The sequence below is a fragment of the Silurus aristotelis genome (genome assembly GCF_946808225.1).
Source record: "Silurus aristotelis genome assembly, chromosome: 5".
In the NCBI taxonomy this organism is placed as follows: domain Eukaryota; kingdom Metazoa; phylum Chordata; class Actinopteri; order Siluriformes; family Siluridae; genus Silurus; species Silurus aristotelis.
The window spans coordinates 15,791,967-15,861,996 of NC_139578.1; the positions used below are offsets into that span (position 1 = coordinate 15,791,967).

Genomic DNA, 70,030 nt, shown 5'->3' on the forward strand with positions numbered 1-70,030 from the left:
AAATCTTGGCTGTTTAAAAATAGACGAGAATTATATATATTTCTTTTTAAGGCAAAAAAGGGGAGTGCATACAAATAAAATCTTTATTATCTAGTATGAGAAATGGTGGTGGATCACTGATGCTTTGGGGCTGCTTTTTGGTGCTACTTGTCAAAAGTTGGCATCAAGATTCTGCAAATAACCAGGATATTTTGGGTCAAAAACCTGGTTGTTTCTGCCAGGAGATTTAGGCTAAACTGTATCATCAACATAGAGTCATTATTCCAATTCTATATCCTAACTGGCACAGAAATGGCTGCAGAAACACAAATTAGTGTATTAACTTATCTCAATCTCTGAATAGAAAAATAACATACAGGAAGAACATGGCTATAAATATGAATTTTTAAGGTGCAGATTAATTGACAGTAAATAATGTAATATTATTTAAACTAAAACTACGTGATGTCTCCATATGTCTAATCTAAAACATAACTTTTGCTTAATTTTTGAATTATTCATATTTAATTCTAGAGTTGACTATAGCTGCCTGTCAATGTTTATATAACGTGATTTTCAGGATCTTGGCACTGTGCCCCAATTTAAATTGTTCTGAAACAAAATTGCTGTCCTCAAGGTCGTTGTTTACTAGCACATTCTCATTTGGGTTCATTCTGCTTGAACTGATGGGCGGGTGTGTGAATTCACCTCACACATACACATACACACACACACACACACGCCCTGACCATAATCATCCAGGCATCCTCTGCACATATAAACCCACCCCATCTTCATGTCTACAAATACCTCAATGCTCACTGCAACCGTACAGAGAAACAGCATCACTGAGACCAGAAGCAACTTTCCTGCTGAGTACCAGTTCCTGAACATCTACCGTAAAGGTAAAGCGGGAAATAATTTCATTTCACTTTCTGAACAATTTAGCACTTTAAAATGCTCTTTATGAGCATAAAAATGCAATATATTTCTATATTCGTACTTTTCATGCAATTCGATTATGGTCAGTCTGAACATTTTTGCACTTTGTAACTGAAGAATAGATTATAAAATGTCAATATTGTTTCGCACAACATAGATTAAATGTTTGATATTTTGTGGGGTTCGTTTTAGATGTTGCACAAAAGTTTTCTGCCCATCTTGGCTCTGTGCTTTTTAATGGACGAGGTTTATTCCTTCCTGCTACCAGACAGGCTACAGCTGAGAAGAGTAAGTTCAACAGAACATTAGCTTTCATGTAGATTTATATTTTAAATATAATTTTCTCATTATTAATCAAATCATAAAGTTTTCAACACTAATGAACAGTTGCAAGCAATTAATCAAACACTGTACCCCTTACTATCACCATTTCTCCTCTATAGAGCAGCCACAGGTTGGCTCGGGATCTCTCTTCTCACCTGTCGGAGCTCTCTGATCTGGTAGAGATCTTTCCCGATAACGGCGGGGAAATGACCCGTGACTGGGAGCCTAACCCAGTTCGATCCTCAGTTGCTTTCCCTCTCCCTGCAGAACGCATTTCAACACCTCACACCAGCACACAACATCGCAGGAACAAAGACAAGAGGTGAGGAAAGCAGTGAAAATAACAAAGGCTTCACACTGTTACTCTGGAGTTTCTAAAAACAATGTCGGCTCATAATGGATTGTTAGTTGTACAAATCAACAGTTGAATGAACCCAAAGTCCACACTCAATTTCATTCACATTGCTTTCCTTCCTGTAGGGTGAGAGTGACTGTTCCCTTGGACCGCATTGGCAGCTTACACTTACCAGGCAGAAAGAGCAGAAAGGTGAGCTTTCGGATGTAAACCCCACATGCTTTTACATTTTATTAAATTCTTTACTTTGTATCTACATTTGTGAGAAGAGACTTTTAGAACTATATTGTTTTTTCCCTTCAGGATGAACCAGAGGAGCAACGTGACTAATCCCACAGCACTACCACAGGATTTATCTAACATGCAGGTGTAAAGGGACAGATTAAGCCTAGTCTTGTAAATAACAGCTACATGAGATTACTAATAAAAACACTTCAATCTTGGATTAGGCTTAATGTGTGTTTAAAAATGTATATTTAACAAGTGCATTTCTTTTGTAATCTATTTATTGCTATTTAATGTCACCCTGTAATGGTATGCAAACTGACAGACACTGTACTTGTGTGCCTCAATAAAATAAACTAACAAAAAACATGCATTTTTATCATTATTCACTAACAGAAAATGTTTGCTCGTGTTATCTTTTTTAAATAATAATAAACTTTGGATAGGATACCCAATAAAGAAAAGGCTTTATTTCTTAAGGTACAGTTAAAGAAAACATCAGATGCCAAAAATATAACATTTGTTTGGCTTTTTCTCTTTGTTTTCATATGTACAGTTCTGGAAGGATATGGTATTTACAGAGTAAAATAGAAGAGGGGTCTATGTTCTGAAATGTCATTAAACCCCTCACAGGAGAAAGAAGAAAAAAAAAAAAAAAAAAAAAAAAAAAGAGAGAGACATTAGAAACAAAATATGCCAACATAAACTCTTTTCTGTACACAAGAAGATCTGCTCTCTGAACTGAAGCAGCTCCACAACCACTAACTCTCAGGGTGTATCTGACCTTAATCAGATCTTATACAAGAGATTAAAACCCAAATTAAGCTCTAAAAAAAAAAAAATTATAATAATTACAACTAAACTGTAAATTGGGAGTGTAAAGTGATCCTCAACACTCAGGTGGCAGTTGCAAAGCTCTTAAACATTATTCATTCGTCTCAGAAATCTTCCTTCAAATTAAACGAAATTAGTTGATGCACGATTTCGGACCTTACGCTTGGTAAGACTCCAGCAGTGCAACCAATGGAAATGTTCCAATATGAAAGTTCCAATTTCAAGTCCAACATAGGATGTTCCCCGCAACAGAACGATCTGGAGTTGATAGTTAAGTGCTAGTTAGTGACAGGACTGCAAAGGAGCCGACATGCACCGAGATTAAAAAATTAGTAGAAGAGCTAATCATTTAATAAAGCATATCTGTTAATATCAAGTATCATGTATTTGAGAGCAAAACTGAAATGTGTGAGAAAACAAGCAACAGAAATTACAACCTATACACTGACCGCTTCTTCAGGCAAACAGACAAACTTTAGATTCTAAGGATCTGTTTCCTGAAAGGCTTTTACACCACAATACATCAAAATCATCACCATCTTTTAGCTCTTCTATAAAGCCAGCACTAAACACTCCCTGATGATCAGACTGAACTGGCACACAGATCACACTCAGTAAGAGTCACGTTTGTTTGTCTACAAACATGAAGAAATTTCCCTTGTGTTATTAGCCGTGTATATGATTGTCAAAATTCTGTAAAGAACTGATGCGCGAGGAGGGGGAAAAGGGGGGAGGGACTCAAAAAGACCATCCCAGGTCAAAAACAGTGTTTTTGTCTCATACTTTAAGTGGAGGACGGAAACAATGAGCTCCTGCTGAATCCGGCATCTTCTCTAACTCTCTTTTTTATTGCCCGATCGCCTCGCGTCCCTGCATTTGTGACAGTAGAATATGTCTGGGACGTTGGATTTCTTGATTTTGGCGCAGGACAGATGCACCCATATGCTGCACTGGTTGCACTCGATCATGGGCCGTCCGGCGAACGGCTTCCCACAGTAGCATGTGATCAGATCCCACGAGTCGTCGCCTGCAGGGGGGGAAATGGAAAGAAAGTGTTAAAACTATAACTAGAAGAAGCTGTATTGTCGGTACAGTACAGTAATTAACAGGCACACAAGATGACTGTGAAAAATGTTAGTCTTCGTTAGATGTGCGTCAGTAGTTCACATGTTAGAGTTGACTCTAGCTGTGACATTTGGACATGCTGTTGGTTTTCCAATATGAAGTGTCAGTAAAACAGATCTTTACTAGCAAGAAGGTCTGTTGAGCTTAACAATAGCAACTGGCAAACCACAGAGCACCAGAGTAGGTTTCAAGTGTAAAAAAATATACTATTGAATACATATGGGGCAATTTACAATATATTCTACCATCCAAACTTTAGGAAACTATCTTCTCGTTTTTTAGTCTTTCTTACTCTTATACCATATAACAATTTACACCAATTAATCTACATGAAATCAGACTTGTTTAATACCCTTCATCTTCCACCCATTCCTGTCTTGTAGGTTTTATCTATTCACGTTTGTATGAACTTTATCTTTGTGTATGGATGCACCACTGTCGCACCTGAAAGGTATTCTTTATCATTTACTCTGTATTCTGGAAACATTTGAGTTAATCTTGATGGAATGTTCATGTACTTTTTTTAAATGTATTATTATTTTTAAGTGACGATGAAAGCTACTTTGCTGCTATTGACACCACATCAACACTACTGATGTCACCAGTTCTTGGTTCCAGAGCAACAGGAATTTGATGCCAAACTTAATTTTGTCAACTGAGAACTGGTTCTTTATAGCTGCAAAGCACAGAATGGTTTGAGATTAGACACGTTGCAAGGAGAAACTGGAGATCAATAAAGAGCAAAGCATTAACAGGTCTACAGATTGCTAAAACCTGCAGAGCCTTACAAAAGCGTAGAAAAATTCCAATGCAAACAAAGAAAAGATGACCAAATTCCTCAAGAAAAAAAACCTTTTTCCTTTTATGAGCACAATGATATCTGTAAGGCTAGACTAAAGTCATTTTTCAAGACTCAAATATTTGTCTGGTGTTTCCACAGGAGGATTTGAATTCTCATAACTACCAACAATGCTAAGTATGTTCATTACTGCAATACAGAACAAATCCTCTAGGTGGCAATAACGCACTAATATTGTGAAGTAATAGTGGAAATAAAAATCTGTACATTTTTCACAGAAAGCCAATAAAAATGTGTTTGCTAATTTAAATTAAAGGAGTTGCTTTAGAAAATGTAACACATAGCCTTTAATTATATAATAATTATAGTAATTAACCAAAACGCATAAACAAGCGCTCTCAGGGTGATGTGCAATTATTTTACCTCATTCATTATGTTTCAGGTAACCTGCTTGTTAAGGGTTAGAACTGGGTTAGAAGGGTTAGAGCTGTAGCTTAAATTAATCAGACCTCTGTTGATTACAAAACCAAGCAAGCTTGTTCCAAAATATTGCAGATAATTACATGGTCACATGACAGTCTTCCCAGAGGTTATGTGTCTGGGTGGATCCCAAATAGCTCACAATTTGAAAATATAGAGCGCAATATTATTGCTTCGCTCATGTTGTGCACTTGCACTTAGCACAATAAATTATTTATATCCAGCTGTAAGAATTTCTAATGACTATCAAGTTTATAAGTAGCAAGAATTCTAAAGATGAATTTGATCTCCTGACTTTTTTCATTTTCAACATTCTAAAATAAAAGCACTCGCCTGATTCCACCATAATATCCTCATCTGCAATCCACGTTTCGCCTTCGCTGGAACTCATTTCAGCATCTCTGCTTGCTTCGTCGCGCTCCGACTTCACCAGGCTGGGTCTCTGGGACTGCAGTTCTCCCGGCTGATCTGTGTGCTCCTCTCCCTGGCCGAGTCCGGTCTCAGAGTCTGTCTCGCTGAGTGCAGAGTTCTTAAGCTTCTTAAGGCTTTTGGGTTGCTTGGAGTTTTTGCTGCGCTTGATTCGGGCACGTTTTTCTCCGCTGCTACTGCTGCTGTCTCCTGCCCCCGAGCCAAGAGAGAGGCGCTTCAGCTTTTTGTCTTTCTTGCGCTCCGCTTTGCTGCTTGCTTGGCCCTTGTATAGAGAGTCTTTTAACCTCATTTTGTCCAACAGGGTGCTGTCGGAAGGTAGGCGCTGCATGGTCTTGACACTTTTGTTGGCGCGGGCCTTTTGCACAAAAGTGTGAATGGTGTGTAGATCCGAGCTGCCATCGCCCCAGCTCGGAGACATGTTCGAACTGGCACCACCTCCCACTCCACCGTCACCTGAGGTGCCAGAGCTGTGTGGTGAACTGGAGGATGCTGGAGACCATGGTCTTTCCTATAGAGGCAACACAAGACAAGAAGTGCTATACAGATGCAAATGTAAACACCTAGTAAAAGTCACAAAAAGGTAAGAGGATGAGCTCATTCTAAGGGAAAAAATTGTGGCTTAAACAACTACCCATTATAAAACCTGAGCAAAGATGCCTACGAGAGTGCGTTAAAATCTAGCAGTACACAATGTTTAATGTCTGCAATTGATTGCAATCTCATGCAAGTTACAGGTGCCCAAGAATGATTCAATGTTTTCCAAACCCTCTCTCAATTTGAGAGTTTCTTTCTTTTTTTACTCATTTTTATTTTATTTATTTTTTATCCCTGCCAGTGTTCACAATTATTCTTGGGGTATTTATTATGCTTCAACATAGCAGGTTTATTGCAAGTCCTTCGAATCTGCATGGCAGTTGTTCAGCTGTACTTGGTGTTTCTGTTTTATACGTGTTTATGTTATACTGTTACAATCTGGTATTCTGACAACTGTGAAAGTCGAAATAGGAAGTTACATTACAAATTCATTGTTCGACACAGTGTGATCTCGCACACTGCGAAGAAACTCTATACCGGAGGTACTCAAACGTTTTCCTCACAAAGAGCCAGAAATTAATCTTGATTTATTTTCTCTCTTAAATGTTGCACACTTTACATAATGTTTAAAATTAAAGAAAACTTCACTGTATAATGAACTAATAGTAAAACTTACAGTACAATGAAAAACAATTCAAATGTATCATACAATATATGTTAACGCCTAATACAGCTATTCTAATGAGAAACATGAAACGGGATCTTATCCTTCTAAAGTTCTCTCATATGCCATTTCCCCCCTTTTTCCTCTTCTCATGTATGGCATGGTGAACCAAATCTAAGGTCACTACAGTCCATCTCTATCCCACAGGCCCTAGTTTGGGTATCTCAGGTGTGAAACTGAAGCCAGGGGCTTTTCCCCCTGACCAGGTCTCACCTGCACAAGTACACAAACACTCACCTCTTTAGGAGACGGGATATAACCAGCGTATGCCAAGACAAAGCTACAGAACTTGTTGAAGTCTTCCACAGTCCTCTTTCGTCTCTCTGGTGGCTGAAAATGACATTTGTTCGGGTTGAAATACACTGAAACTTACAGATAAACACAACAACACGAAGGGGTTCAAGGATGTCAGGGTTGTGCTGCTTACCAGAGGCTCCGCTTTGCGTTTCAGTAATGAATCTGTAACACAAAAAAGAAAAGACACAACATCAACTAGGAGCAAAAAAAACTAAAAAATGCGAGGGAAATAAAAACCCAGTCATAAATAAACATGCGAGTACGTCTGCGTCATTTCGTGTTGTTTTGATATTGTCATTATTATACACTTGTTTTTTTAATAAATCCGGGCAGGGCGCGTGCGCTGTGGCGTTAGCAGGGCAGCTAAAGCAGGACATGCTAACAAAACACAGACGCGGTCAGTCCGCCTCAAGTCCACATGACCCTCGGTTTCGTCTACATCTCAGAATCCGAGCGGGACATTTTCGCCTGAACGACATGTCCCTGTGCCCCTGTGTGTGGTGGACACGCAGTGTGGGACAAAAAGGACGGTATCGCTGTATAACACATGGCGAGAGTCTGATCTCCTGAACAGACTCGACATAACGACCACGTCTTTCCAAAACCGGTCCTGCAGCTCATTAAACCCACAGGGTTCAATCCCATCGGTTTTACTTCCAACCAGAAAACGAAATCCGCTCCAATTTCTCCAGCTAGAACCATAGAGCTTGACAATAAGCGCTAGCGGGCTAGCCGGCTAACTCCCTTTACTCCGGCGCGTTAGCCTGGGCTACACGGTCACTCTATACACAGGTGAGATCTCAGGGAATGTCCTCACTACTGATGTACGCGGTGAAACTAAAGTAAAATAAAACAAATACATTATAAAGAGGGTCTTTGATTATTCTGGAGACGTCGATGAAGAAGAGGAAGAGGAGGAGGGACCGTTGGGCTGCTAGCTCCGGCTAAGCTCCATGAACACCGCGTATACAAGCGAATCTGGGGTCAGTGAGAACATCGTTTTTTTTTTTGCTCTAAATAACTAAAAAAAAAAAAAAACGACAGAAAACCACGATTTGTTCATCTCGAATAACTTTCCTCGCTGCTCGGCTGGGTTGGGTCGAGATCTCGGTCTCTACAGACCAGGGCTAACACCGACCCAGCCTGCTACTCCAAATATATAGGAAGCTAACGAGGGATGGAACCAACTGTCGCGAATTCAGAGAATCAAATAGTCGCCGATTTTGACCAAAAAACCCCACATGAAACATAATTAAGAGCCGTATTTTTGTAGCGAGAGACACCCGACTCGGTGTCTAGCTCGAGGTTGCGGTAGCATGCTACCACGACGTGGCTAATAATAACCGGCTAACGCGAATGACGACAAATAGAGCAGCCGTGAGAGTGTATAGGAGTCGTGATTTCTATTAGAAACGAAGAACGTGAGAGATCTTTCCCCTACCTTGGTGCTCAGACATTATTTCGAGCATTGTCACCTCAGCGGTGATGTCCGCTCAACTTCGGTGGCTCTGAGCAGCGTTGATTCACCGGCTGTGTGCGAGCCCGAGAAAAGCAAACGCACTTTTTCCCCCCCAAACCACAAAATTTCTTTCTCCAAACGAAGTAAATATCAAACTTTTCTTTGTTTTCCTATTTCAGAAATGCCTCGATGGGCTTATTTGGTCTCAAATCGACTTCGATCTGCTCGATGGTGAGCTAGCCTGACCATTTCCCCGTCTCATGGCGTTGCATAAATACGCTGAAGCCCCGAGAGGGACAGAGGGCATCCTGCAGTCCGAGGCACGACTTCGTGTCGGTGTGTTTCCTCTCCCAATCCCCGATCTATCCCGATGATCCAGACACCGAATATTTGCTCCTTTTCTTTCTCATTAGAAGTGGAAAAACTTCTTCTAACTCCGTGTGCGTATATCCGCCGCTGCGCCTCCCAAAGCGCTCGATGTCAACTGAGTAAAGCCCCTTGCGGCTGATCCCGGCCGTCGCACAACTCCTCACTCACTGTGGCCTTATGGGAAATGTAGTTTCGTACTAAAATCGGTGAACGGAGAGATTAATATTTTGCAAATCATAGTGTTACAGAATAAATAGATCAGGACTGGAAAATCTAAAAAAACAACCCGCGCCTGATATCTATGAGAACTGATATGAAGGCAAACCTATAATAGGGTAAGCGCGATTGAATGCTCAAATCTGATTGGTCAGGAGGTGATGCGTTGCGTTTGTGTAACTGCGCGCCTCGGACAGTAGTTCCGGCTGAAACGTGAACGATGGGCTAAATATCAATGCGCGTTCTATAGTAAACGCTCATACACAGGGATTTGTATATTTAGTATAAATAATTAAACTAACAATAAACAAATAAAAACGTGTAAAAAATGGTCGATTTTTTACATTTATGGAAAAAGTATTTGTAACTTTGCAACAGATGCACAGAATCAGTACAGGATGTCATTATAACAATATCCGTATACAAGAATAAGAATCATACATAAATATAGAACATTATAAACAATTGTAATAATCTTTATGTACAATTTCTAATGAGTACTATTGCACAAGCGCTGCGATACTGTAAATCGATACGTCTGTGATTCGTCAGTGCAACAGTATGGGTGGTGATGTAATATTACTTTTATCCAACAGTACTGCATATTTAAGAAAAATAATATGCCATTTTAGATACAGTATGGACAACTATTTTGTTCATTATTTTTTTTATTCGCAGAGTGTTGTGTGTTGTAACACACAGACTGACTTAAGAGTCTACCGTAACAAATTTTAGTGTAATGGACTTTTGAAGAATAGAAATATTATTTAGCAAAAACAAAGAGAAGTGGACTTACTTATACTAAATATTAGCACCAGTTATCAGCAATCTTAGAACAAAACTTATCCAGTCAAATAAAAATAAAAAAAACTAGATATTACCATGATTTTTTTAGAATTTTGTTTTACCCCTTTAATTTGATTGTATTTAGTATTTCACTGGCCATGTCTTATTGAATCTTATCTGGCCTTTCCTTGTCCAGCAGACACAAAATATTGCTATAACGTTTGCATTTGTTGCAGCTTGGTAATTTTTGAGAAACCATTTTACATGTATATTTTCATCACAGAATTTCTCTTTGTCATACAAAAAGCATTAAGAAAAAACAATAAGCCCTCTTTTTAATTGGGGACTTAAACCCTACCGTGACACTGTTACTACCCCCAGCAACTGTAAAGCCCTTAAGACTATCCAACTTTGTCACTGTTTTATTTATTGTTTGTTGCAAATTGTAATATGTAACTCTAGTTTCTTTCTCATATGTTTGGTATCGCTGTAAATGTTTTTGACATTGTTCTTTTTTTGGTAAAAATTCAGTGCTCTTCCAAAAATATTCTGAAAACATTAAAGCAAATTATTTTAATGTCATAGATGTACAACAACTGAGAGTAAACCTTGCTAGAGTTGTGTAACTAACCTTCTAGGAACATTCCTGAAATGTTTCATGGTCTCATAATATGACGTTTGTTTTTGTAAATACAAACAAATGTTCTAGGAATGTTCCCATAACGTGGAGTTTAAATTATGCAGTGAAAGCTTGTTTGTGTGTATTGATACTTTTTGTTGCTTAAGAAGAAAAAAAGAAAAAAAAAAAGAAAAAAAAATAGAAACGTGGAGCCATGTTGTCTCTCGTTTAGTCTCCCATTTAAGGGCCTAAACTACAACGTAAACTCCCGCACACTAGGGGCGCTATAAACACTACAGTGAAACTGTTATAAGTCCGGAGTGTAAACGAAGAAAACGAGCAACACTTTGCTGATTGTCTTTGAATCAAATACAACCAAAAGGTTCATTTATGTAGGTAGGAATTGTTTGTGCAAGTGTAGAAGCAGAGCAGTAGATTCAATTAAAGTGGACTGCATTCACATTACATTACTGGAGCATATTATTTTTCGCACTGTACCATTCATCATGCTGTCAGAGGTGTTCCAGGGACCGGAAATGGGAGAATTCATTATAATTCGAGGTAACAATATAAAGAACAGATTTAAAACAGTTAAATAGTTAAAATAGATCTGGATTCTGCTCTGAAGAGTAACCTAAAGCTTTTTTTTTTGCATGCAATTTCTCTCCCAGACACAGCTTGTTATTCTGGACGACGCCTGCTTAAGTATTACATAAACAGCGCATTAAAGAGGTAATGACTTTTATATAAGGTTTAATAAAGGTATGTTTAATATCCAGTAATTCACTTAAGTATGTGTATCACACATTACATATGCTACATACAATGCTTATAGCTCATTGACTCCATAAATTATACTTTCACCATGGGTCAAGTAGATTTTATTGTCAGTTACATACAGTGAAACGAAACAGCGTAAGACAACAGAAATTAACACAAAACTACACAAATCTTATCAGGCACATGTGCAACATTTAGTGCATATAAAACACCATAAGACAGTTAACACAAAAACACTGCAGCACTGACCAGTACAGTTGATTTGTTTGTGCATATTTCATATGCGGCTGATCACGCACACTTATCACACTCTTCACGTTTCTGCCCTCTGAGAAAAGGCAGTGCAGCGTTCAGACTTTCACGTCCTGGGGGCAAAACGATTTCTTTCTGCAAGCTATTTGACGAAAGAAATCGTTTTGCCCCCAGGACGTGAAAGTCTGAACGCTGCACTGCCTTTTCTCAGAGGGCAGAAACGTGAAAAGAGTGTGATAAGTGTGCGTGATCAGCCGCAAAGCCACCAGCGTGCTGTATAAATGTCCGTGATGGAGGGAAGAGAGACCCCGATGATCTTCTCTGCTGTCCTCATTATCCACTGTATGGTCCGGTGATCCTAAGGTGCAATTCCCTAACCAAGCAGAGATGCAGCTGCTCTAGATCCTCTTTATGGTCCCTTTTGTGGAACAGTAAAAGCTCGACCCCACTTGGGTGACCACAAAAAATTTAGTAGCGGGACTAATCCCACTTTGGCAAGTGGCTTTACTGAAGCAAAACAATGTTTTTCCAAGACTAAGATGCGAGACAAAACAGAACTAACTTAGACTAAGCAGACTTAATCATTGTTACATAAATTCCATGTATGTAAATCTGTGCAAACAATGTAACAGTACAATAAATGCTAAAGAAACGATTCATAGGCACAGTGAATAAGTGTTTTGCCATTCAGTACACAGTTAGTGTGGAATCCAAGTCATTATTTAAATAATAATAATAATAATAATGTTGTTTAGCAGCATTTTTTAAAAATGTCTTTAGCAGCTGTTTAAACAAAGAATGTGAGTCATTTTAATAAGGGTGGAATGGTATGAGAGGCGAGAAATGGTGTTAATTGAGTGTGAGAGTGCTTGGAGAAAGAAACTGTTGCACAGCCTGTGCGTTAGAGCCAAATTGCCTCTGCACCTTTACACAAAATAGTGTGAAATCAAGCTGGGCCTGATTTCTTTCTATCCAATACTCTAGATGCATGCATGCAGTGTTCTTTTTTTCTAGTGATGGTGCAGAATCCCCCCTTAAATGTTTTAGTTTCTTGATTAAACACACATCGTCCATGCAAAGTACAAATGACAAAAAAGACAAACATTAGAATTGTTAAGTGTATTTGTTTTTGCTGAATTATATCTATACAAAAATGTATGATCTATTATCAAATCTGTTGAAGTATTGCTTTACGTATAAACTGGGATTAATTCTGTTTTGTTTTCTTTTTTAAGGGAGGAATTGGTCCACGTTTTGGGGTTTGATGTACCCGAGCATGAATTGCGTGCAAAATTGGACAGCAATCACCTGCATTTGTAAGTCTATTGTCTATTTGAATTTGTTTTGTATACCATAAGCGATGAGCAGTGATCAGAGCCATTTTATCTGTTGCTAGGCTTCACTTTCACAATGCACACATCGACCCGCTTGGCTGGACCAAGCAGTCGTCGTTCACAGTGAAGCATTTCAGCGCAACAGAAATCACACGCCGACTTCAGGAGACACAAGACGCCAAAGCTTCTATACTCGTCATTGACTCATTATCTTGGGTTTTAAGACATCATGACACGGTTACTGTCTGTCAAGAACTTCAGAAGCTCAGGAAAGGTCTGTCTTTTTAGCAGCACACAAGTATTTTAATCTCCGTCCTACTTTTTTAACTGCTTCGCATCAGTTTATGAGCAATGCAACACGGTTGTGCAAAGAAAAAAAATAATTGCATAAATGATTAAGGTGTTCTGGACACATGGTGAATATAGTTAGTAAGGTGTGTGTGTGTGTGTGTGTGTGTGTGTGTGTGTGTGTGTGTGTGTGTGTGTGTGTGTGTGTGTGTGTGTGTGTGTGTGTGTGTATATATATATATAAAATAGATAAAGATTAGGGATATATTCAGAACACTGTAAAAATGTCATGTTCGATTTTATGAAGTATTTCATGGATTTGATCTCTTTCATTAACTAGACTGAATAGGCTGATGACTGATAATGGTAATATTTCCCTCCTTTATAAGCAGGTGGCTCTGTAAGGATGCTTTTTGCTCTCCTACACATGGATATTCACCAGCAAGGAATTGTGGAATGTTTAACCCACTTAGCAAGCACTGTCATTTCTGTTAGACCTGTTAACAATACACGGTATGCTGTGGCCACGTCATCACAACGTAAAAAATCTAGAAAAGTGATGCAAAAGGTAATGATATTGGGGTTTTTTTCTTCATAAATTGTAGATTTTTAATTATTTTCATTTTTTTCCATTAAATGTTGTGTATTAAAAAGCTGATGACATCATTCTTGTTTCATTAAGGAGGAGTTTTTCAGTTTAACAGAGGACTTGAAACTATCAACAGAGATTAAACCAAACCAAACTGGAAATGTTCAGGCAGACTTACACACCAAGTCTGAGGTGAAATCTTCTTGTTTGTTTCTAAATGATATTTTTTTTGTGTATGTACACTGTGGTCAAAGGTTTCTGGACACCTGACCATTACAGCCTGATTGCTAAACATTAAGGATTCAGTCACAAGGGTGTTAGGTAGAAAACCTGGTTCACAATAAACTTGAATTCTGCCACAACAACTCTAGCAAGCTGTGTCTCTGTGGACTTCATTTTGTGCACATAGATATTGTCCTGCTGAGATGGATGTTCCCAGCTGTGTGGCAGAAATTTGGGGAAAACAACAAACATAGGTATAATGGGCAGGTGTCAGTATACTTTTTGGCCATTTAGTGCAAGTCCAGCCAGTCCTGGATGTGAACATGTTTTGCAATGTGTCTTCTGTCTCTTTTCTCTTTCAGATGGATCCAACATCAAATTTGACCTTTAATCTTCATTTATCTGAGGTTGAAAGAGCAGAAAAGGAAAAGGTTGCTCTACCCTTTGTCTTCAGTGAAGAAAAGTAAGCTAATTAGTGATTAATCTTAAATGTAAAAACTAATACCACTATTTCTACGTAACTCATTATTTTACTGGTATATAAAACCAGTTTTTAAGTATTGTTAAAAAGAATTCAGGTAATAATGTGTATGGTATGTCATTATGTTAATATAATCAGTGCTTTTTCTGTTTTTTGCTCCTTTAAAACAGAAAGTCTTCTCTACTGAGGCCAGGCCGGGGTTCTGGGCGAATTATGTATGAACCCGATTCCAATGATGATATAGATGACGAAGACCCAGATGATGACCTTGATGTTTAAAAGGTCCCCCTTAAGCCCATTGATGGGGACTTTCTGGGTTCTGCACATCAATATTGAATAAAAAATAAAGTATGCCAATTTAAATGTGCGGTCTAAACATCGTGCTATGGTCAGAATGACAAAACCAGCAATACTGCACATTATAGTGTCTTCTATACTGCTTGTTAAAAGGGAACAGAAAACTGACAGCAATGTATATTTTTGACGTACTATTTTGTAGGCAGGGACTCTTATTTCGCCCACATCAAGAAAGTGTGTCTCTATTTGTCCATAAACACAGTTCAGAATAATTCTGATACAGGTAGTCTGTGATTACAATTCTCAGATGTCTGGAGCCCAAACATGTCCCACCAAAGTTTTTATATTTATTTATTTATTGTTTGCAATATCAAAATAATTTTGATATTGAACACATTTTTCGCATTTCTTCTTCATTTAGCTATATTTCAACTTTGCTTGCTGTTATGAGTAACACCTAAGGAAATTTCAAGTTAGCACATCTTTTTGAATTTGTTTGGTTAATTGAGTTAGACACTTTTTACCCATATATATAATTTGCATAAGCAGTTACCTGTTTAAACTTTTCGGTTTGCATATTATGGGATTAAAATACACTCCATACTGATCATGAACAATAAAGTCACTTTTTTTTTATTCCAAAAGGAAAAAAAAGAAAAAAGGCATACAATTTTATAAATGTTTATTTAGTCATTTAGACTAGACTTTTTTTCCCCCTATTGGACTATTTCTTATATTGGGTTATATTTGTATATGTTTATAATAAACAATAAATTGTAATAAAGTAATTAAAATATGTTTGCGTAAGCCATATCTTAACGGAACTCTTTCACCATTTTTCATCATGATCATTTACGTGAGAATATGACAATCACCTATAGTGTGCAAAATGTGTTCATGTGGTGATTCTGAAACAGTTAAAGTACTTAAAATAGGCTCAATAACAAATGTGAGGTTTATTTAAAAGTAGAAAAACATAACCGAATACCAGCATTTAACTTAAAGTACTTAATTTTTTTGTTATCATTCACCCCATACATATAGTGGAAAAAGTTTGCACACCCAAGGACAAAATGATTATTTAAAATCAAGACATTTACCAGATGTTCCTTCAATATCATAAGTAGCAAACAAAGTGTGTGCTTGTTTATACTCTGTTCCAGATGTACTGTAGTCTCCTTTTGCTCTAATAAACTCTATAGATTTTGGAGTGTGTCTGTGGGAATTTGTGCTCATTCAGCCAGAAAAGCTTTTTCATGCAATGAAGTAGTGTAGTAGAAGGACTGAGGAATGTTGTTGTTATAATTAAATATAAACATGTTTTAATAAAAGTTTGAAATCTGTACCAAGTTGTGATAAGAGATAATCTCTAAAAACATACTTTTTTTTTATAAAATGATACAATCCTCCTAACTCTTTTCTATCCTTTCTTTGGATCCCTGGCTGATTCGCCACTTATTCTTCCTGACATGTTAAATCTCAGTCAGATTGCTTGTCCAAAATCTTTTTCAAACCAAATGCTGACAAAGAGAATTTTAATTAAACATTTGACTTATTGCTTTTTGTTTCTTTCCCAGATTTTGCTCCTTGTTTTCCTGTTGTCTTCGTGCAAGAGGTCCCAGGCCACATCTAGGTATTTAGTTTGTAGGGAAAATGTTTTAATAGAGGCATTGCATTTTATCATTCCAAAAAACAAAAACAAAAAAAAAAACACTTGCATTGAACTGATAAACTGTAAAATCGAATGCCACGCGTCGTTTCGCAAAACGAAATAGCAGCTTGTTAGGAAATCTTAAACACGCACATTGTAACCTGGTGGAAATGTTCACGTTTGTCTGACATGTCAGTGCGTTTCCGCCACGTTTGTTTCGTTCTTGAGTAGAATAAAATAATAAGTATATTTAAAAAATAATAAATGAAGGGTCTTTACGGAAGTGACGGTGGTTCCGGGTTTGGTTTGAGGTCTCTCTGAGTCTTTATGAGCTGAGCTTCTGCACCATTCAGTGGTGAGGAGGCAACAGCGCCGTGTTTCAGCTCTGCTTGTGGACTGGACCTCATGTCACCTCAACAAGGCTGCTGCTCAGGGACGGATCAGTTGACCCACAAGACTAACTAATTGTATTTTTGTTTTGTTTGGTTGAGCTGGACACTTATATTTATACCTAAACCGGTTCCGTTCACTAAAGAGCAACACCACACATGCACTTTCGGTTGCTGATTGTTTTAAACCGGTTTTATGCAATAAGAGTTTGTCTCAAGGAAAGCTGATGATCACAGACTCTTCTGGAAACTCCAGGTTGTAAATGAACTCATTCGGGTTCATCTGAAGTGATTTTAACACGGCGTGTACGGAGCTTCTTGGTGTTCTGGTTGATATGATAAAGACTCGGCAGTGTCTGCTGTGTGTTCGCACTTTCTTTGGCGTCACGTCCAGGTTATGGAGTTTATTCTTATACGTGCTCAGGAAACCTCTAAGAACCGTGAGTATGTTCTATATGAAGATTGGCCCGGAACAGTGCGACTAACAAAACCAGACCACATGCACTCATTGCGTTTATTAATGCATCGTTTTACACACTGATGCAGGAGATTTTATTCATTTTAAGCAACCACAAACACTCGCACCTGTCAATATGGCGATTCATTCATAAAAAAAAAAATTGCTTGAATGTAGAAAGTTTTCTAATTGTAACTTTCCGTCTGCCATTACACTGCGTTAAAGTCTATCTCTCTTCTGATTGGCTTAGAAGCACTTGCCCCGCCCACTCAAACCCAGCAGTGTACTATTACAATTCGGTTCCTACAAATCGAGTTCAGAGAAACTTTAAAAAGCATAAAACCTTCAGAGAGGGTTTACAAAAATTAATTCGTCCATTTTTAATCCTGTCCATGTTTGCAAATAGTTTTAAAACATTAATTAATCAATTAAAAGAGAATTTTAATTTAGAACAGGCCTTCTCCACTTTTTTTTTTTTTTTTTAACCCAGGGATCCTTAATCCTCATTTAAATGTCATAATTTCTATAGACCCCCTTCAATATAGATGCATTCAATCAATATTTAAATGTGTGCAATAATTTCATGTATTTATTGTAAATGAAGTATTGCGTTTCTAAAAGTTCCACCAATAGCACACAAGTTTATTATTTATAAACAAAATAGTTTTTGAGTTAATGAGCCTTGGTTTGAACAAGTTTTAAGTGGCAAGGTTTAATAATTATTACATGCACAACTTTTCATGTTTTGTAACTGGGAAAGAAAAAAAAAATCACAGGCTTGGGATTGTAACATGGACCCAAATTTGAAAATCATTGATTCAGAAAGCCAAAATGGTCCAAATAAGCATGCAATTTTTATTTCATTTTAAGCATTGCTTTACACTCAACCTTTAGGGCTAGGGTCACACATAAAGAATGATTTCAGCTTCTTATTGGGTTGCTTGTTACTTTTTTTCAATAATAAAAAAACAAATGTGCATATGCTTTTAACCTACTCACAAATGTATTGGCTTCTGTTGCAAAAGGAAACTGTTAAACCACATCAAGAGTGTTTTTCTTTGTATGCATATATTTTCACAATGAGTTTCTTTCTCCTATTTTAATATGCGCTTACAGTTTATTAAAATTGGCACCATGGCACCAATGCAGTGGTGCCAATTAAAATCTTTGTTTGTTCTAGTGATTACATTGTGTGCAGGTCAGAAGCTGATGAGAGGAAATGTGCTATAGTGAAAGGACATGTAATATAAACATACATGGCCAAACTGAGCCAACTACTCTCTTGTCCATTTTACCCAGAAATTAATTATTAGAGGTGGTCATTTGGATTATCATATGTTTTGCACAAATAATTATATACAAATAGTAGTTACTTATGTAACAGTATTTAAGATTAAGATCCAACACCCCCTTTTGTTTTTCTGCTTCTTGTGTTTGCGATTTTGCCTTTCTGGGGTCTTGGACAATTTGTAACTTTTATAATAAAAAAAAAAAGTAAAACAGTTTAAAAAGCAAAACAACTGAATTACAGTACAAGAGCCCAAATCAGAACAAACTAGCTGACTAACTGCCTTACTAGCTTAGCACCAAATCGCATTTGAAATAACTGCCTTCTATGTATTTGGCAAGAAAAAAAAAAAAAATTCCATCTGCCTGAATCCTTTTACCTCTTATATTGCACACAGTCACTCTTTTTCACCCCCCCCCCCTTTTTAAAAATAATTTTTTACACTATTATGTATGTTCTCTCTCTTTTGTTCTGATTGACTGTCACCTCGCCAGTCACCCTGTAACCAGACCTCTTTCAAGTGCAGTGTGATGACGTTTGACATATCGGAATCTTATGGCGTACAAATTTCCTGCCAATTCCAACCCTACACCTCTGGCAGAAGATAAACCAAGTATTTTTTCTTACATGACTAAACGATATAAGTATATTTGTTAATTTTTAAGGAAAAAACTATTTTCAGTAGAGGTTTAATAAATACAGAAATGTTGGCCATGACTAAGCAGCGGTTGCAGTCAAGTTACAGTCAGCCCCCAACATCTGATGGGGTCAGCTGGGCTCACAGACTGTGTGTAACTACATTCAGTATGTGTTCAACGCCCAAAGGCTAGAACAAAACCTTCCCTTCAAAACACCATTCACCCAGAAGGCTACCCCTTCTGTTTGCCCCTGCATTCCCACCAACTCCTAACCTTAAAGCTAATTTTAGCTAGAGTGAGAAGCATTCAGGGGGATGAACAGGACACAGAAGTGTAGGTGTCTCAGAAATGGAGGGAAAATATAACACAGAAGAATGACCCAAATTTTGTAGCCAGAGGTTAGGTCCTGATCTCTGGCTATTTCATCATTTTGTTTTGGTCTGTGTTTTGAATGACAGTGTATATGTTTTGATAACATGAATGAAGTTATTATCAAAATGTTTGTGTGAACTTTAAACACCACCACAAAAAAGGAAAATTCTAACACATTTTCTATTTGAGGTCTAATTGCCCACATTTCTGGATTTTGACTTTGCTTTTTTTTTTTTTTCTTTTTTTTTTTTTACTATATTTTTAAAAAATGTTTCTGGATTCTCCAAAAAGAAATGCAGTCTGATTTGATTTAATGCTTTTGATCTGGACATTAAATGTGTGGGGTTTTTTATTTATTTTTATTTTTATTTATTTTTTTTGACCAATATTCTGTAATAAATGTTTTTATTAATTCAAATGAAATCTATAACTCTTGAAGATTTTAACTCATTCCTCTGGGGAAAGCTGTTAAGGCTCTATGTAAAGTAATAGAAATTAACCATTTCAATCCAATTTTATTTGTATATCACTCGCATTTCTACATTCAAACACTTTTTTTTTATTTATTTATTTTTTAAATAAAGATTATGCAGGTTTAAGACTTTTTATATTCTGCTGACTTTCTCAGTTTCCTTGTCACCCCCCCCCCCCCCCCTTCATATCCTAGATAATACAATATCAGACGGTGCGATATGACGCTTTACCCTTGTCACCGTTGTCTAGAACCAGACTCAGTGAGTATCTCTCTTTTTGTCTCGTTTCTTAGTGTGTTATGAACTTTTAAAAAGTATTTTTTTTAATATAATTTATCTCTATTTGTGTAACATTTTCAGTGATCTACAATATCACCAAGTAGCTTTACAGAAATCCAGTCCCAATATAAAGATTGTGAATGGAGAGGAACCCGAGTAAAAAGGAAACCCAGCCCAGTCACAGAATCATGTTGAAGAATGCTGAGCACATAGCAATAGACTACAAATAGCTTTATTTACTTCTTTATTTAAAAATAATAAATACAAATAAAATTAATTTAAAGAGCCTAGATCATGACAAAATACAAACTCTGCAAACAAGTGCATTGACAGCAGCAGATGTACTTAGTCTCACAGTAAATAATCTCAAAGTCTTGGAGACTTTGTTTTGCTGTACAGTTTTCAGCTGGGTTGCATACGGCGATGGAACATTTTACATATACATGTTCATTCCTGACCTGTGTTTGTGTATTTTGGCAGATGCAGTAAAGCGGAAGATTCTGGTTTTAGACCTCGATGAGACGTTGATTCACTCTCACCATGATGGCGTTCTGAGATCAACTGTACGACCTGGCACTCCACCAGACTTTATCCTTAAAGTAAGTAAATATTGTTGCATTACAAAATAAATTACATTTTTTGTGTAACTTCAAAAGACATCACATAACAACACGGACACAGCCGGGAGTATTGTTCAAAAAAGCAAATTGTGCAAATCATTTAAGTGAATACATTTCAAGTCAAGAGGCTTTTATTGTCATTTCTACTATACACAGTGGTACACAGTAAAAACGAGACAACGTTTCTCCAGAACCCTGGTGCTACACTAAACAACATAGAGCTACAACACACAACATAAAGCTACATAAAGTGCATCGAGTGCAAACAGTGCAGACGAAAAACAGTACAGACAGACAGACAACACAATAACACATAACTCGGTAAACCTACTGTATACTCTGAATATACAGTACTGTGCAAAGAGGACTATAAAGACTATAACCGAAAGTAAATGTAAACAAACACAATGCAGTGCAATAACAGCAGTAGCAGCAGTCAAGAGGTGCGTATTTGTCTGGCTGTTAAAAAATATACTGGACACTGTGTACTGTCCTTGTCATGACCGTGCCCTGTGATGATGTAGATATTATTCCATTTGAATTATATATTGAAATATATGTACAAACATTTTTGGACTTTCTTTACCACATCAATCTAATGCTTCTCAAGCTTAGATTTGCTTTTTAAATAAAATTTTTAGACATATTTTGAATTATTTAGCTGTACTGCCCAGGCCTTAAATTAAATAAGTTTCATGCAAAGATAATGCATAATTGCAAATTAACTTTTAGATTTATATTTAACTTTGAGACACGATGGCCTGCAATACCTACTTTTTACTGGACCATCACTCTGGTATCCAAAACAGTCTGATATACCCAGCATTATTAATATAAAGGAACTATAAAGATTTCACATTTTCCTCTTGTGGTGTTTTTAGGTGGTTATAGACAAGCACCCAGTCCGATTCTTTGTGCATAAAAGGCCCCATGTGGACTTCTTCCTGGAGGTGGTCAGTCAGTGGTACGAGCTCGTAGTTTTCACCGCTAGCATGGAAATCTACGGCTGTGCGGTTGCAGACAAGCTGGACAACAACAAAGGCATTCTGAAACGCAGATATTACAGACAGGTGACTCTCTGAAATACCTCGCTCTCATGCTCACTCTTCACGATAGACAGTTCTGTACAAAGCATGATAAGGCAGACAAAATTAGACACTTACAAAAGCATGCACAGCACATGCACAGCACATGCATCTTTTGTTTTCTATGGAAGCTCTGAATTACTTGGCAGATAAAAATGAAAATTCATAATCACTGAACAAATTATTCTGTATTAAATACAGCCCTCATACAACCTTCTTGTGGACTTTGCCTTTTTTTTTTTACTTAAACCATGTTTTTACTATATTATTATGGGTTATAATTTCTTTAGAATTCATTCTTAACTAAATTTAAGCATATCTCCATGTGTTGAACTACAGCACTGCACAATGGTTAACATCTAAACAGTGTATTATACATTCAATAGGGAATTTGGCACATTGCATCTCTCGTGCTCTGCTGCTCACTTTGTTATTTATGTACATTCATATAAGTTTATGCCTAAACGATGCACTAATACCGATAATCATTTCATTATTGTTTTGTTTTTATTTAGCATTGCACACTGGAGCTGGGAAGTTATTTAAAAGACCTGTCCGTCATACATACTGATCTTTCCAGTATATCAATTCTGGACAACTCGCCTGCAGCATATCGCAGTCATCCAGGTACACCATCCACCTATTACTTATATTCTGTCTCTCATGATCATCTGATTATCACTTGGGTCAATATCTTTTACAAATATGTATTTGTGAGAATATTTGATATATTTTTATTTCTTCATTCCTTTCCTATTAATGCCATTAAAATATTTGATATACTTAATGTATTCATGTGTATGTGTGTATGTGTGTATGTGTGTGTGTGTGTGTGTGTGTGTGTATGTATGTGTGTATATATATATATATATATATATATATATATATATATATATATATATATATATATATATATATATATATATATATATATATATATATATATATATATATAATCACACACACACACACACACATACATATATATACATACATACATACATACATTTTGTGTGTGTATATATATACTTTTTTTTATTTTAATTATATATATTTTAATTATATAATATAATGATTTCATATACTTTAATATATTTATACCAATAAAGTACATTGCACGGTGGTGAGCAAGAGTATTAGCATGTGGGCGCATGTGCAAGAGTACATAGTCAATTCAGTCTCAGCATTTTCCCATGTTTAAGGTCGACTGCCCACATGCACATGGTTGTACTTTCAGTATGTAATCTTGTTAAATCACAGTACTTCACAGCAAGTATTAAATGGCTTGAATTTACAAGCTCACAATGGGCCTCCAAGCTCTTGCCTTAAAATACTCTACTCCGAAATGTCATTTATTCATGGCTGCAAAGTCACACAAGGACATAAGCACAGCATAATATTTGCTCTTTTCCATTCATGTTGAACTTCACAAGTTTGTTTAGCCCAATTTTTATTATTATTATTTTATTTTTAAATATACTGGTTGAGGGTTTTTACATTGACTGTATTGAGACTAAATCTATATGAAATTGTATGATGAGACTGCAACTTTAGCACACTATAGGTTTATCAGTCTTCTATTTATATAGTAAAGAGATTAAATGTTGTGTAAAGTATTTATCAGCTTCAACCTTCTACCTGTATTTTGTACCATAAATGATTTTATTTTTCACAGACAATGCAATACCTATAAAATCATGGTTTAGTGATCCCAGTGACACAGCACTTCTTAACCTTCTGCCAATGTTGGATGCATTAAGGTAAGGATTTGAGCAAAAATTGCAGAATTGCATTTTTTAAATGTCAAACTTTGTTTAAAACATGTCTATTTCTACAGGTTTACAGCTGATGTTCGGTCCGTCCTTAGTCGAAACCTGCACCAGCATCAACTTTGGTGATTGTCCTACTGAGAGTTTTGTTTTTGTACTTTTTTCCATTCAGACTCTGTCCCTCAGTTTTGATCCCTCTTTTTATGACCCCGAAACGTCTGAACTAGAAGGACTTGAAGAACACGTTTACCCTTGGTGCCCTTTCCATCTTCAAACTGGAGTCGCTGTTTGAAATTTTCTTTTAGAATAATGTATAAGGTCTGCACACAAAACAACGGGTACAGAGGCAGAGCCGTCAAAAAATGGTTTTATTCGCGCAGTGCCGTTTTTTAATCTGCCAGATTTTAGGAGTCTGCTCTTCTCAGGTCATTGTGATGGACAGTGTTCTTTTACTGCTATGAATATGTGGATGAGCAGTAATTTGGAGTCCTTTTTTATACTCTCCTTTCTTTCTCTCGAGTGAAGGCTTTGTAGCCAATAATTTGGCAAAGTAAATGCCAAAAGGTGCTTTTTATTTTATCTTTTTGGTGAGGGGGTGTAACAAGAATCCACTTTAACTCTACAATGAGTGAGCATGGAGACATGTATTTTAAAAAGAATATATAATTTTGGACTTGAATAAGTGGTACATCCTTTGAACAGATTTCTTGATCTGTACAAGTTCCCATTTACAACACTTTATATTTTGTGTTTAATGTAAAGATTCCTTCATTTCAATGGGTCAAACAATAATGTTATTGAGCTGTTGTTTAGGTGCCATCGTTAAATAGAAGAGTTTTTACTGGTTTATGTATTAATGACCATCTTTAAGTTGGTCATTTTGTAAGACTAGTCTGTAATTTCTATCTTATTTTTTTATATATATGACTCCGATATTAATTTTTGTTAATGAATTTTATTATTCTGAACAGCATAAGGTAGCAGCAGCAGTCTGGTTAAGTCTTCAGAAGTAAAAAGAAATGGCATTTATAAAGACATGCAAGGAATGAATATTGTGTTGTAAGCCTGTATAAATATACAAAACGTTGACTGAGCAGTTGCCATTTTTTATTTGATTTTTTTATGTTTGCCTGCTAGATTGTAAACAATATTCAGTTCAAATAACAGAGCAGCTCTTTTTGAACTGCAGACCTGACATTAATAAAACACATGACCGTGTGAGGTTTGTTTGTGACTTATGACTTCAGCAGGTTCTCAAAGATGCTTAGAAAAAAAATTACCAGTCAGTTTTCTTAAAAATTACATGAAGTGTACCTCAGATTACTGTTTCCAAATATTGACTATTTAGTTAAATGCTTTTCACTGCATTTTATAGCAGATTATTAAAATGTAGTAAGTATTTACTTTTATAATATCATAGGGCAGGTTGCTCTTTTTTACTGGTTTTTGTTTTTTAACCACATGTTGTTAAGACTTGGGGCACATGTGGTTATTATTTGGTACATTTGGCCAATACAGGATGGCATGGCTGAATGAACCTGGGCCAAATATGAGCATGTTTAAAATGGGTGAGAATTTCTAATTTTAAACACAGGTGTGGCCCACATTTATGCATCTGATGCACTGCAAAAAGTGTTTAGATATGATTGGCTGACCTTTTTATTAACCACATCTAAACTGGCGCTGTTTGTGGGAACTGAGTGTTTGCTATGGTGAGGTATGGACACACCAATTTATGAGGGGAAAAAAGGCTGTGAAATTTTTTTAATTGGTGATATTATTTCTGAAAACTATTTTTAAAGGGTTTGTGGTTGGATTTTTTTTTGTTTGCTTAGAGGGGAAAAATCTGTTTGCAGCAGAGATGACAAACTTGGTAAACTAAGGTAAGAATGTTGTACTGGTTTTTACTACTCTCAATCTAAATTCTATATTTAGAAAAAGCAAGCAGGAGATAAATTAAGGTCAGATTGTTCCTTTCCAAATGGTAAAATTTTACTGTGGCATTTGTCATGTATATATTGTTTAAAGTATTATCATATTGGCAATGTACTCTTGATGAATAACACTTTTAGTGGTATTTTAAGAAATATTTATATTGTAGCTGTTTATTTTTTTCGTGTTGGTATGATTATTTGCACAGCACTGAATTCTTTCCTTGTTATGCTAAAATACAAACAGAAGCACTGATTTAAATGGTTTTTAATATATGTATTTGTTTACCTTTTTTTAAAATTGACAATAGTAACCGGGTCTTAAATTGATGATGATTGATGATTGGGTTGATGGGGTCAAAACTTGATCATGCCTGTTACCTGGCACATGGTGAGAGATTTCCCCTTGGATGGAAATCCAGACCACAACAGGGCAACAATCCAAACTCACTAAAAACTAGAGGCAGTTTAGCAGAGCTTGACTGCCTACCTGCATATTTTTTTTTTCGCCAGTGAAAAAAAGTCAGCAACCTAGATAAAAACCACATTAAGATTGTTGGGACATGTTACATTCCACACCGACTGTGCTCAGAACCCAAGTACTGTAGCAAATATCACTAACCAAGCCATGTGGTTAAGATTTACCTGATTATTACACCACTCTGATTTTCAATGTTGAATTTCTCTCTGGAATCAATAAAGTGAATTATCTAATGTTATGGCGTAACCCAGCCAACTCTTAGCGCCGGTCCCATGCCCGGATAAATATGGAGGGTTGTGTTAAGAAGGGCATCCAGCGTAAAACGTGCCAAATCAAATATGCAGATAACGAATCACAATTTCATACTGGATCGGTCGAGGCCCGCGTTACCAGGAGGAGAAGAAGAGAAGGAAAACGTCTACAGAGACAGCAGGGATGTTTGTACTATGCCTGGTAAATGTAGGAGATGCAACCTAAATGAGATTAGAGACTGTAAGGTGTTGGCAGGGGATAGTGGAGCTAGACAGCATTGGATGGTGGTCTGTAGGATATTTTTGGAGGTGAAGAAGAAGAGGAGGAGAGTGAAGACTGACAGAAGAATAAGATGGTGTAAACTGAAGGAGGAAGAGGTCAGACTGGGGCTCGGTGGTGGTGAAGAGGTGCTGGATGATTGGGTAACTACTGCAGAAGTGATAAGGGAGACAGCTAGAAATAGAAAGAAAGACAAAGGGACGTGGTGATGGAATGAGGAAGTGCAGGAGAGCGTAAGGAGAAAGAGGTCGGCAAAACAGAAGTGGGATCCACAGAGTGATGAGAAAAGTAGGCAGGAGTACAAGGAGATGCGGCAGCAGGTGAAGAGGGATGTGGCGAAAGCCAAGGAAAAGACATATGAGGAGCTGTATGAGAAGTTGGACACCAAGGAAGAAGAAAAGGATTTGTACCGATTGTCCAGGCAGAGGGACCGAGCTGGGAGGGATGTGCTGCAAGTTAGAGCAATAAAGGATGGAGATGGAAATGTGTTGACTAGTGAGGAGAGTGTGTTGAGAAAAGAGAGAATATTTTGAGCAGCTGATGAACGAGGAAAATTAGTGAGGGTGAAGCAGGAAGTGGGTAGGATTAGTAAGGAGGAAGTGAGAGCAGCGATTAAGAGGATGAAGAGTGGAAGTTTTTTGGACCAAATGACACCAGTAAAAGCATGGAGATGTTTGGGAGAGTTTACATTGGAGTTTTTAGCCAGATTGTTCAACAAAATTTTGGAAGGTGAGAGGATGCCTGAGAAATGGAGAAGGAGGTGTGCTGGTACCGATCTTTAAGCATAAGGAAGATGTGCATACCTGCAGTAACTAATCAAGTTAATCAGTCACACCATGAAGTTATGGGAAAGAGTAGTGGAAGCCAGGCTGAGAGAAGAGGTGATATCTGTGATATCTGTGAGCAACAGTATGGTTTCAAGAAGAGCACCACAGACACGTTATTTGCTTTGAGAATGTTGATGGAGAATTATAGAGAAGGTCAGAAGGAGTTGCATCGTGTGTTTGTGGATTTAGCGAAAGCATATGACAGGGTGCCAAGAGAGGAGTTGTGGTATTGTATGAGGAAGTCAGGTGTGTCAGAGAAGTATGTGAGGATTAGAAATTATCTTATTAGAGGGCCCACGCATGTACGTTTTGGGGACAAAGTGAGAGACGCCTGACTGAGATGGTTTGGACATGTGCAGAGGAGGGACATAGGGTATATTGGTAGGAGAATGCTGAGGATGAAGCCACCAGGAAGAAGGAAAAGAGGAAGGCCAAGGAGGAGGTTTATGGATGTGGTGAGGGAAGACATGCAGATGTAGAGGACAAAGTAGTATGTAGACGGGTAATTCACTGTGGTGACCCCTAATAGGAGCAGCCAAAAGAAGAAGAAGAAAAAGGAGATCTAATGTTAGGAAGCAACACATATTGTTGTTTTAAAAGGACATTCTGATTGCATTCTGAGATTTTTTCCTCCAAGGTTAGGGGAACGTTAATGGTGCAGTTTTATTACCTTTGGTGTTGCCAGCCATTGATGGCCACATATGGGCCTGGTCTCAGGTGTGCAAACATTCAACATAAGGCCCAGGTGTAAACTTTTTTAAACCATAGCACACTTCTGGGGCTGATGTAGCTGTCTTATGGCATTGCATTGTCTATACAAACATAATACATAAACAGTGTTCTTATGTGAGTGACCGCTGGTACAGCTGTTCAAACTGATTAATACTTGTTTTGCTTTCCATCTCTGACCATTGGCACAAAGTTGCCAGGTGTGCGTTATGCAATGCGGACGCAGTCTATTTGCATAATACGGCCATTGCAAAATTATGCTTTAAAAACCTCTCAGTTTATAGAGGTATATTTTTATACATTTTAACAGTATTACAGAAGCACTATTAAATGAGCGTATCTCGTCTGGGTTGTTTCGCTCCAAACATACAAAAAATAAATAAATCCGTTTTCACTACTTGGTTAAACGTTGACCTGGCAACCCGAATTCTCCCCACCCACTAATCATAATGACGGCATAAACACTGACCTAATCACTACTTTGTAGCTCTCCGCGCTCTTGTGGTTTTACAGTGTAGGCCATGAGAAAATAGGACATTTACTAGCAGTATAATGAAAAACGCACAACAATAAAACATTGATGTAATCACATCTATTTCTTTAAAACGGTCGATTCGAAATTAAAAAGCAATTTCACAGCAGGTGTCAGTGAAGCTGAAGATAATATAATTGTTTGACGCATGCATTGTTATTGTATTCATCCGCGGTAAAACCCCCGGTCACAAAAACAGCGCTGCTAGTTGAAGTGTGCCACTCTGCTTTACAGATCATCGCTTATAAGTAACGTTAATTACGCTGCCGCCTCTGACACCGAGCTACAATGAAGTTCCAGTATAAAGAGGAACATTCGTTCGAGAAGAGGCGATCAGAGGGAGAGAAAATCAGGAAGAAATACCCAGACAGGGTTCCTGTAAGTAGCTGCACCCGCTCACCTTGCTAACAGCTGGTTTCAACTAGAACTAGAAACTGGAGCGTGTAAACCTTCGTATTAAAAATATATTTACCAATTTCTATTAAATTTGGTTAAGGTTAAAAATTTGAGGTTGAAATATGGATAGGTGAATAAAATATTAGATTGCGTCATGTTTAGCTAAGTACATGGGTTAGTTAGCTAGCATGTCCAGCTAAGTCGCTTCTGTTTACTGTAACATCATGGAGGACTTTTGTCAATCCGTATTAAGATGACCTGAGAGCAAGTTCAGCATGATAATTCGCGAAATATATTATATAAAGACTCTTCGTCTATGTAAGGCATCTGTGGGAGGATATTTAAAGCATTAATGTCTGTTAGTTGAAGGTCTTTTGTGTTTTGTACTTTATGCAGTCTTTTTTGTGCACATTTTTTTAATAGTATTTCTGACCTATAAACAAAGTATAATAAATTGCTGCACATTACAGGGTGTAAATAAGAATCAGATTTACGTTTATACAACGTTTTATATATATGTTTTCTTTCTCCCACAGATGTTTGTTCCTCCTCCCCCACCAGAGTGTATAGCCTTTGTTTCTAGTTCTCTCCCAGCAATAAGACAGCTTTCAGTGTTACCTTTTATCCATATATACAAAGCTGTCCATTAAAGCCTGTGTTCTTTAATTCTGATATAAGTTATGGATATAAAACCATTACGAAGGAGTGCGTTCGGTGTGACGAAGAACCACTATATAAATATCTTTAATTTTCTTTTTTCGAAAAGGCCAGTCTGATTGCACGTAAACCCAGGAATGATTTAAAAAACCCTGTAAATGCTGAAGATGGGCACTGGGACTGTTCTGTTTTGAATGGTTTAGGGTGTTTGATAATCCAAATATTTGTGGGCCATGTAAAGAAACGTGTCAAGTAAGCCAACTGTGACGATAAAGAGGGGGGAAAATATCTTAGTAGGGCTTACCGTTATTAATTTTTGCGATAAAAAAAAAAAAGGCCAAATCCATGTATCATTTTCTTTTGTAAAAATGAATTGATAACACCCGTAATCTTTTACTTGCCAGCATTTGTAGCATGTTGTCATTATAAGCTTAAAGGAGACAACGTGTCAAAAACATGAAAGGAAAAAACACACATTAAATAGGCATTTTATTTAATTATGGCCTGCATTGCCGTCCTACTCAGTGTTTGACTGATTGACATTGTGTATAGTAAAGTTACAAAAATGCTGAGTATCAGAGTATTAACGTAACACCTTTATAAGAACCACAGCATTTTTAGCATCGTGTATGGTGAAACTAAGGTTGCTGTAGTGTATTAGAGGTGTATTAAAACAGCTGAAGTAAGGAAAGTGACTGGGTAACAGTATAAAGGGGTAAAAGGTATTAAATAAATTGATTGAATATATATAATATTAATAAAGTAATCATCTGAAGATACAACACTACTGTAACTTGGAAATTGTGGCCTTGTAACAACTGTCGATGAAATACATGCTAATATTATGTGTGTCCTTTGTAGGTGAAATGAGAGTACAGCTTCGGTCCATTATTCAATTGATTTCACTAAGGTTTCCTGAACCCTCACTAATCTGAACCTCTGAATGTATCCGTGCCGGATCTGTATATGCACTTACGGTTTCTGCTTTTTGTTTTTGCATTAGGTAATTGTCGAAAAAGCTCCCAAAGCCAGAATAGGAGATCTGGATAAGAAGAAATATCTGGTCCCGTCAGATCTCACAGGTGAGCAAACCAATACGGAGAAGAAGAAAAAAACCCCACAAGTCCTAAATCTAAAACATAACTTATTACCGGTTAATAGTTCAAAGGTCTTTCGGTAGTTGTTTTTACCTTTTATAATATGCATGTATAATATTTAAACGAGAGAGTTCTTACACTGTTGGCTAATAGAAACTCGAGACCTCATTGGCAGTAATTCATGCAGTGATATAATTAGTGAAGGCATTATTCAGCTCCTGACACGGCTGCAAAGAAACGACTGCCTCGTTAGTCAGACTGAATCGATTATACAACCAGACCCCGGAGTGAAACGAGTGAATTTATTGGTATTCTGTTCACATCTTTTGTTGTTAGACAGGGGAAAGTCACATTCTCTGTCATGTCTGTGTTTCTCTGCAGTCGGCCAGTTCTATTTTCTTATTCGAAAACGAATCCACCTGAGGGCCGAAGATGCTCTGTTCTTCTTCGTAAACAATGTCATTCCTCCTACCTCTGCAACCATGGGCCTGTTATACCAGGTATGTCACGTGTGAAACATTTCTTTCATACTTTTTGTGATTGTCCCTGTTGTTCACGGTTTCTTTTGTTCTCTCTCTCACTCTCTCTCTCTCTCTCTCTCTCTCACACACACACTCACACACACTCACACACACTCACACACACTCACACACACTCACACACACTCACACACACACACTCACACACTCTCTCTCTCTCTCTCTCTCTCTCTCTCTCTCTCTCTCTCTCTCTCTCTCTCTCTCTCTCTCTCTCTCTCTCTCTCTCTCTCTCTCTCTCTCTCTCTCTCTCTCTCTAGGAGCATCATGAAGAGGATTTTTTCCTCTACATCGCCTACAGTGATGAAAGTGTGTACGGAGAATAGAACCAAAGGGAAACCCCCATTTCCACCTCCTTCTCCTTCCTTTTACATACATATATAAACCCATTAAGGCAGCCTAGAGTTCAGAGCTTCTGACATCAAATGCACTTTTATTCTTTATTTCTGTTTTCTTTCTGGAGCTTGCTGTAGTTTTTGGGAATTTGGTACATGAAGGTAATTTTTCTTTATACCATAATTCTTTTTCCGATATAGCTTTTATTACTGGCCCCTAGCTGACACTAATATTTTTTCACCACTTGGCAGCAAACCCTCAGATGGAGCTCCAATGCTAAAATTAGTTTGCCTAGATTTTGAATTTGGCCTTTGTTTCACTAAACGTGAATAGTTTCCCTAGAGCTTGGAAATATATACATATGTTTTGGGGCATTGCGCATAAGTGCTGCTGATGAGCCATTTGCTTAACCAAAAACAGACAGATTTGTTTCAGAATAATATTTTACTATAAATATTCACGGAGTTATTGTACCTGGATATCTCTAGGTAATTTGAATTGAGAGTGTATATCTTATTTGATTTATTTAGCTATTTTCTTTTTTGTTTTTTTGTTTGTTTTTCTTCTTTTTGTTTTTTTGTTTGAACTCGGTATTCAGCTGCATTTCTAATACCCTTAAATTGAGGTGACAATATAAACTAAACATGACCTATCACTGTATGTTTGTCCTATTTCTTACAATACACTTTGGATAGTTTGGTCTGAACAATTCAAGTAAAGCAACAGCTCCATATTTGTCACACTTATATTATTGTTTAACTAAGGGCTGTGGTGGGACTGGAGCCTATCCTGGGAACACTGGGAGGTGGGAATACACAGTGCTCAATCATAATCACTCCATAATTTACACATTTGTACACTTAGGAACAAAAACGGGTGTATTTCTGCTCCTGCACTTCAAATTGTTCTTGAAACCTGAAGTGGTTGTCCTTAGGGTTTGCTGAAGTCTTAATATATGAAGCTTTTGGTCAGTGATTGCCAGATATGAGGTCGATGCTAGGAGTTTTCTTTTCCCAGAGCCAAAGCCCGTGCCTTCTTGTTCTGGGGAAGGCTGTGAAGTATTAATGACAAAAAGCTACATGTCCACAAAATGCGCTCTCATAATTTGCAGCAGCATAATGTGGCAGGGGGAAAATGGTGAATTCCAAACATATATATATATATATATATATATATATATATATATATATATATATATATATATATATATATATATATATATATATATATATATATATATATAATATACTAAAATGTATTTTTATTATTTTGCCATGCATTGCTAGTACAATGTGTTCTGATATTTAATTGTCAAACACATCTGTCTTGTTTGTTGTGTTTGAAGGCCTACTATTGGCTGTTAACTATGAATGCAGGTAATTAACGCTATAACTATTAAATACAACCAAAAGCTTAGATCATTATTAAACTTTAATGTTTGTAAAATTGTACATTTTTAAATAGTCGAATCCAAGGGCACTTGGTTTTGAAAAATTTAATTTCTGTTCCTGAACTTTAAAATATTTTTTGATTTAAAGCCATAGGTTGGTTATACTGAATAACTATTTGAACTAGCTGTATTTCTCTTTTTTTAATAAGTTTAAATATTCAATATTTTGCTGAATTAAAATACATTTAAATCAGTGCTGGAAACTGGCACACTGCAACACCTCAGGGTGAAATGGAATGCTGGCAGTACACAGGCCTCCTGACCCGAGTGGTACCCAGAGGTGGGAAGTAATGAAGTACAAATACTTTGTTACTGTACTTAAATTCGATTTTTTTCCTGGCTCTCACACACCACAGATGTAAACTAGTTTACGAAGCTCACAATGAGCAAAGCAGAAGGCAAGAGGTCTGGGGTTAATGTGGATGAGACAGAGGGAGTCAGTGATGTGAACATTACTGAGAACAGAGACATTTTTGATCAACTGATTATCATCATCTTTTCTCTGCTTGGGTTCTATATGGTGGATATTCAGCCTGAATACATTCATTAGGTAGTAATTCAAGATTAGTTTTGTATTAATGTAGTCATTTGGGCTGTCAAAATGAAGGTGTTAATAACGCAAAATCATTTTAACGGCACTAACTTAACGCACGATTGACGCGGCGTGCATTTCTGTTTGACCATTTTGATAAACATATAAATAAGTAAAAAAGAGACCAAATTAAAACTTTGAACGCAACACGTTTATTCATGACGTCCTATCTTTAGTCAGATTAAATAAATAAATACAAAAAAACTTTTTTTTCAATCAGTAAACATGTTTTACTGATGCGCCAAGTCTCAAATCAGCACCAAAACCCACCCCGATGCACACAATAAACCCTCTGGGGTCGAGAATGACTCGTTTTTATCGTACAGATAAGAGCAATACATCATTCCAATCTGTAAAGGGTCTACTTTTATTTCTATACACTCACAATAACAACAAAACGCTGTGCTTTGAAAACAGACAGGGGGCGCTCTCTGTCGTCTCTGTCATTATTTATATATATATATATATATATATATATATATATATATATATATATATATATATATATATATATATATATATATATGAATAGAAAGCTAGAAGTGTCTTATTTTGAAAATTAACATTGAAAACAAATATTCTCTGATTATGTAATCCGTATGAACATTAGAAGAGGTACCGTTTTTCTAGCATCACCTAATTAACCGTCCGTGTGGAAACATAACAAAAGTATCCTGATGATTTACATAATTTAAAACACCATATTTACTTTAATACATTTACTAGAAAATCTTGTCTTCATGCTCTATGTTGAATTTGGTTTCACTAATAATTAACCTACATTTGCATAAAGCATTCATATTTGTCCATGCCCATGTTGATTCGAGTATTAAAAACTTGTATTAGTATTAAAAAGTATTAATTTATGGTATTAATTTAGTATTTAAAGTATTAATTTATTAATTTAAAGTATTTAAAGTATTAATTTATGCCCACTTCCCGTGGGCTCACCACCTGCAGGAGGGACCGTAAGGGACGGTGCTGTGAGGATTGGGCAGCAGTCGAAGGCGGGGGCCTGCTTAGACTGCTGCCCCCGCGACCCGAATTACGGATAAGCGGGAGAAAATGAATGAATGAATGAATGAATGAATCATTTATGGTACATTTAGAACAGATAATATGCGTGTTAACTCACAAGAATTATGCGATTAATCATGATTAAATATTTTAATCGATTGACAGCCCTAATATTAATATGACGTGAGGTCCAGTTACCAGCATGACACTAAAACAGGTAGTAGTAATGGCTACTTTTTATATAAGTACATGTCGTAGCCCTTTAAAACATGAGTATCTGTACTTCTACTTAAGTGAAGAATGTGTGTATTTTTGACATCTCTGATTTGTACAGAATTCTTTTGTACAGGGCTCTTGGTTCGGGACACACGTAACGAATGCAATCCTTTTTACATCTGGAACATAGTTCAAATCTGAGTTCCCTCAGGAACATATTAAGTGGCGGACCACAAGTTTGTCTCCACATTGCACTTTCAGCGCATTATTATTATTATAATTATTATTATTAACTTGAAAACATACACAATGCCAGTGGTATAAAAAAAAAAATAAACTAGAGTTTGCGCAGTGCCATTGTGGCCACTCACTCCGTACTGGAAATAAGATTTGTTTTGAGAATAAATGAAAATGCTAAAGAATCCATAGCGCCAGCGGTAGCTGCTAACCAAGATGATTCTTTAGCGTTTTATGTCCAGCTTCAAGAATTTCTCTTAAAAGGAGAAAATTCTGACAATTCCACAAATTGAGGTAATTAATGAATGAAGGATAGAATAAATGAAGTTTTGTTTAAAGATTTGTTAAAGTAGGCTGTTAAATAAGTGGAACAGTTCAGCAGATCATATTTAAAAAAATAAAATATCAAATGTAAAACACACACACACACACACACACACACACACACACACACACACACACACACACACACATATACACTAATCAGTCATAACAATATGATTAGTGAGTGAATAACACGGATTATCTCTTCATCATGGCACCTGTTAGAAAGCAGGATTTATTAGGCAGAAAGTGAACATTTTGTCATCCAAGTTGATCTCTTGAAGCAGGAGAAATGGGTAAGCGTAAGTATTTGTGTGAGTTTGAGGAGGGCTTAATTGTGATCGCTAGACATCTCTAAGACTGCACCTCTTGTGGGCTGTTCCCGGTCTGCAGTGGTCAGTATCTATCAAAACGTGGTTCAAAGAAGGAACAGTGGTGAACCGGTGACATGGTCATTGTGCAGCCAAGGATCACTGATGCACGTTGCGAGCGAAGGCTGACCCTTGTGGTCTCGATCTAACAGAGTATCCGATCCATATAGTAATATATATATACAATATTGCTTTTTTTGTATTCAATTAATAGACCACACTTTTGCACTAACTTACACCATTGGATTGGATTACAGCATCTGGAATTTGTTCCAAGTAAATGATAACCATCATTTAAAAAAAAAAAAAAAAAAAAAAAAAAGGATCAAAACACCTATTTGTATGCAAGCTGTTGAGAAAGGCCACACAACAAGGACTACAAATCCCAGGAACCATATTCTAACTTCCGGTGTTTACTTTCTAGTTAAAGAGAAAATAAAAGTCTCTAATATAAATAATAAATGAAATACCATGGAAACGCGACGCTCCAATGAATTCACATCGCCGGCTTAACGCTAAAAATGGCAATGTTTTAGGTTTCTCGAGTATATATCCAAACTAGTGAAGTACTTGATATATTTTAGCAATGCCTCAGAAAGCAATCAAAGTGGAGGCTGAACTTTACATTAAAGCGGTAAGCTGCATTTAGAGTTTTATTCAGCATGGAGATTTAAAGAAATACATATAGTTTTTATATAAAGTTATTACATGTTTTTCTACCGGCTAAATCTAAAAAAGAAAAAAAAAAAGGTTTATAAGTATTCAGGACAATAAATATATTATAATCAACTATAAATAGACGTTTGGATGGCAATTAAAATACTATAATTAAGACCATGATAATGGTCCAGTCCTATTTGACTTTGTACGCCCTCTGTAAGTGCACTAGGTATGGAACCATGACCTACTCAATCATACTAACTACAATTCTGCTGTAAAGCCATTTGGATTTCAACCAATAGTGTTGTGTTTTCTTTAGGCTAAAGGTTCCCAACCTATTATCCAAACAAAGCCTGTAGGTGTTTTTGACAGATTTCAGGGACACATGCACATGCAACACATGCAAAATAAATACGGGTGAAGATGGGGGTATTCCAGGACCAGAGTTGGGAATCTGTGTTTCAGATGCCTATGTATTTTTCTGTTTGTAGGTGACCTGTCCTGGAGTGCACCTACCAGCAAAAGATGACATTTACCTCAGTGTGTGCCTGATGAACCTGTACAGAATGTCACAGTGTCTACCAGCTGTGTTCCCCTTGCTGTTTAAAACAAAAATGACATTTGACAAGGTTTCACAGTTAATGTGGACATTTGCCCTCGTTAAGGCTTGTTTTTAAAACGGTGTCTATTCCCTGATCTGCTTTATGTTCTTCGCAGATATTCAAGTATACCACTGATCCTGCAGATGTTGCTGAGATGCTTCAATGTACAAAAGATTTACCACTATTTCAGTTCAAACGAGCTATTATTAGATATCTATTAATACACTGTCCACCCACTAATATCAATTGTAAAAACTAGCACACGCAATCCTGTTTTCTCTTCTGCAGGTCAAACTGTTAGAGTTGAACTCATACAGTTGATTCCTCCAGGTAAATTCTGCCACTTGATATGTAATGTTACTTTCAGGGACAAAATGTAATGGGAATTGAGAGCCCGGAAAATATATCCAGTAATAGTGTATGTCACTTCTTTTTTTTTTCTTGCAGGTGGAGATGTGTTGGCTGAATATCAGGTTGATGCTAGAAGTTTCCTTTTCTCAGAGCCTAAGCTGGTGCCGTCTTTTTCTGGCGAAGACCGTGAAGTGCTAATGACCAGAGACCCCACTTTCCCTGTAAGTTACATGCTGGAACTGCAAGGGAAAATGTGAACCACTTGGAATTGTTTTTTCTGCATGAATTCCTAGTAAAATGTGCTCTGATTTTCTTTCACGCCAAACACACCTTCGTGTAGAAGTGTCAGATATTCCTGTTAGGGAAGGGAGATACCACTTATTTTCTTTTTGATCGAATACAAAGTATTACAAAGTATAAAGTTGATTTAAAACCAGTATTGTCGATATTGATAGCAATACTGATACCAGTAATTTTGAATGTCAGTTTTATTAATATGAAATAGACTACAGTGGACTGTTTTCCTCTGTTCTCTTAATGAAAAAGATTTAAGAGAATGCTGACATTTTTCTCAGTTGAAAAAATTCTCTCGAAAGTACACATGACAGCAATCCTAATTCTATTCCAGTCTATATGACTAAACGACAGAATATTCGCCTATGTGACTTTTTGTACAATGAACTGAGGCACATCAGAAGTCAAAGTAAATATTAAGGCAGGATCACTATTTTAATGTGAGTGAACATTTGTGAAATGTGAATTTCTTTAAAAAAAAACTACATTGATTCATCATTCACAGTCCAGGATGGAAAAAGTGTGTGAAACATGTGTAATGTGGTAAATTGGAAGGAGCTCCTACAACAGTAATAATACCCAGTTAGGATTTTTTCACCGTACTGCACAGTAGGACTGAATATTTTGGTGTCATTTGGGTAATGGTAGGAACCACAGAATAAACAGCTGATCTACAAACATGGGAATTCCAGCTTTTTCCCAGCCAGGAATATGATAAATCATTTATTTGTCTGTAGTAAACACTTTATCTCGGTCATGGTTATAGCTTATCTGAGAAACTCAGTTATTTGTGTTTGTGTTCGAATTAATGCATTTGATATTTTTAACTTGAATGAAAATTAAAGTGCAGAACATGTAATAATGACTTTTCTGGCTCTTTCCTTCATAGGGTATTTCTCCGAAGTTAGAGTTCTCCACCAGAACGAAAATCATTGAGTGCTCTGAGCGGGATCTTTTCCACAATGCCCCTGTGGTATAGCCCTTGTGCAATATGCCTGCTTTCTAAAGGCCTTAACCATTATAATGTAAAGCAGCATAAATTATTATAAACAATCTCTCCTGCCACTGTTTCCTTATTAATTACCAGAAAGTAATAACAAGGAAAAGAGCAAAGTCGTCCAGACGTCACTGCTGCTTTTCAGAACCAAGAGGCCTCAGGAGCACAGAGATGCTGAGATCCCGTTCCCTTTCCCCGTTCAGAAGCAGTCCTTCGAGCTGGAACAACACTGAAAATCTAAATGAACATGTAAGTCTTGTGTGCTTATAGTACACAAACAATTTCGTCATAATTTCAGGAATATTAATGATTATAATAATATCATGTTATAAAGAGTAGTGTCCTGCAGGGGGCACAAAGTGCATTACAGCTAATAGAATAGGAAACTATTGTAGTAACAATAGCTAACACATTTACTAGTTATATATTATGTTATATATTATTATTTTTCTACCCTAGAGGTCATGATCAGGGCATGAACACTTAACCCATTTTACTATATCTGATTCTAAATGAAATTGAAGCTTGTACATTTTTGCACAGGAAGTTTTAGACAAAACTACATAGTTCATTCGCTAGGTGAAGATTTTCATATTTTAACCGTAATATATTCTGTCATTCTAATCATAAACAAGTATATGTATCTATGTATCAAATACAAGTTCAACAAAACAAAATATGACTGGAGCTCAATATTTCAGACATGAGGTGACAATCACTTAACCACACGTATTGCAAATATGTTACGGAACAAATAGCCAACAAATTATCAGACAAGAAACACATAATGTACAAGTGGGCAGTAGAATAAGTGTCAAACAATAACCGGTTTCAGTACTCACTAAAGGCATGACAGCATGTACATACAGTAGTAACCAGAATATTGTGTGCTTCTGTTACCACGACTTGCAACACATAATTGTCAGAACTGAACATTTCTTGTCTTCAGTGTCTTATGTGCTGCCCTTGACCACAAATGTACTTAAACAGCAAAAGATATCTTTGGTGTCCAATCTTTAGCACCATGCAGATTGTACGTATGAATCATCACGCATTTGCCTCAGCACAAATCCTTTTTATAATGCCTTTAGAGAAAGTAAGCAAGCAAATAATGTATTACAGTTTTTCTCAGCTGCTTTGGATCATTTCTTGAATCATCCTAAATATTTGCAAACCAGTCAGTGCATTCTCAAACCAATGTGTACAAACAACACAACACATTGGATTACTGTACTTTTCTCCAAAATCCGTAGTTCATCTCTCAAAAGTAAGTACTTATGTTAATGAACATCTCATTCCCATCAGAATAAAAAAAAAAAAAAAAAGCCCCTTTTTCATTGTTCACAAACAAAAGCATTAAAATGTTTAGTCATGTTGTCGGTAAGTTTCCGCATTTCTTGATATAAACTATGGTTTGGATTGCAGTGATTGAAAATGCACAAAATTGTAATATCTTCTGTACGGCAACTATGAATTTCAGCAGCACAAATTCATTTATTTGATTGCATATTTAATTAATATTGATTGCATTAGATCGGACAGGATTCACACTTTTACTGTACTGTACATGTGTCCCTTCATTTCTTTGTTGTTCATCCATGTTCAGATTTTATAATTCTTTGTTTTGCTCTGTCTGTATACACTCTCCAATTGAAGGTTCACAAGATTCACCTTTGACCTGTTTTAGAGATCTAGTTGATTATTGGTTGATCTGATGCCGTATACTCTGCTTCATTTGTGATATTCAAGATTCATCTGCACAATTCAGCAATTCAAGAAACATTTACCAAAAAAAAGTTGAATAGAATTTTTAGATGACAACTTGTTTAACCATTTTGCATTCAATGACTTATACAATGAATCTGATGAGATGATTTGGGGGTTAAGACTATTCAGGTGAAACCAGTATAATACATTTTGATCAACATGAAAATAAACAACTGATAATGTAGGAAACAGTAAACAATTGTACACAATTAATTAAATGAATGTACAAAAGCATTTGCAATTTGATCAAAGCAACAAGAAATGTTCTTATGGTACAAATGACTAAATGATGTGGAGGTTAAACAAGTAGTTTTGAGAATTTCCTTTCTGATCTGAGAAACGCACCAAAGCAACAGAAAAACATTAATAGTATGGTACATGCAGGGACAAATGACAAAACTGGACATTTTGTCTGGTCTTAGATCAAATTGCAAAGTAATAGCAAGCACAGCTTTTCTTTTAACCACACTTGATAGCTATCAGTAAAAGTGCTCATATCTGTCTTTTAGTGGTGTGTGCAGTGTACATGTCAGAGTTTGAAGCCATTATTTTGAAGGTTTAATAATAGTAATGCTGTGGTACTAATAGGTATGTTATGGTTAGTCTGTTAAATGTTCCTGATAAACCTTTTGTTAATTGATCTGTCAGAAAGCAGATTTGGGAACTTAGAAATGTTTTTGAGGTGACTCAAAAAATTGATTTAGACATGCATCCTGGAGAGTTAAATTGCAGCTATACAGATTATCTTAGGTGTACACTACATTAGCTGTGTGGCACTTAATTGAACACTGTATATCATTTGTCATCTCTGTTTCCCTGGTGGAATCCCTTGTAGACAAGTCCTGACATACTAATGACCCCTTTGTCTGTTTATTATTTCAGCTCCCTGATGATAAGTCCTCAGACACAGATGATCTCCTTGACAACCCAGAGGAACTGTCCCAGCGTAGTTGTCTACTGGGAAATAAGGGATCTCCCAGCTCATATGCACTAGCTCACCCGAAGTTGAACAGGTTTGAGTGGACGTGTGTGTGTGTGTGTTTTTATATGCTTCTATATTTACAGTACAGACCAAAAGTTTGGACACACCTTCTCATTCAAAGAGTTTTCTTTATTTTCATGACTATGAAAATTGTAGATTCACACTTTTTTGTTATGTATATAATTCCATATATAATTCCACATGTGTTAATGCATAGTTTTGATGCCTTCAGTGTGAATCTACAATTTTCATAGTCATGAAAATAAAGAAAACTCTTTGAATGAGAAGGTGTGTCCAAACTTTTGGTCTGTACTGTAAATATATATATATATTCTATTTATATATTTCCTTGATCAAAGTAAATCTTCGTACTGTTAAATTAACTAGTTTGCTTTTTTTTTTTTTTACATGCCTGCAGCTCTCAAAAACCATAAAAGTCCAGGTGTTTCCAAATGTTTGATGGGCAATTTGAGCAAAAGTATTGGAACAAAAATCCTCACTTAAAGTGCACTTAATATTTGTTTGCAGATTTCTTGCTTACAATTGCTTCAACAAGCTGGTGACTGACAGACATCACCAAACTGTTGCATTCTTCTTTTAAAATGCTTTTTCAGGCTCCTTCCTGTCATTGTTTGTTTTGGATATTTTTCCCCTTCAGTCTCCTCATCAGGAGGTAAAATGCTGCTCAGTTGGATTTAGCTCTGTTAATTGACTTGGTCAGTGTTAAACCTTCCACTTTTTCCCCTGATGAAGTCCTTTGTTGTGTTGGCAAAGTGTTTAGAGTCATTGTCCTGCAATGCCTAGCTGTTACAAAGCAGTCTTACAGGAGACCGAACTCATGCCTCTATCCTGAAATCTTCATCATATAAGTAATGATACGTTTGTATTTGTTTAATAACAACAGCTTTTTAAAATGTGTTTATTAAAAGGCTTAGACGGCTTGGTGAGTTAAATTGGTCTAAACATTTGCGTGTCAGCTATAAATATGTTAAATACTGCACAATATATTTCAACAGTTTTGTCTTGAACTCACCAAATTCATGGGAAGAGGTTCAGGAGCGAGTGCACAATCTCCTCACCTCTCCCCGAGCCGTGCACAGACTGGCCTATGTGAGTAACGCACATTTTACACATTTTATTGCTGTATCTGTGCCATGTTACACAATGTTTCTTGTCTGATGGCAGGGTGTAACGAAATCTGAAAGAGACGAGGTGCTAGAACGCAGGTCCATATCACAACCCGAGACTTTCTGAGAGCAAGAGTACAAAATGGCTGTCTCATTCTAAAATATGATACTTCTTTGTAAGAATTCCTGACATGCTGCTTATCAGATCAGCAAGCTGTATCTAATTCAGTTTTTCTCTCCTCTCTCAATCAAAGATCTGAAAAATTTGAGCTAAATTTTTGCACATTTGACTACTGTGAATTGATTCAGCTTTCATTCAGGGTGTGTGTGTGTGTGTGTGTGTGTACATTTAACTTTTTTTTTAAGGAATAAACAATTGACCTGTGTTTTCTGTGACAGTCCATTTAATTCTTCAGACAAAAATAAAAGTACAAGAACAAATGAAAGAGGTCATTTACGGCAGACACGCGTGTCCAGAGCGACTTACTTTGATCTCATTCGTACAACTGAGCAGCTATGGGGTTAAGGGCCTTGCTCGGGAGCCCAGGAGTGGTAGCTTGGTGTGGCTGGGGTGAAAACTCATGACCTTCAGATACAAAGTCTATTGCCTTAAGCACTAACCTACAAACTACCCAGGTTGTGCTGTTATGCCTGATAACAACTGTAGTTCCAGTGAGGTGTTGCATATAATTAATAAAATAACATGGTGTCATAAATAAGGATTGGTGAACACTGGAGAGTTAATGATTAAAATGCCAGCGAGACCAGACCCACGATGAGTGAGACCTGCATGGAGAGAAAAGACATGGTTGAAACAAAGTAAGAGAACAAGTGTTTTCTCGTTATGGAGAAGTTAAATCCACCAATGCCTATGCAGCTTGTGGGTAATCTTGCTGATAACTGGAAAGGTTTTAAGCAGAGATTCAACATCTATCCTACTGTCAGTGGTGCAGGTGGAGATGAGAAGTTAAAGGCATCAATATTTCTGCATGTGATAAGTGAGGATGCACTCGACATACATAAAAGCTTTCGACTTGACAAGGCTAATTTAACACTGACTGGTCTCATGACGAAGTTTGAAGAATACTTTGTGACTAGCAAAAATGTCACGTTTGACAGATTCAAAATTTTCTCCGCTGTACAGAAACAAGGAATGACTTTTGACCAATACCATGCTGAACTACACACACTAAGTAGGACTTGTGACTTGAGATTTAAGAGATTCACTAGTGAGAGACAGAAAAGTCTGGGGAATTCCTGATAATGGTCTCAGGGAAAGACTGTTATGTGAACCAGCTTAGACACTAGAGAAAGCTGTCAACATGTGTAGAGCTGCTGAAATAACTCATGCACAAGCCAAGGAACTGCATAGTGATTATGCTGCAGTACATGCATTAAAAAGAGAGTATAACAGAACACAAATCAACCAACAAAACAAAGACAGAATTGAGCAAAAAAAAACAAAAAGTAAGTGTGGCAGATGTGGTTGGGACACATACCACGATCTTGTCCTCCTTATGGAAAGACCTGTAAAAGCTGAAGGAAGAATAATCATTTTGCAAAGGGTTGCAAAGAAAAAAAGCACATAAAGTCGAAGAGCAGCCTGAGGAATTTTTTGTTAAATCTGTTCAAACAAACATAACATACAAAGCTAAATGGATTGTACCACTGACTGTAAATGAGACAGTCATTTCATGCTAATAAGATACGGGTGCACAAGTTACCCTGTTGTCTATGGATGACTACAGAACCCTCAAAGTTAAAAACAAAATACACTCAACACAAATAAAAGTAACAGGATACACAGGTGAGGATGTTCTTGTCAAAGGAAGCTGCCTGGTGACTCTGAAACAAAGGGACAGCTATTAAAGACACAAATGCTGATCGTGGAAAAGAGGGTCAATTCTAGGACTGAGCACGTTTCAAAGAAAAGTTATTTACTTTTAAAGGGGGAAGATGTGATGTTATGCCTGATAACAACTATAGTTCCGGGAAGGTGTTGCATCCCAGACAGTTCTGGATAAAGGACCTTGCTGGAGAGTGCAAGGACTTGTGTGCACATAGTAAATCAGCAGAAGTTGCAGCAAGTCGTCGTCCTGTGGCATTGATAACATAACACAGGTTTGTGAGGTTGACCTTATTTTGTTACAGAACATAATTGAATGTATAAGATTTGTTTATTTAACAACCTACCTCACAATGATTTAATGATTTATTTCAATAAACAATTTTTTAACAGTAATTGTTTTAGTATTTTAATTATAGAAAATTAGCTTTAAAAATGTCATTCTGTAGAGTAAGGTGGTTAGAAAGAGAGAAAGAGAGAAGAAGAAAGAGAGAAAGAGACACGTCTGATTTTGAGCAAAACTCTGCTGCGTTGCCTTTAAGTCCATTAATAAGTAATAGTATAACTCTAACTGTCCATCTTAATCTAATATTGCTGGGTCTGTAGGTGTTATTATCTCATTACATCCAGCGTCTGTCAAAAATGTGGAATCACCAGGTATTTTTTTTTTTGTTTCTAAGCAACATGCATGTTCTTTTTGTTTAAATGCATCAGAATAGGCAAAAGGCAAAAACACAAAATCGGACAGTGAATCAATCAAAGAAAATTTTGTGGAGAGTTGAGTCAAATTTGACATTTTTGGCTCTAACAGAAATACTTTTGTAACTTGTAGAAGATGGAGGAAGATGTAGGAGAAAGCTTAATGGTTTGTGTTTTTTTAGGTTAGAGAATATTATTATTCTATATTAGACTTATTTTCGGGTGAGGAATACTGAACCACTATGACTACTGTTCCATACTACAATGTCACGCCATACAACAAAACAATGACTCAAATACGTCCAAGCTCCATACTGTAAGTGTTATTCAGAAAGCAAACCATCAGATGGAGTGTTATCTATCAAGGAATGTCCTGCCCAGTCACTGCACTTACATTCATTTGAACTGCTCTGGGATGAACTGGATTGCAAGGCCACTAATCTTCAATTAGTGATTAGTAGCTTTGGCAAGTTTCGCAAATGGCATTTTAGTTGAAGTGTATCAGCTAAATTTTTGGAAAAGCAAACTGTTCCGTTTGTGTAAAGCTGTTAAGGGAAGATGTTTAAATGATATGAAGATTAACATCTGTACATTGATATATTTGTTTGGTCAGAGTAATCTTCATACTCTTAAATGGCCTAGTTTGTCGCAAATAAACAAAAGTAACATGCACATGTCTCTTAAAAACTATAAGAGACTGTGTTTCCAAACTTTTCGATAGGCACTGTAGATATAACAAGAAATGTTTTAATAATATTCTGTCCTGTCCTTTTTTTGTGAATAAATGTAGTCAAATACAATTCTATAAATTGAAATTATATCTCTGACCTTTCTTCGATTCATGCTTTTTATAAACGTTTTAATATAATAAATTTAGCAATCAAGGAAGCACAAAAAGTGTACACTCATATTTTGCTGTATTTTATTCATCTGTAGTTACATAACATGTTGAGTTAAACAGTAGGTTAACTGACTGTAATTGACTGAAACTCTGACAAAAAATGTGCTTTGAACAGCCTATACAATGTAAATGCTGGTTCACATATTTTACATCTATCCTATCATCATAACAACCATTTTCTCAGGCACTTCCAGCCCAGCCCACAATCCAGAGTACATCCAGTGTATATACAGTGTATATCGAGTAAAAACAAAATAAACTGATTGACACTAATGTATAACCACATCAACTGTAGTCAAATTGATGGGAATATTTAATTACACTTTATATTTTCTCTGCACCTGTGCAAAGTGTCCCCGGTAGCTTTTACATTATGTTTCTACACACTTGGTTAATGAAAACGTTTAATAAAAACATGGAAATGGCTCCTTTCATTGAAATTCTAAGACAGTAAGCCGTGCTCCATGGCTGTAGCATGCTTTGTATGCATGGGAGGAGGAGTCCATTTGCCTTCATCCTCCCAGATCGATGGCATTATCATGCGATAATGGCACTATAAAATAGCTACCGAGAGTGAAATAAAATGATCCGGGATTCATTCATTCTTCGAAGGCCACATCTGAGTTGTTCATCATATTGCTTCATGCAATACTTCATTAATTGTTAATAGCTTCCTTCATACTAAAACATTCCATTTTGGCACAAGTTAGAGATCTACAATGTTCATAGCTGATGTCTCAACAGCACGTGTTCAGGCAGTAGGGTAAGATCTATGATTTTTAGGGAGAGATGCTGCAAAGTAACCTGCTAAAAGCCAATTACATGGCCAAGCAGGCTGAACCGTATTGCTTTTTAACACTACAGGTCATAAATATACTAGTTTTGTTAATGACATGCTCTTTGTTGCAGTTACATACAGAATACACAAATCTGCTTTGTTGGCACAGTAAAAATCACATGTATTGGACATACTTCTAAAGCAGAACAGAATCTACAGCATTTTCACAAGTGACTGTTAGTATTAAACCATTGAAAAACCACAGCGCAGGTAAGAAAAAGGTTTTACAAAGAGCCTTTGCATATCTCTTGGCAACAGGACAACACATTTTGGAAGCACTCACAACATTTTTTCCCTCAATTCCTCCTGAATGACTTGGCACAAAGAAAGTAGTAGGTTCAGCACAGTAATAGGGCAAATGTGGGGTGAGAACAGTGATGACAGCTATTGGTAATGTCTGCATTTAAACGTGTCCTTCGAAATGAGCCTCCCCCTTGTAATGGCACTGATTAATTCTTTCTTTATATACCTCTGGTTTCTTCTAGAGGTAATTCAATTTATCCATAACTGTTTCGGGGACTAAAATTGTGAGGTCTCTGTAAAAGAAATCGCATCACTCTTGTCCACAGTGAAGCCACCATTGACGTAAGATTTCTTCTCACACTCTTCATCATCCAGAGTGGTTTCAAGGGCAAATGGATTGGCCACATCTACATCAGAAGTAACGTCCATCCTTTCCAGCTCTCGCTTTGAAAGCTTCTGGACTATTCCAGCACCAAAGGCATCCCCCAGCACGTTGACCATAGTGCGGAAGCGATCACTGAATAAAAAATTGTGAAGGGGGAAAGAATGAAAGTTTCACAATGAGTTACATTTCAAACTGACAAAAAAAATGATGCAAAGACTGTTTAGTTTTGGATCCATCCTATATGTATAAGCTTTAACCATGCATAAGTCTCCTTAATAAGTGTAGAATTCAGGGGTGTCATATTTCTTAGCTATTTCCTGAAAATTCTAACTTTTCAATCCAGGCCACTTGAGTATCCCCCTCTATCTCAGATCTCCAAGTATTAAGCTCTAATTTCCCCCTCCGATGGCAACATCATGTGAGGATTAGAAAAGGTCGGCATTCATGTGGTCCATTAAACCACCTAATGCCAGCCTCTAAGCCTTGAACTGGATTAACACCCTACACACACTCCCTCTACACTAAAGGGCACAAGGTACACAAAATATGTGTGGCCAGCCTTTTTGACAAGTCTTTTATGACATTAAGTATACAGATTTGTAATCATCTGTGTTTGAGTAAAAAAAAGCATTGAATTATAACATTATATTATTATATTAAATAAGTAAAGCATGCATAATGGTAGAGGACAATTTCCCCTATACTGTGTCTAAAAGTAATATAGGTCATAATTCCAATTGTATATGTTGTAATTACATGAATAAACTATATACAAAGTAAATTGTATACAGTCCATTGCTTATGAATATATACTCACCACTCACTTTCATTTTAATAGAAACATCTGTATATTCATACAATTATCAGCATATGCAGGTGTTTCTATGAAAGTGAGTGGTGAGTATATATTCATAAGCAATGGACTTTACAATTTACTTTGTATATAGTTTATTATATATATATATATATATATATATATATATATATATATATATGTTTTGTGCTACTCACTGCACATCATGTGTATTCAATTACTGTTCTGATTTATACAGCTCTCTCTGATACTGTTGTGTTTAATGAATATCGGTCTGAATCTAATTAGTAATTCAGATACTCACATAAGCCAATCAACAGCCACGATTATGGTGACATCACTGGCAGGAAGGCCCACTGCTGTCAGCACAATCACCATGGTTACTAGTCCAGCATTAGGGACCCCAGCTGCTCCGATGCTGGCTACTGTTGCTGTAATACTGCAGAGGTAGCATTAATTAATTTACTGCTGAGTCTTCTGGTTTTAAGTAACAAGACATGAATGAGTAAAAATCACTGTTATATTTAAATCCCACTAACATTTTTTTTAGCTAAGAGTACGATGCTACACGCTAAGAAAATTCAACCCAGATGTGAATGGAATTAAAGCTATACTTACCTAATGGTCACTATTTGTCCCACATCAAGGTCAAGACCATTTAGCTGGGCAATAAATATGGCCGCCACTGCCTCATAAAGTGCTGTACCATCCATGTTAATGGTGGCACCCACTGGAAGGACGAAACGGGTGATCCGCTTGTCAATCCTATTATTTTCCTCTGCACAACGGAAGGTGACTGGTAAGGTCGCAGAGCTGAAGGAAATCAGTTTAATAATTATTGTAATCATCCTTGTGCTCACGTCACAGTTTACAATATTTCTGCGTAAATTTCTGATTTTAGTATTTCATAACCATAAACATATTGATAAAAAAGAACAAAGCTAGCAATGATGCACTTATAAAAATGATCTCTAATCCAGTAAAATACTAGAATCTCTCTTTTCCTCTGCTCAGTGTTAAACACAGACAGATTTCACCTCTCTGTTTAGATTAATCAGTTGTTTAATAGATACACAATACAGACTGTCCCAGTTACACTTGATTGGTTTTATCTGCTATTTACGCACTTTGTAGTCACAGCAAAGAAAAAGCATCAGCTGACCGTGGTACACAAATACCTTAAACATTTAACCTCTGATTAGCAGTTACTTTTTGCACCATATAGACTGCACTGTAGATGACATTAGAAGCTGAAGCTCACCTTGAGGAGATCATTAAAGCTGTTACCAAAGCCTGTGCCATCCCCAGAGCAAATGTAAACGGATTCTTTCTTACAAAGGCAAAGTAGATCAGGGGTAGGAAAATAATGGCATGGATGGCAAGTCTGTGAAATCATAATTATTGTGAATATTTTGAATAAATCAATGAAGAAAAAAATAAAATGCCTCTTCTGCAGTAAAACTTAGAAACATGCATTATTGGGCAAAGACTGAATTTAAAATAGTTTGAAAAGTTGACTCTCTTTCATACTAATAATTAAATACTGTATTTTACACCAAAACACAATACTGTCTGACCATCACACACATATTTGCTTGTCGAATATCCCCTTCCAAATCCATACGCATCAATGTGAAGTTGGATGCAATAACAGCCTCCTAACTACTGGGCCATGTATCTACTAGACATGTCTATGGGGATATTTTGTGCTTGTTCAGCTACAAGAACGATAGCGAGACCAGGCACTGATGTTGGGTGAGGAGGCTCAGGCACGGTTGGGTTTCCCATTCCTCCCAAAATTGTGTAATAGGATTAAGAATAATGCTCTCACAATCTTACACTCCAATTTTTTTGCTGAAGGAAATTCTTTATGGTAAAGTATAAAGAGACATTCTGTTGTTTGTTTTCAACTTTGTGACATCAGTTTGGGCATGAACCACATGTAAAGTGATTGCCAGGTGTCCACAAACTTCATGTAATGTTCATGTAATGTTCATGAAAATGTTATCTATCTATCTATCTATCTATCTATCTATCTATCTATCTATCTATCTATCTATCTATCTATCTATCTATCTATCTATCTATCTAAGGGAGGAATCATTAATCAGAGTAAAAGAAAGTTGTAATGGCATGGATTACAGAGGAGTAATCATTTTTCTGCACACTCTGCAATTTTAAGTCATGACAGCACTTATATCAGTATTTATTTTTTAGCACCATCTTCCATCCAGCTATGTGAGAATCGAAATGTTTTTGGTATGACTCAGCGGGCAGCAGTTCTCTAGCCTCTTTTCTTTCCACTTCAGTTGGCTGCAGCTACAAAATCTCCTCACGGCTGTTGGGTCAGCAGCATTATTCATGTCATTGGAAATTTAGGGGAGCGTACATCCATCGAAAGGTCTTATTACTATAGCCGCAGGTTGAGCAATTTTAGAAGTCCTTGGTTCTTATCTGGTCAGGGACAGGGCCAGCCAATATAACATAGCATGGTAGACGAAAAAAGGCTACCATGACTGCAGCAGTAAATCCACTTCACTGACAATCAATAAAGGATTGCTAGCATTTCAGCAGATACTTACCCACTAAGCACAGTTACCATGTATAGGCCCATTTTTCTGAAGATTTCCCAGTCCTCTACTTCAATGATCTTAGCAGCAATCAGAAATAGGATGCCTATTGGCATATAACTACAAAGTCAAAAACAAAAACGCTGACATCAGAACTTACGATTTAAAAACACATTAATTATTTATTACTATTGTATATTGTTTACCAAATCATTTAAAAAAAAAGTACTGACCACATAATGATTTGGACTAATCTCATAGTGGCCTCATTCAGGGCATCAAAGAACTCCAGCAAGATACGTCCTCGTTCTCCCATTTTGCCAATGACCAGTCCAAACGCAACACAAAATACAATGAGGCCGAGAACATTGATGCCATCTGAGTACGTGCCCACTATAGTATAATCTTTGGTCAGGTTCTGTTAGAAGTAGGCAGACAGTCAATTATATTGTTGGGTTCTACTGTCTAAACTTATATCTCTATTCTCTACATTACTAGAGATGCTTGTTGCTAGAATTATTTTGGAAAAAATATTTCTTCTCTCTTACCTGTGCAACTGATGACAAGATGGTGGTTAAAGGTGGAAATGTTGTTGTAGCTATATTGCTAGTATTTGAAACAGGCAGTTCTATCTCCTTGCGCTGAGTTTTGTACTAAAGAAGAGACATACATATGGTTACATTGTTTGTTCGTTCATTCGTTCATTCATTCATTCAAAAAAATATCTATAATTTACCTGCTGAAAACATGCCTGTACTAGATTCTCTGGAAACATATTCCTAAATAACAAAAGACCATAAATGAGTTTTCATTTAACATTTTATTTAATATGGGCATCACATAGAGATAGCACTGGTCAAATACCCAGAATCCACACCTGGCAAACACCAGAAAGATATCAGAAAATGCATTCTTACTCTGTAGCAAATATAATCAAAAGTATCATATGGTTACAACAAAGCAGGTTAAAGTTGATCATGTGATAACAGCAGAAGCCACAGAACCAAGAGCTAAGAATCATTTAAAGTGTAGTAGTTTTTAAAAAAAGAAATCGATATGGGATAATACTTTAGGTTTCAGTATCAGAAAAGAAAAAGTGGCATGTGCCATCTCCAATATCAGACACGTAAACAGTTATTTGATTTGTCAGTAAACGTATACAAATGACCAAATAATAACTGGTTACCTGATAAGATCCATGAGAGTGTCTACAGTGGTGACATTTGGAGTGGATCCAGCTCGATCAATATTGTCTGCTGTCTGAGAGACTCCAGGTTTAATAGTTGTTACTAAGATTATACCTGTTGGGCAAAATAAGATTTAGCACTAAGTGATTTAATGTAAAACACACAATTATTGAAAAGGTTATATTCCTATTTCCTCACCAAGAATGACAGCTATGATTGTTGTGGATAAATAGTAGATGACTGCACGGAGTCCGATGCGGCCTGACACTTCTGAATCTAGAGCTGCTACTCCTGCAGACAAGATGTTTTATAATATTTAAATACTTTGAACAATGACTTAATCAAACTATATATTATTAAAAATATAAAACGACGACTGTTAGAATAAACTGTGCAACATAGGTTTATTTGCACACTAAAGTAAAAAATATTATTTCTGCATAGTGAGACTATGATACATGATCTCTTAGACATTATTTAAAGCAAATACACTTTTTAAAAATTAATTGCCTGCATTATTTTTCAAGGCCATATCAATTGTGGGATTAATCAACACCTACTAAAACACCAATCTGACAATGATCAGGACAATCACAGCACATAATAATGTATTACATACTGGATAATGTGATAGTGTGTAGATTGACAGTATATTACGCAGCAAACATATCTTGAATGTTTATTTTCAGTAGAGCTGCGTACACCGCAAGTTTATCATTACATTAGCTTTTTAAAAATTTAAACAAAATCCAGTGTTTCACATGACTTCTGGCTTTTTCTTAGACTTTCTCTTGACTACTTTTTTCTACACTGATAAAGACTGAAAATTATTGATTAATTGATCCTATTTTTATTGTAATTATTATGGTTGTTATTATTGTTATTGAGGTTGATGTTGATTTATGTTAACAGTCACTCTGATGAAGTGTAAAACGTAGGTAAAGCATAGGGATGTCTGCATACACAAGATGGTGAATAATTAAATAAAAGTTAGCAAGTGTCTGTCTTACTGTCAGGCTGCAGACGATATAGTCCGATCATTGTCCTTTTATTTCAAAACACCGTACAACACAAAAACACTCATAAGCCGTTGAAAACAACAAACAAAGACATCCGCTCGATACGCGTTGTCCGCTATGAGTTCGAATGTCCCAAGCATAATCCATAAAGCCTTCGGCAATGAGTAATCCAAGTCGGAAGTGGAATTCGCATATACAGCCGGCGGTCGAGCAGCCACGCGATTGTCCAGCTTGACAATATAACGACCGACAGCCTGTGACTCAAGAACGTGAGTTTATGTAGTCTGATCTTTTATGAGCCACAGCTGTCGGTAATCTTGGGAAGCAGCGTGACTGCTATCGAGGGGGGCGTGGCAGGGGGAATCCCTGACAGTACCCCCCCCTCCAGGGGCGACACCTGACGCCCCAAAACCCACCTATGCCAGGCGGGCCAGGGCACTCCGAGGACGGCCTCCTTAGACGCCTGGGAGCAACGGAGGCCTGGTGAGCATCCTCTGCGGAGAGCTGGAATGGAACAACACCTTGCAGGAGGATCCGGAACGGAGCCACGCCCTCGGTGCTGACGGGAGGCTAAGTAAAGCCCTCGGCGGGGATTGGAGCCGGAGCGACCTCCATGGCGGGGAACCGGAACTGGACGCCAACCATGACAATGACCGGGGAGTGGAGAACGTCCCGGGCGGAGACCAGGAAGGTCGTACCACCCTCTGAGGGACCTGGAGGACCGACGTCGCCGTCAGAGGGACCTGGAGGACCGACGTCGCCGTCAGAGGGACCTGGAGGACCGACGTCGCCGTCAGAGGGACCTGGAGGACCGACGTCGCCGTCAGAGGGACCTGGAGGACCGACGTCGCCGTGCGGGGATCCTGGAGGACCGACGTCGCCGTGCGGGGATCCTGGAGGACCGACGTCGCCGTGCGGGGATCCTGGGGGCGATCCGTCACCCTGAGAAGGACTTGGGGGCGAGACGTCGTCCTCTGTGGAGCTTGGATGCGATCCTTCGCCCTGCGTGGAGCTTGGATGCGATCCTTCCCCCTGAAGAGGACTCGGGGGCGAGCCGTCGCCTTCTGCGGGGCCCGGGGGCGAGCCGTCGCCTTCTGCGGGGCCCGGGGGCGAGCCGTCGCCTTCTGCGGGGCCCGGGGGCGAGCCGTCGCCTTCTGCGGGGCCCGGGGGCGAGCCGTCGCCTTCTGCGGGGCCCGGGGGCGAGCCGTCGCCTTCTGCGGAGCCCGGGGGCAGCGGTTCAACTTCCCTTTCGCAGTCCTGGAGCCGGGGTGAGTGCACAGGGAAACCCCTGGGCGTAGGGGCGCTCCTTAGGACCCTTAGGAGCAGATCGGAGCGTACTGGGCAGCCTGGAAATGAGGTGAAGAGACTCTGTGGCGGCGAGGCGCTCTCGTGAAGAGACTCTGTGGCGGCGAGGCGCTCTCGTGAAGAGACTCTGTGGCGGCGAGGCGCTCTCGTGAAGAGACTCTGTGGCGGCGAGGCGCTCTCGTGAAGAGACTCTGTGGCGGCGAGGCGCTCTCGTGAAGAGACTCTGTGGCGGCGAGGCGCTCTCGTGAAGAGACTCTGTGGCGGCGAGGCGCTCTCGTGAAGAGACTCTGTGGCGGCGAGGCGCTCTCGTGAAGAGACTCTGTGGCGGCGAGGCGCTCTCGTGAAGAGACTCTGTGGCGGCGAGGCGCTCTCGTGAAGAGACTCTGTGGCGGCGAGGCGCTCTCGTGAAGAGACTCTGTGGCGGCGAGGCGCTCTCGTGAAGAGACTCTGTGGCGGCGAGGCGCTCTCGTGAAGAGACTCTGTGGCGGCGAGGCGCTCTCGTGAAGAGACTCTGTGGCGGCGAGGCGCTCTCGTGAAGAGACTCTGTGGCGGCGAGGCGCTCTCGTGAAGAGACTCTGTGGCGGCGAGGCGCTCTCGTGAAGAGACTCTGTGGCGGCGAGGCGCTCTCGTGAAGAGACTCTGTGGCGGCGAGGCGCTCTCGTGAAGAGACTCTGTGGCGGCGAGGCGCTCTCGTGAAGAGACTCTGTGGCGGCGAGGCGCTCTCGTGAAGAGACTCTGTGGCGGCGAGGCGCTCTCGTGAAGAGACTCTGTGGCGGCGAGGCGCTCTCGTGAAGAGACTCTGTGGCGGCGAGGCGCTCTCGTGAAGAGACTCTGTGGCGGCGAGGCGCTCTCGTGAAGAGACTCTGTGGCGGCGAGGCGCTCTCGTGAAGAGACTCTGTGGCGGCGAGGCGCTCTCGTGAAGAGACTCTGTGGCGGCGAGGCGCTCTCGTGAAGAGACTCTGTGGCGGCGAGGCGCTCTCGTGAAGAGACTCTGTGGCGGCGAGGCGCTCTCGTGAAGAGACTCTGTGGCGGCGAGGCGCTCTCGTGAAGAGACTCTGTGGCGGCGAGGCGCTCTCGTGAAGAGACTCTGTGGCGGCGAGGCGCTCTCGTGAAGAGACTCTGTGGCGGCGAGGCGCTCTCGTGAAGAGACTCTGTGGCGGCGAGGCGCTCTCGTGAAGAGACTCTGTGGCGGCGAGGCGCTCTCGTGAAGAGACTCTGTGGCGGCGAGGCGCTCTCGTGAAGAGACTCTGTGGCGGCGAGGCGCTCTCGTGAAGAGACTCTGTGGCGGCGAGGCGCTCTCGTGAAGAGACTCTGTGGCGGCGAGGCGCTCTCGTGAAGAGACTCTGTGGCGGCGAGGCGCTCTCGTGAAGAGACTCTGTGGCGGCGAGGCGCTCTCGTGAAGAGACTCTGTGGCGGCGAGGCGCTCTCGTGAAGAGACTCTGTGGCGGCGAGGCGCTCTCGTGAAGAGACTCTGTGGCGGCGAGGCGCTCTCGTGAAGAGACTCTGTGGCGGCGAGGCGCTCTCGTGAAGAGACTCTGTGGCGGCGAGGCGCTCTCGTGAAGAGACTCTGTGGCGGCGAGGCGCTCTCGTGAAGAGACTCTGTGGCGGCGAGGCGCTCTCGTGAAGAGACTCTGTGGCGGCGAGGCGCTCTCGTGAAGAGACTCTGTGGCGGCGAGGCGCTCTCGTGAAGAGACTCTGTGGCGGCGAGGCGCTCTCGTGAAGAGACTCTGTGGCGGCGAGGCGCTCTCGTGAAGAGACTCTGTGGCGGCGAGGCGCTCTCGTGAAGAGACTCTGTGGCGGCGAGGCGCTCTCGTGAAGAGACTCTGTGGCGGCGAGGCGCTCTCGTGAAGAGACTCTGTGGCGGCGAGGCGCTCTCGTGAAGAGACTCTGTGGCGGCGAGGCGCTCTCGTGAAGAGACTCTGTGGCGGCGAGGCGCTCTCGTGAAGAGACTCTGTGGCGGCGAGGCGCTCTCGTGAAGAGACTCTGTGGCGGCGAGGCGCTCTCGTGAAGAGACTCTGTGGCGGCGAGGCGCTCTCGTGAAGAGACTCTGTGGCGGCGAGGCGCTCTCGTGAAGAGACTCTGTGGCGGCGAGGCGCTCTCGTGAAGAGACTCTGTGGCGGCGAGGCGCTCTCGTGAAGAGACTCTGTGGCGGCGAGGCGCTCTCGTGAAGAGACTCTGTGGCGGCGAGGCGCTCTCGTGAAGAGACTCTGTGGCGGCGAGGCGCTCTCGTGAAGAGACTCTGTGGCGGCGAGGCGCTCTCGTGAAGAGACTCTGTGGCGGCGAGGCGCTCTCGTGAAGAGACTCTGTGGCGGCGAGGCGCTCTCGTGAAGAGACTCTGTGGCGGCGAGGCGCTCTCGTGAAGAGACTCTGTGGCGGCGAGGCGCTCTCGTGAAGAGACTCTGTGGCGGCGAGGCGCTCTCGTGAAGAGACTCTGTGGCGGCGAGGCGCTCTCGTGAAGAGACTCTGTGGCGGCGAGGCGCTCTCGTGAAGAGACTCTGTGGCGGCGAGGCGCTCTCGTGAAGAGACTCTGTGGCGGCGAGGCGCTCTCGTGAAGAGACTCTGTGGCGGCGAGGCGCTCTCGTGAAGAGACTCTGTGGCGGCGAGGCGCTCTCGTGAAGAGACTCTGTGGCGGCGAGGCGCTCTCGTGAAGAGACTCTGTGGCGGCGAGGCGCTCTCGTGAAGAGACTCTGTGGCGGCGAGGCGCTCTCGTGAAGAGACTCTGTGGCGGCGAGGCGCTCTCGTGAAGAGACTCTGTGGCGGCGAGGCGCTCTCGTGAAGAGACTCTGTGGCGGCGAGGCGCTCTCGTGAAGAGACTCTGTGGCGGCGAGGCGCTCTCGTGAAGAGACTCTGTGGCGGCGAGGCGCTCTCGTGAAGAGACTCTGTGGCGGCGAGGCGCTCTCGTGAAGAGACTCTGTGGCGGCGAGGCGCTCTCGTGAAGAGACTCTGTGGCGGCGAGGCGCTCTCGTGAAGAGACTCTGTGGCGGCGAGGCGCTCTCGTGAAGAGACTCTGTGGCGGCGAGGCGCTCTCGTGAAGAGACTCTGTGGCGGCGAGGCGCTCTCGTGAAGAGACTCTGTGGCGGCGAGGCGCTCTCGTGAAGAGACTCTGTGGCGGCGAGGCGCGCTCCTGGAGACACTGTGGCGGCGTGGCACGCCCACGGGAACCTCGTAACAGAGCGGCACACCTGTAGAAGCTCTGTGACGGCATGGTGTGCTCGCCGACGCTCGGAGATGGTGTGGTGCGTCCACGAGAACCCCGGAACACAGCAGCACGCTGGTAGAGACCCTGAGATGAAGCAGCCCTTTCATTAAAACATTGGGGCTGAGCTGCAGGCTCATGGGAGATCCGGCACGGAGCCGCGTGCTCTTGAGAACCTTGGAATGGAGCACCTTCCTCCTCAAGGGGACTGTAGTGGAGATCCACCACCTCTATCCCCAACTTCCCCAGAAGCAGCCCGCTGAATTCGGCGAGTGAGCCGAATTTGCCCCCTTTGGCGCTCCATAGTGAGCTGGCTTTGGCAAGAACTTCACCAGACAGGAGGGAAATACAGAGGGCAATCTTGGCTTGTTCGGAAGGAAACCGGGAAATGTTAACAGCCACATACTCGCCGATGCCTTGCAGAAATCCGCCCAATTCGTCTTTTTTCCCCGAGTAACGAGCCGGTAATCCCCTCGCGCACTCTGAGGGGCGTGGCGCAGCCGCGCTCTCATGATCCGGCTTCTGTGGATCTGATCCGCGACGAGCGGCACTGAGCTTCCGGAGGAAATCCGAATCCGCGTTCGGTTTAGGTCGGTCGTTCTGTCAGGCTGCAGACGCAGAAGCCGATATAGTCCGATCATTGTCCTTTTATTTCAAAACACCGTACAACACAAAAACACTCATAAGCCGTTGAAAACAACAAACAAAGACATCCGCTCGATACGCGTTGTCCGCTATGAGTTCGAATGTCCCAAGCATAATCCATAAAGCCTTCGGCAATGAGTAATCCAAGTCGGAAGTGGAATTCGCATATACAGCCGGCGGTCGAGCGGCCGCGCGATTGTCCAGCTTGACAATATAACGACCGACAGCCTGTGACTCAAGAACGTGAGTTTATGTAGTCTGATCTTTCATGAGCCACAGCTGTCGGTAATCTTGGGAAGCAGCGTGACTGCTATCGAGGGGGGCGTGGCAGGGTGAATCCCTGACAGCTACAGAGGGGGGCGTGGCAGGGTGTATCCCTGACACTTACATAGTTAACTACATGTAGATAAAGTGGTTTTTAATGCGCCACCTCCACATTAAAACGTTAACTCCATCTAAAGGCTATACTGAAATGTTACTGTACTTATCTACACAATATCATACCACTTGATCAATACCACTTGAGTTTAATAATATTATGTTTAGATTATTATTCATGGTACACCTACAGTTCTCATTTATGAATCTATTACTACTGTGTTTTTTTTTAAAGGTGCAGTTTTACATTTTTTATTTCTAGACCAATATAAATCATGCAATTCCAAAGGAAAGCTGTAATCCACAGTAATTCCATGCAGCAAATCTTGTTACTTTAATGTTGAATGTTTTTCACCCTGGAAATAAGCTCCACCTCCAGCTGGAACATTTTGGGCCCTTGTTTTGCAAAAGGAAATTCACAAGGTGTACATAGTAGTTTTAACAGAGCTCTTTAACAAGATCAGATTAGATGGAGGCCTGTCAGATGTTTACATTCCAACTGAAATCACTGGGCAGGGTAATAAAAACTGCAAATTGCCATTTCAAAAACTGGGCTTGATTTGATGCAAGTGTGGCATGAAGTCCATCATCTATTTTTCTTAAATTTTTGATTTGATAAAACAGAATTTCCAGTGAAAATACCATAAACACTAGATCATTACCTGTTATCATGCTGGAGATGATGAGGGGTAATATAACAAGCTTTAGCATTCTCATCAGGAGTTCGCCTGGGAAACCAAAGTATTGCTTATCAAGGTGGGAGAGCGCAGCATATTCCCTTACTAACACACCCAGACCAGTTCCTGTAAAAAGAACACACACACACACACACACACACACACACACACACACACACACACACACACACACACACACACACACACACACACACACACACACACACATACAGAGAACTTCTTAATGAATAGTAATACAACAATACATAAACTTTTTCTTCTCAAGGAATCCTAAATAGTTTCAACTTTTGCTTTATAACAGTTACGCTCTCTGGAAATATATTTTTTCTGGTAAGTATGTTTGTTTTCCTCTCTGTTTAATTAAAAGTAAAGAGATGTTTAAATCCCACTAAAGCTGTTACCAACTACAAACATCTACAATATTACGACAATCTATTGAAAAAAAAAAAGCTATCACATATTTATGCGCATATTAGTAGGCAAAGTAGACAAAATGGCTACTATATTAAAACATTAAGCACTGCAGTAATTACAAGCTTTGTATAATGACATACTGAAACCTGATAAATGTTTATGTGAATGAAATTCTGACACTGAATTGTGCTCATACTAAAAAAACTGCTACTGATTTACAGTAAAAATCTTCTCAGCATATCTGAGTTCATTTGACTACTAAATAAAGTTTTTTATAGACTTATTAATTTTGGAATCTCTCATTTTCTTATACGTAGCTTTATCACACATGAATGAGCCTTGCATACCCTAATTCCAAGATATGAAATTGTGACTTTAAATGCTTGGCATAAACTAATGCTAGATTATTGTTCTTAATGGATATTCTTATAGCGCTTACATTTAAAAAATTTTTTTATATAATTATGTTATATAATTCATTTTTGATATATAATTATCAATAGTAATTACAAGAAAACCCCCATTTAAGTAAGTGAATCATTATAACTAATGAAGTGCTAGAAATGTTGGGATGTTGCTGTTCTGCTGTTGTCACATTAGAAAACTTCCAAACCTATAATTCTTTACTCTTTTTTTTATTACTGAATGGATAAACCATACATTTGAAATCTTTCTGTAGTCCATAAACTAGACTGACATGCTGGTTTTACAACCACAAATCATGGTACATTCTCATCTACATGAATATTGCTTGATATGTTTTGATATTTGAGGCCACTAAGCATTGATGCCTTATAATATCCCTGGTTTGATTCTGGTGAAGTGGGTATTCACGTCTTCTCTGTGTTTATGTAAGATTCCTTTAGGTTTTTCTGTATCTTATTACTGTCCAAAAACATGCTCCGAGGTATAAATCTGTGTGTAGACGATGTCCTATGATGAATTGCCATCCCATTCTCTTGGGTTTTCTCTTTTTACTACACAACTGTTTATATGTATATTTGTTTCATGTATATTTGTTTCATACATTATCCTTTTATATATTTTTATACCTTATATTCTTTTATTTTTTTTATTTATTTATTTTATTTTATTTTAATAGTTTTTCTTATACCTTATACTTATTTATCTGCCTCCTTTTCTTTCCCCCATCCTATTCCCTCATGCCGGACCATCGTATAAAAACATTTCACTACATGTCGTACCCTGTATGTATGTGTATGTGATGAATAAAATTTGATTTGATTTGATTTGATTTGATTCAGGGTGTATTCTAAATCCTAGGTGATAGTAAAGTGATTACTTGATATTAATTGTTCTGACCTGGTAAATTAAAGTTTGTATATGACCTAGGTTTACATTTGGACTCATTCACTTTATTCTTTCTTAAGTTTGATCTCAATATGATCTGTATGTTTTGGGCTGTTATTTGGGTGTTAATGTTTGTTTTTTGGTTCTTACTTCTTTGTTGGGGCTGCAATGCTAATGTTTCTGACAATAGCTAGTTTTGCTAACTTGTCGCACACATATCTCATACTGCTCAGTTATTATGTAATCATTACTTAGCATGCTTATTTGGTGTCTGATACTGTATGACACACTGACAAATATAAAAAAAGTACAAAATGCAAAACAGTGTGAAAAACAGGTGTAGCCATCTTGAAACTTCTTTTAGGTAGGTGGTGCTGCCTAAACTTTGAAACGTGGATTTGATTAATACACATCTAGTTAGATATTATGAAGCAGTTTTTATATAATTGCCAATTGTTAACCAAGCCCTGTCTTAATAAAGGTATTTAATTAACCTAATAAAACTTCTTACTTGATAACAACTTTAGGCACATAGCTCCATTGCAGATAAAAAGAGGTATCATTTTTGTGCTCTACAGTTTTTAATATGCTAAGGATTTTAATGTTGCATGTTGACTTTATCGCTGTTTAGGACTCTATAACTATACAACTGCAATAAAGGAACTACTTAATTGACAGAAGGGCGATACAAAAAATGCAGAACTGTGCAATACTATGTTTTTATGAGGCAATCATGACGTTTAGAGCATTTTATAGTTCACAAAGTATGAATTCAGCATGGCTTTGCATCAAAAGACGTGGCAGGTTGCAAAGCAGGATATTCATGTATTAAAATATTGTTTTGCATTGTAAAATATACTTCTAATCTAATCATATTCTAAAATACAAAGACAAAATACATAGACAACATACAACACGAATACAATGCAACACAACTAATGCTTATTACCACACAACCTTGACAATTATTAGTCAGACATTTAAATCTGGCTAGGTTTGATGTATGGAAAGCTTTTAATCTGGATGCCTGACAGAATAATGATTGTAATTTTACGCTTGACTTTTTTCCACATGATTATATGAAGACTATGTAATCACTTTGTATAAACACTTGAAAATGCATTCCACCATGTCCATATTGGCATGTTAAATATGTGATCACATAATACAACTGCCCTAAATGTGAATATTTATTAATAACGTATATATTCATTTATTTATATAAAAACGTAACCACAAGACCTCCATGTGGATATATTCCATTCATCCATATTCTACGCTGCTTATAGAAGTCTGGCACTCATCCCAGGAAACTCAAGGCAGACCCTGAACAAGTTGCCAACCACAAACACACACATATACACAATTTGGAAATCCCAATCAGACTACACATCTTCGGACTGGAGGAGAAAACCGGAGTACCCAAAGAAAACACCCAAAGCACAGGGACCACCTGCAAACTCCAAGCACATAGGATGGAGGTGGAAATTCAAACCTCCATCCAGCAACACCCCCTAAACCACTAAGCCACCATATACCCCAAGCGAATAAATGAATATGTAAAAATATATTCAGTACACTTTTTTAATATACTGATTTTCAATTATTGACAATGTCCTAAAAGACAAACAAAAGGTTATAGTGGCAAGGTATAAACTTCCCGAACTGGCTTACGGTTTAAATTTTGAGAGGAATCGTAATGAAAATGGTCCCATCCTATTCTACATTGCATCAGATTGTCAGATTCTTCTTCTTCCACCAATTTTATTCTATAAGTCAAATGCTACAGAGTACATAGGATCATAGTCTTTGTGATTACAGCAGAAGTTTTTAGGTAAATTCAACAGTGTCAAAGTTTTCCACTGTTGCATCGGTTATCCTTGGGCAACCACTGTTTATAGTACATGTATTCCTTATTCATGTGGGAGTATAACTATTCTCATGGGTACATTAAATAGGAGCTATGATTTGATGTAACCTTTGTGCACGGGTTTTTATACAATTAACCGTTGCAATAAACATCACTTCATGCTGTGTGTGAGGCCCCTTAATTCCAGTCATGTTCATAGTCCTGGATATTTTTAAAAGCTTAACATTAACAGAAAAATTTGGAACAACAGTGGATGTTAATGTGTGCTAAAAAAGAGAGCTTTTATTGTCTCACACTATAGTCTAGTCATGCTTCTCTGTGGTGGCTGTTAAATGTTTGAACAGCCAAGTAAAACTGGGACTCCAACCTCTCTCTCTCTCTCTCTCTCTCTCTCTCTCTCTCTCTCTCTCTCTCTCTCTCTCTCTCTCTCTCTCTCTCTCTCTCTCTCTCTCTCTTACACAGACAGACACACTGAGACACGCCCACATACTGAGACCATGAGAAAGCTGATCAGTAACTAATCACTTATGAACACAACATACTCGAAATACCTAAAACATCAGTGCTTTATTCACAAGACTGTGGTGTGAAGCTACAACAAAAGACCAAGATATTCTATAGGAAAAGACAAACAGCATTTTTTTTTAAATGACCATGATCTGGTAAATGATATCCACACCACAGACAAATAGCACTTTGTAGAGAGATAAAAAAGAACAGAGAAGGGGGGAGAGAGAGAGAGGGGGAGAGAATGCTGCAGCTGCAGAAGAATGGAGGTGCTTTTCTGTCATTGCATGCTTGCATGCAGCACACATAATAAACCCACAGGGCACACAGCAACAGAAAGACAAAAAAAGAATAATTTTTGGAAACATACAGCTCATCAGTACAAAGCCACCTGTCCTGCCTTACATTCAGACTGATTTATCATGGAGTAAGAGCCTTACCCAGTAGCACAGAAATGATGGTTGCTATGAGAACCCAGTTCCTCTTCAGCATGCCTTTCACATCCCTGCCTCTTCGCTCCTTCTTGGCCAACATGTCCAAGCTCATAGTCCAAAGCAAGGCACAAAGGCAAATAATCAAACAGAATGGTCCTTGCCACCTCTCTGTAGCTCCACTGGCACAGCTTTTTACACACACAGCCGGGGCGGCTTTATAAAGGATGCTGCTGTCAGATCCAACAGGGTGGGGGGTGGGAGGCAGGAGCAGAGAGCATAAGTGAAGTGTGTGCAAAATGAGCATGTGTGGAGCTGCTGGGAGGATTTGGTGCTCGTGATAACCTTTGACCAAATATACTGGCTGTAGTGCTTGTTTTCCTACAGTGTGATCCTGTGTAGATTATGGGGCAGTGGATGTTATGTCACCTTTTAACTCTGAAGGCTTGTTAGTGAAGGATGACAAAATTGGAACATTGCAATGCTGAAGCTGAAGGAATCAATACAATACCAAAATGTGTAACCCGTCTAGTCGTTCTTGGTCGGATGACTAATACTTGATACGTCACTTCACTGTCTTTTGCTGAATTAGGTTTTTAGTTTATTGCAAATGAACAAAACTGGTTTTATTCCAACATTCAAATAAGGGTTTAAATATAACACTTAGTTTTTTTTAATAAAGCACTTTAAAAAAATGACCAGACTTAAAGTTAATCAGTTATTTAAAATATTCTAGGACATTCAAAGATTTAATGTGTCAAAGAATTTATTTTGGTTCTATAATTCTTTAACAATTCTGTCTTACAAAACGCTGAAAAAGATTTACCCTGAAATTTGGTAATAATTAATACCATGCATTCTACAGGAACACCATAGACCAAAAACAAAACAACAACAACAAAAAAAAAAAACACTTTATGGCATGCCAGTTAAACATTAAATTATTTAACAGTGACACCTTTGTTTTGTTATTCAAAGGTTTGTTGAGGTTTTGACAGATCTCAACTCATATTTTAATAGTACCACACAATAAACTGCTTTTATGCCATAGATTAGATACATTCTAATATACAGATAATACTTTGATGATAAAAAGCAAAGAATATGCAGCCAATATATATATTTATTTTGTAGAGACTACATTTTGTAGAGCAAAAATCAGATCTTCATCTTCAGAAACCAGTGGCATTCATTTGGCGATGTATACTGCCCCCGTGTGTCAGAGAACATGTAACTGTTAAAGAGCCTTTCTCATTTATTATTATTATTATTATTATTATTATTATTATTATTATTATTATTATTATTATTATTATTACTGTATTATTATTATAATTATTATTATTATTATTATTACTGTATTATTACTATAATTATTATTATTTTTATTTATTTAATACTATTATTATAATAGTATTATTTAGTACTGTTTAATAAGTTCTTGTTTTTCAACTATTGGATTGCATAACAACCAAGTGCATTCGCAAGTGCTTTCTGTGACAATATATAAATTAAAATCTTAAAATCAAATAATGTGCAAATTACTGTTTAATTTGTATGCATGGATGTATTAGTTTATTTGTAGGGCCTTTTAAACATTGGTTAACATTGCTTTATAATTCACCTTGGCAAAGAGTTCAGCTGCTTTCGCATCACTCTCTTGTGTAATGGACATTTAAAAATGTTAAACAAGCTGTATTTTTTAAAATTTAAACAAATATACCCTCTCAACCCCTTTATAATAAACCTTAATTTTTAACCTTATTATGCGTTAGATTACACTTTCTATGTAACTTCTAGTTAAGCGTCTTGCTTAGCTATTTATATTAATATTAACCAGTGGTTTGCCGCTTGACTTGTGCATCAGTTGGAACAAAAGGAATATGCAATTTGCTGGCCAGTTTCATCAGGCACACCTACTAGTAAGGTGCAGTTGATATGTATATAATTATTGACCACAGATCATTTGATTTTGTCCCCTTACTCCCTCAATCAGTCGAAATGAAAGGCCATATCAAATATTTGCATATGGGCTGTGGTTGCTTCTTGGAAAGCCACATCCAGCCTGTGGCTATAGGATTTACTGCAGTTATGTGGCAGGAATTTTCATTAGTTAATTTTTTGATAAAAACAAACAAACAAACAACAAGGGAAGGGGTATTCATTTTGCATTGTTGTACCTTGAGATAAGAAAAAGAGATTCAGAGGTAAGGTTACACGGATATTATCACCATTACTTTAGCTTTGGATTGAAAAAAAACCCAAACTGGCTTCAGCAGCAGTCAACATGGGCACTCTGACCCTTACCCACCTTGTTCAATGGTCCTTCCTTTGCAATGTGGCCCTTGTCAAAGTTGCTCAGATGCCCATTTTTTCTGGCCTCACTGTTCAACTACTGCCTCATGCATTCCACAAATCAATTCATGTTATTTATGCAACCTGCCAGTGGTTTAAATTTTATGTCTGATTATTGTATTTTATGTAGATTCCAGATTCCATATTGATGATGGGAAACAGAAATAACGTGTTTTCCTTTTATATATCAAAGTGAACTGACAATAACTTACAACACAATACAGCCTTTTTTTTTTTTTTTTTGCTAAATAACTCTGCTGTAATGTTGCTACTAGAAGAATAATGCTAGTCACAAATGCAAGTATTCGGTATTGGAACCGGAACATTTTCATCCTTTGCCTTAGGAATAAGGGATTAAAAGGGTTGTTTATTGTTGTCCAGTTGCAGTTTTAGGTAAGATCAAGGGTCATAGGGGTGTTTCAGCTACATTTGGGACACGTAAGGGCCACAACTCACACAAACATTTCACATACATTTTTACTGTGGCTCACATCTGGTAGAGAGGTGGCAGTGTTGTGTCATTGTTCTGTTTGTACTAATGTGAGATACAGTGAATGATATTTTCTAATACACTTGCCATTTTTCTGTCAGTATCATGTAATTTGGCATAGCATTCTCACCCATATATGAGTGTCTAGAAGAAATGCACCGGAAAATAGTAACCACCAATTTTATTTTTCAAAATTTAAGAACCTGTTTGTTTTCATTGTGAATATAAGGTAAATTTTTTTTGCCAAGGTGTTTTCTTTTTATAAATATGGGGGGGGGGGGGGGGGGGGGGGCAATCCCACAGTCTTTATCTGTAAGACTATCTGTCCATGATTTGCCATTATGATTAATGCTAAGAATATTAACATTTACATAGATGATATGCCACGAGGAATATTCTATGCTATTATGGGACGGCATATTAAATGTTGTTTGCTTGACAATTGGGATTATGCATCTGGGTCTACTCTTGTTAGCAAGAGTGAAGATGGAAGAATACAGAAATACGTTTCCTTAAACTGTGGAGATGAACATACTAAGTAATACATACCTATACAAGATTTTTGAGTGTGGTTGAAAAGTTTATGTGTGACAAATATAAATAATCTGACTCTTTCATCCTCCTGAAATATAAGGCCTTGACTAGTTATAAAGTGGAAAAAAACAGAGAGCATTACATTGACAGAAAATTAGAGTCCAGGCCACTATCATTGTTTGTGGAGATAGTTACCATGGATACCTTCCTCACTAGCTGAGGGACATTTTGATGCCACAGAGGAGCAGGAGGCAGATCAAATTCCTCATTGAGAGCAATGCATTTTCTGGGATTGTGCAGTGTTACAGCTGTTGAGTCGGTATACACCTTGAAAACCGATTCCTGCACCCAGAAGAGGTACACATAGGTCTTCCTATTTAGGTAGACCTTTTATCTAATGCCAAACTGATTTACTGCATGTGTGAGGTCACGGTCACAAGGTTTTACTATTAGTACTAGGTCAAGAAAATGAGCCAGTGGGACAAAAAATGGGGTGATAAAAGGAAGTTGAACTACATGTTTGCTTATTACAAACATTTTAGTAGATTTTAGTAAGTGGTTAATTTATACTAGCTAAACATTTTCCATTAAATTTCAATTCAGTTTTATTTCTAAAGCTTTTTTAACATCGGATATTGTCCCAAAGCAGCTTTACAGAAATAAATAGGTTATAAAATGTTTATTTTTTATGTTAATGCCTATAAGTTGAATGGGTCTAATGAGCAAATCAGTGGCAAGGAAAAACTCTCTGCCATGGTATGAGGAAGAAACCTTGAAAGGAACCCATCCTCATCTTGGTGGCACCGAATGTCCATTAATTGTAGCATAAATGGACATTCATTTATTCATTAATTCGTTCATTCGTTCATTCGTTCATTCATTAATTAATTAATTCATTCATTCGTTCGTTCGTTCGTTCGTTCGTTCGTTCGTTCATTCATTCATCTTTAATCATGGATATTCAAGCGCAAATGCAGAACTGTTCACACAAAGTTCACTGCTACAAGTCATATGCTATTTTAGCAGATTTCTTTTACAAATTAATTACAATCCAAACACATCCTCATAGTTTAGGAGTTGCTCAGTAACTTTGTGTTAACTGTGTAAATTTTATGCTGTTCAAGTGGAACCATCCTCATCTACACAGAGAGAACTTAAACTGAGAAGAACTGCATCCAGAGGTAGGTCATCAGGATAAATAAGGTGGATTCAGAAAAAAAGAAAGAGACATTACATTTAATTTTGACCTTTGAAATATTTACCAAACTTGAATATACAAATAACAACAAATACTACTATATTAAATGGGAAAAATAAGGCAAAAATAACAGTCATCCTACATCCTAAAGGAAACAAATCTATCAAACAAATACCCATAAGCCAGATCTATAAAGCTTCATATTAAGACTAATTACGTATTATATAGGTGTATCTTATGCACATGATTTAAAAGATGGTGATCTTGTAAGGAGGTTGCCAGTTGTTTTTTTTTCAATGTACCTCTTCTAAAACTGACATCTAATAAAATCTGATTTCGGGAGAATGAGCACATGTGCCATGTGTTTGCTGTTTCATAAATCTGTGATATTGTAATGCAGAAGTGATGATTTCTGCTTGCACACGGTGGCCGTCAAACTGAGAAGAAGAAGAAGGGGGGCGGGATTACGTTGGTGAATAGGCGTAGCCCGAGCGCGAGAGATTCTGTTTGTATCCAATCAGAGTCGTTCCGATTAGCTCGGCAAGGGCCGATTGGCCAATTAGCGTGTAGGAAGGCGGAGTCTTGTGGCCCAATGTGTCGGCGCTTTGAAAGCGGACTGCTCAGGCAGGAGGAAGTGCACACAGTACGGCTTGCTGTGTTCATGTTCGCGTTGGGTCGTTTATAAACAGTAAATATATATATTTATTTATATAAACGCCGACGTTAGAATTGCGGAGTGCTGGGATTTTTTTTCCGCACTGTCCAGAGAGCTTTAAAGGTTTAAATTAAATCGGAGTGGGCAGTGTGTGTAACTGGAGCAGCGTGGGTTAGGGTGGGCCTTGCCCGGATATCTGTCTGACAAGCAAACTGGAAGAAAAAAAACAAAAAAAACATTATCTTCTGTCATCTGCCTGCTAGGAGTTAAAAATATCAATTATCTGGCACGCATTTAAGTTGCCCTCCAAGTGGACTGAAAACCCCCTCATGCAAATGGGTAAGTGTTGGTTTATTACAATTCTGAGAATGGAGATGATTTTTACACATGGTCTGATTCAGATTTATAGAGATCACCAGCCGGTCTTTGGGATGTTTGGGGGTGCAATGAGAAATCCAGGCTAGACAGGTGAAATATCCACATTTCTTTCATATTCACGCACATTTGCCTGTTTGTTTCTGTTACTGTGGCTATCAGAGCATCAAGGGAGGAGGAGGAGGAGAAAACATGAAGCAGCAGTTTAACTGTAAAGACCCAGGACTGAGCTGATGACTGCAAAAATAAATCCACGCATGCATGTCTGCTGCATTGAAGTAGATCAGTGGATTAGATCAAATGCAAGCGAACACATTTTCACACAGCTTCACTGTGCTGTAATGTAGACGTTGCTGATGAGAGGGA

The 70,030-nt window shown here is 38.5% G+C and overlaps 8 protein-coding genes across 14 annotated transcripts in view; 6 read left to right on the forward strand and 2 right to left on the reverse strand.

Moving 5' to 3' along the window:
- The first annotated feature begins 778 nt into the window (after nt 1-778).
- LOC310725850 (uncharacterized protein) lies at nt 779-2,210 on the forward strand. The gene is made up of 5 exons (XM_083540931.1): nt 779-884; nt 1,114-1,209; nt 1,365-1,567; nt 1,726-1,792; nt 1,904-2,210. Exons 2-5 carry the CDS (start codon nt 1,114-1,116, stop codon nt 1,928-1,930), a joined length of 393 nt encoding a protein of 130 aa, XP_083397057.1. The 5' UTR covers nt 779-884; the 3' UTR covers nt 1,931-2,210.
- A 65-nt stretch (nt 2,211-2,275) lies between these two features.
- Nucleotides 2,276-9,230, reverse strand: phf23b (PHD finger protein 23b). Its single transcript, XM_083540927.1, has 5 exons — nt 8,489-9,230; nt 7,178-7,209; nt 6,988-7,080; nt 5,397-6,000; nt 2,276-3,686 (listed from the first exon to the last, which is right to left on the reverse strand). The coding sequence occupies exons 1-5, from the start codon at nt 8,514-8,516 to the stop codon at nt 3,493-3,495; spliced, it is 951 nt and encodes a 316-aa protein (XP_083397053.1). The 5' UTR covers nt 8,517-9,230; the 3' UTR covers nt 2,276-3,492.
- A 1,561-nt stretch (nt 9,231-10,791) lies between these two features.
- Nucleotides 10,792-14,805, forward strand: elp5 (elongator acetyltransferase complex subunit 5). Of its 2 annotated transcripts, none has more exons than XM_083540929.1 (8): nt 10,792-11,057; nt 11,168-11,228; nt 12,764-12,844; nt 12,925-13,136; nt 13,543-13,718; nt 13,833-13,931; nt 14,324-14,424; nt 14,613-14,805. In XM_083540929.1, exons 1-8 carry the CDS (start codon nt 11,003-11,005, stop codon nt 14,719-14,721), a joined length of 894 nt encoding a protein of 297 aa, XP_083397055.1. In that variant the 5' UTR covers nt 10,792-11,002; the 3' UTR covers nt 14,722-14,805. The 2 variants fall into 2 exon arrangements, with proteins under 2 accessions (XP_083397055.1, XP_083397054.1); XM_083540928.1 differs by having other exon boundaries at nt 10,803-11,057; nt 13,540-13,718.
- Nucleotides 14,806-16,729: 1,924 nt separating this feature from the next.
- On the forward strand, nt 16,730-24,978 carry ctdnep1b (CTD nuclear envelope phosphatase 1b). The gene is made up of 7 exons (XM_083540930.1): nt 16,730-17,219; nt 20,202-20,268; nt 20,767-20,885; nt 21,788-21,976; nt 22,507-22,618; nt 23,667-23,751; nt 23,829-24,978. Exons 1-7 carry the CDS (start codon nt 17,115-17,117, stop codon nt 23,887-23,889), a joined length of 738 nt encoding a protein of 245 aa, XP_083397056.1. The 5' UTR covers nt 16,730-17,114; the 3' UTR covers nt 23,890-24,978.
- Nucleotides 24,979-28,949: 3,971 nt separating this feature from the next.
- Nucleotides 28,950-32,465, forward strand: gabarapb (GABA(A) receptor-associated protein b). Its single transcript, XM_083541388.1, has 4 exons — nt 28,950-29,169; nt 30,848-30,926; nt 31,323-31,441; nt 31,738-32,465. The coding sequence occupies exons 1-4, from the start codon at nt 29,080-29,082 to the stop codon at nt 31,801-31,803; spliced, it is 354 nt and encodes a 117-aa protein (XP_083397514.1). The 5' UTR covers nt 28,950-29,079; the 3' UTR covers nt 31,804-32,465.
- Nucleotides 32,466-36,346: 3,881 nt separating this feature from the next.
- On the forward strand, nt 36,347-43,264 carry spata6l (spermatogenesis associated 6-like). 2 transcript variants are annotated; one of them, XM_083541393.1, is made up of 10 exons: nt 36,347-36,654; nt 37,172-37,309; nt 37,398-37,446; nt 37,571-37,612; nt 37,730-37,854; nt 38,817-38,900; nt 39,015-39,173; nt 41,574-41,704; nt 42,690-42,783; nt 42,859-43,264. In XM_083541393.1, exons 1-10 carry the CDS (start codon nt 36,607-36,609, stop codon nt 42,925-42,927), a joined length of 939 nt encoding a protein of 312 aa, XP_083397519.1. In that variant the 5' UTR covers nt 36,347-36,606; the 3' UTR covers nt 42,928-43,264. The 2 variants fall into 2 exon arrangements, with proteins under 2 accessions (XP_083397519.1, XP_083397520.1); XM_083541394.1 differs by lacking the exon at nt 36,347-36,654 and adding an exon at nt 36,674-37,039.
- A 2,981-nt stretch (nt 43,265-46,245) lies between these two features.
- On the reverse strand, nt 46,246-64,587 carry slc1a1 (solute carrier family 1 member 1). Its single transcript, XM_083542425.1, has 12 exons — nt 64,067-64,587; nt 59,489-59,629; nt 52,482-52,574; nt 52,283-52,397; nt 51,833-51,875; nt 51,645-51,749; nt 51,330-51,514; nt 51,109-51,216; nt 49,788-49,910; nt 49,145-49,339; nt 48,831-48,965; nt 46,246-47,844 (listed from the first exon to the last, which is right to left on the reverse strand). The coding sequence occupies exons 1-12, from the start codon at nt 64,362-64,364 to the stop codon at nt 47,604-47,606; spliced, it is 1,782 nt and encodes a 593-aa protein (XP_083398551.1). The 5' UTR covers nt 64,365-64,587; the 3' UTR covers nt 46,246-47,603.
- A 4,623-nt stretch (nt 64,588-69,210) lies between these two features.
- rap1gds1 (RAP1, GTP-GDP dissociation stimulator 1) overlaps nt 69,211-70,030 on the forward strand; it is a 32,769-nt gene continuing 31,949 nt past the window's right edge. For 3 of the 5 annotated variants that reach the window (XM_083540848.1, XM_083540849.1, XM_083540851.1), the window contains exon 1: nt 69,234-69,628. In XM_083540848.1, coding sequence (XP_083396974.1) covers nt 69,619-69,628 — 10 coding nt within the window. In that variant the 5' untranslated portion in view covers nt 69,234-69,618. Of the gene's footprint in view, nt 69,629-70,030 lie in introns of all 5 variants that reach the window. The other 2 variants (XM_083540850.1, XM_083540852.1) reach the window with 2 other exon arrangements.

Bases quoted from the DNA above. Each gene is read 5' to 3' on its own strand.
- LOC310725850 (XM_083540931.1), top strand. From the start codon at position 1,114: ATGTTGCACAAAAGTTTTCTGCCCATCTTGGCTCTGTGCTTTTTAATG. The intron at 1,210-1,364 runs GTAAGTTCAACA...TCTCCTCTATAG, and splicing joins ACAGGCTACAGCTGAGAAGA to AGCAGCCACAGGTTGGCTCG. The intron at 1,793-1,903 runs GTGAGCTTTCGG...TTTTCCCTTCAG, and splicing joins CAGGCAGAAAGAGCAGAAAG to GATGAACCAGAGGAGCAACG.
- phf23b (XM_083540927.1), bottom strand. From the start codon at position 8,516: ATGCTCGAAATAATGTCTGAGCACCAAG. The intron at 7,210-8,488 runs GTAGGGGAAAGA...TTTGTGTTACAG, and splicing joins AATAATGTCTGAGCACCAAG to ATTCATTACTGAAACGCAAA. The intron at 6,001-6,987 runs GTGAGTGTTTGT...TTGCCTCTATAG, and splicing joins ATATCCCGTCTCCTAAAGAG to GAAAGACCATGGTCTCCAGC.
- elp5 (XM_083540928.1), top strand. From the start codon at position 11,003: ATGCTGTCAGAGGTGTTCCAGGGACCGGAAATGGGAGAATTCATTATA. The intron at 12,845-12,924 runs GTAAGTCTATTG...ATCTGTTGCTAG, and splicing joins GACAGCAATCACCTGCATTT to GCTTCACTTTCACAATGCAC. The intron at 13,137-13,539 runs GTCTGTCTTTTT...CTCCTTTATAAG, and splicing joins ACTTCAGAAGCTCAGGAAAG to CAGGTGGCTCTGTAAGGATG.
- ctdnep1b (XM_083540930.1), top strand. From the start codon at position 17,115: ATGATAAAGACTCGGCAGTGTCTGCTGTGTGTTCGCACTTTCTTTGGC. The intron at 20,886-21,787 runs GTAAGTAAATAT...TGGTGTTTTTAG, and splicing joins CACCAGACTTTATCCTTAAA to GTGGTTATAGACAAGCACCC. The intron at 21,977-22,506 runs GTGACTCTCTGA...GTTTTTATTTAG, and splicing joins AACGCAGATATTACAGACAG to CATTGCACACTGGAGCTGGG.
- gabarapb (XM_083541388.1), top strand. From the start codon at position 29,080: ATGAAGTTCCAGTATAAAGAGGAACATTCGTTCGAGAAGAGGCGATCA. The intron at 29,170-30,847 runs GTAAGTAGCTGC...TTTTTGCATTAG, and splicing joins AATACCCAGACAGGGTTCCT to GTAATTGTCGAAAAAGCTCC. The intron at 30,927-31,322 runs GTGAGCAAACCA...GTTTCTCTGCAG, and splicing joins GGTCCCGTCAGATCTCACAG to TCGGCCAGTTCTATTTTCTT.
- spata6l (XM_083541393.1), top strand. From the start codon at position 36,607: ATGCCTCAGAAAGCAATCAAAGTGGAGGCTGAACTTTACATTAAAGCG. The intron at 36,655-37,171 runs GTAAGCTGCATT...TTCTGTTTGTAG, and splicing joins CTGAACTTTACATTAAAGCG to GTGACCTGTCCTGGAGTGCA. The intron at 38,901-39,014 runs GTATAGCCCTTG...ATTAATTACCAG, and splicing joins TTTTCCACAATGCCCCTGTG to AAAGTAATAACAAGGAAAAG.
- slc1a1 (XM_083542425.1), bottom strand. From the start codon at position 64,364: ATGCTCATTTTGCACACACTTCACTTATGCTCTCTGCTCCTGCCTCCC. The intron at 49,340-49,787 runs GTGAGCTTCAGC...GATTTCCTTCAG, and splicing joins GCTTTAATGATCTCCTCAAG to CTCTGCGACCTTACCAGTCA. The intron at 48,966-49,144 runs GTAAGTATAGCT...CTACCTCTGCAG, and splicing joins GGACAAATAGTGACCATTAG to TATTACAGCAACAGTAGCCA.